At 39.2% G+C, this 68,422-nt stretch overlaps 2 protein-coding genes across 3 annotated transcripts; both read right to left on the bottom strand.

The window, feature by feature from the left end:
• On the bottom strand, positions 10,768–33,585 carry YEATS4 (YEATS domain containing 4). 2 transcript variants are annotated; one of them, XM_021091975.1, is made up of 7 exons: positions 33,309–33,585; positions 28,680–28,799; positions 24,736–24,802; positions 24,538–24,632; positions 18,547–18,639; positions 18,361–18,448; positions 10,768–11,426 (listed from the first exon to the last, which is right to left on the bottom strand). In XM_021091975.1, the coding sequence occupies exons 1-7, from the start codon at positions 33,357–33,359 to the stop codon at positions 11,257–11,259; spliced, it is 684 nt and encodes a 227-aa protein (XP_020947634.1). In that variant the 5' UTR covers positions 33,360–33,585; the 3' UTR covers positions 10,768–11,256. The 2 variants fall into 2 exon arrangements, with proteins under 2 accessions (XP_020947634.1, XP_020947632.1); XM_021091973.1 differs by having other exon boundaries at positions 24,517–24,632; positions 33,309–33,578.
• Positions 41,448–47,808, bottom strand: LYZ (lysozyme). Its single transcript, NM_214392.2, is given in 4 exon segments — positions 41,448–42,273; positions 43,257–43,335; positions 45,299–45,457; positions 47,609–47,808. Coding segments are annotated over 4 exon segments (441 nt in total). The 5' UTR covers positions 47,745–47,808; the 3' UTR covers positions 41,448–42,206.

Here is a 68,422-nt window from a genome sequence, read left to right as displayed (position 1 = left end):
ACAGTGGTTAACGAATCCGACTAGGAACCATGAGGTTGCGGGTTTGGTCCCTGTCCTTGCTCAGTGGGTTTACGATCCGGCGTTGCCGTGAGCTGTGGTGTAGGTTGCAGACGCGGCTCGGATCCCGTGTTGCTGTGGCTCTGGCGTAGGCCGGCAGCTACAGCTCCGATTGGACCCCTAGCCTGGGAACTTCCATATGCCGTGGGAGCGCCCAAGAGATAGCAAAAAGACAAAAAAAAAAAAAAAAAAAAAAAAAAACCACTAGAAAAAAAAAAATAACAGAACTAGAAAGTTAACCAAGGGTCAAATTGTCAGGCAGGAAGGGAAAAGGTTTGTTAACTTTTTACCCATCTTCCTCAACACTCAATCCAATCTCAGTGCTTTTCTCAAGAGTAACTCCAGTTAGCAACATGCAAAGCAATGAAACTAGAACACACCCTCACAACATGCACAAAGATAAACTCAAATGGCTGAAAGACTTAAATATACGACAGGACACCATCAAACTCCTAGAAGAAAACATAGGCAAAACACTCTCTGACATCAACATTATGAATATTTTCTCAGGTCAGTCTCCCAAAGCAATAGAAACTAGAGCAAAAATAAACCCATGGGACCTAATCAAACTGAAAAGCTTTTGCACAGCAAAGGAAACCAAAAAGAAAACAAAAAGACAACTTACAGAATGGGAGAAAATAGTTTCAAATGATGCAACTGACAAGGGCTTAATCTCTAGAATATATAAACAACATATACAACCCAACAGCAAAAAAACCAATCAATCAATGGAAAAATGGGCAAAAGACCTGAATAGACATTTCTCCAAAGAAGATATACAGATGGCCAACAAACACATGAAAAAAGGCTCAACATCGCTGATTATAAGAGAAATGCAAATCAAAACTAGCATGAGATATCACCTCACACCAGTCAGAATGGCCATCATTAATAAATCCACAAATAACAAGTGCTGGAGGGGCTGTGGAGAAAAGGGAACCCTCCTACACTGCTGGTGGGAATGTAAACTGGTACAGCCACTATGGAGAACAGTTTGGAGATACCTTAGAAATCTATACATAGAACTTCCATATGACCCCACAATCCCACTCTTGGGTATCTATCCGGACAAAACTCTACTTAAAAGAGACACATGTACGCGCATGTTCATTGCAGCACTATTCACAATAGCCAAGACATGGAAACAATCCAAATGTCCATCGACAGATGATTGGATTCGGAAGATGTGGTATATATACACAATAGAATACTACTCAGCCATAAAAAAGAACGACATAATGCCATTTGCAGCAACATGGATGGAACTAGAGAATCTCATCCTGAGTGAAATGAGCCAGAAAGACAAAGGCAAATACCATATGATATCACTTATAACTGGAATCTAATATCCAGCACAAATGAACATCTCCTCAGAAAAGAAAATCATGGACTTGGAGAAGAGACTTGTGGCTGCCTGATGGGAGGGGGAGGGAGTGGGAGGGATCGGGAGCTTGGGCTTATCATACACAATTTAGAATAGATTTACAAGGAGATCCTGCTGAATAGCATTGAGAACTTTGTCTAGATACTCATGTTGCAACAGAACAAAGGGTGGGGGAAAAATGTAATTGTAATGTATACATGTAAGGATAACCTGACCCCCTTGCTGTACAGTGGGAAAAAAAAAATAAATAAAAATAAATAAATAAAAGATAGCCATGGTTGCTTTAGAAAAAAAAAAAAGAGTAACTCCTGTTAATAACTTTCCTAAGAATTCATACAAACTGTGTACATATTGGTAGGCATTTAGTTTACATCCAATTTTTCACTATGAAAAAAAAAGCAATGAACATCCTTATGTACATATGAGAGTGTTTCCTAGCAGTGAAATTATTTGATAAATTTAAAATTCTTCGGCATTCTCTTGCGGTGCAGCGACTTAAGGATCTAGTGTTGGCATTCCAGAGGCTTGGGTCACTGCTGTGGTGCAGGTTCAATCCCTGGCTTAGGAACATGCCACGGATGCAGCCAAAAATCAACTGACCAACCAACCAACCAAAATACTTGATAGACCAAACTGCTGTTAATCAATATTTCTTTCTTTCCTTCTTTTTCTTCTTTCTTTCCTTCTTTCCTTTCTTTCCTTCTTTCAACATTTTACATTTCAGCCAAACCACGGCGTATGGAAGTTCCCAGGGTAGGGGTCGAATCAGAGCTGGAGCTGCAGCTGTCAGCCTACGCCAAGTCACAGCAACAGGGGGATCCAAGCCACATCTGTGACCTACACCACAGCTCATGGCAATGCCAGAACCTTAACCCACTGAGTGAAGCCAGGGATCGAACTGAATACTGGTCAGGTTTGTTACCACTGAGCCACAACAGGAACTCCATTAATGGACACCAACAATGTATCAGTGCAAATTTTCCTTCACTCTCTGCAACACTGTATACCAAAATCTTTAAATTTTGTCATTATAATGAATGAGAAAAATCTTGTATTAATTTGCATTTCTCTGATTACTACTATCACATTACTACTAACATGAAACGTTCCTAGGCCAATGTGCAACAGCAGTGACCTGAACCATAGCAGTAACAACATTGGTTCTTTAACCTGCTGAGTCATCAGGGAACTCCTATTTTTTTTCTTTAATTGCTTTGAGTTTAAGTATTTTATTTTATTTATTTTTTTGTCATTTTTTCTTTCCTAGGGCTGCACCCACGACATATGGAGGTTCCTAGGCTAGGGGTCTAATTGGAGCTATAGCTGCCGGCCTATGCCACAGCCACAGCAATGCCAGCTCCGAGCCGAGTCTGTGACCTACACCATAGCTCACGGTAATGCTGGATCCTTAACCCGCTAAGCAAGGCCAGGGATCGAACCCGCAACCTCATGGTTCCTAGTCGGATTTGTTAACCACTGAGCCACGATGGGAACTCCATATTTATTATTTTTGATGCTATTATAAATGGAATTGTTTTCTTAATTTTATTTTCAGTTCATCACTAGTATATAGAAATATAACTGATATTTCTATATATTGATCTTGTATCCTACAACCCTGCTAAATCCATTTATTAACTCTAATACTTTGTGTGTATGTGTATATTTCTTTGGATTTCCTTGATAGAAGATCATGTCATCTGCACATTAAGATAGTTTTACTTCTTCCTTTTTGATCAGGATGCCTTTCCTTTCTTTTTCTTGCCGAATTGCCTGGGCTAGAATCTCCAGTAGCACAATGCTGAACAGATGTGGTAAAGACAAAAACATCCTTGTTGTCTTTCTGATCTTAGGAGGAAAGCATCCAGTCTTTCACAATAATGTATGTTAACTGTGAGTTTTCGCAAATGTTCTTTATCAGGTTGATGAAGTTTCCTTTCATCCCTAATTTACTGAATGTTTTCATCATCATCATATTGTATTTTGTCAAATGCTTTCTCTACATCTGTTTCAATGATCATGTGGCTTTTGTTCTTTATTCTATTAATACGGTGTATGTATTAGTCTGCTAGGGCTGCCATAACAAAGGACCACAAACTGGGGGCTAAAACAACGGAAAATTTTCTCACAATTCTGGAGGCTAGAAGACCGATCAAGGTGTTGGCAGGGTTGGTTCTTCTGAGGCCTCTATCCTTGGATTGTAGATGGCCATCTTCTCCTTGTGTTTCACACAGTCTTATCTCTCTCTCTCTTTTTTTTTTTTTTTTTTTTTTTGCTTTTTAGGTTCACACCTGTAGCATATGGAAGTTCCTGGGTTAGGGGTCAATCAGAGCTACAGCTGCTGGCCTATGCCACAGCTCATGGCAACACCAGACCCACGCTGCATCTGTGAACTACACAGCTCAGGGCACATGCCACAACTCATGGCAACGCTGAATCCTTAACCCACTGAGTGAGGCCAGGGATCAAACCGGTGCCCTCACGGATACTAGTTGGGTTCCTTACCACTGACCCACAATGGGAGCTCCCTAATTTCTTTTTACAAGAACTCAGTCATATTGAATCAGGACCCATCCTAATAACCTCATTTTAATTTAATTACAGCCTTTAAAGGCCTTATTTCCAAATACAGTCACATTCTGAAGTATTGGAGGTTAGGACTTTGGCATACGAATTTTGAGGGAACATCATTCAGTCCATGCAGATTGATTTTTATATGTTGAGCCAATTGCATATTCTTGGAATAAATCCCACTTGATCATGAGATCATTAATCCTTTTTTAATATTGCTGCACTCAATTTGGTAGTATTTTTGTTGAGTATTTTTGTGAGCAGCTAGTATTACCTTCTTTATTCCTACTATTTGAAGTGCTTTTACATGTGCTATTTCACTTACACAGAACTGCATGAGGTGGGTAGTATACTCACATTCATTAAAGCAAACTGAGGCTCAGGAAAGTGAAGTGATTTTCCCTTAATTATAAATTTGCGGTAGTACACAGTGTAAATTGAAATCAAAACTACAGATGGGAGGAACATTAGGGAGATGAGAGAAAGCAGGATTTGGTGAGAACAAAGAGGAACTTTGTATGGCTAGAAGTTGACAGGGTCAATTTGAATGGCATTCGTGATCTCACTGACATAAGAACTGAGGTCATCTGCTGATGTGCACAATAAGGGTAAAAAGACTTGTGGTTTCAATTCATGCATGTAATTAAGCCAAGTAGTGGTGACAATTCTCATTAATTTTGCAATCATGATTTGACCAGATAAGCTGGAAGGAGAATAAACCAAAATTCTCATGATAGGGATTTGATGGTCGGTAATAGTACACACCGACTTATAGATTTCTTCTTTCTTGGAAAGCTTTCTTCCAAGTAAACTGCCAATTCACACTATTCTCTAAGCCTTGGTGGAGCTGTACAGTGATGTACTATGACTGCTCAGTCAGAGAATGCTGAGTTCAAATTCCACCTCTGGCCCCAATGGACTATGGTAACTTTGCAAGTCACTGAATTTCTGCAAGACTTTACTCCCTCCTCAAATGAGGGAACTGAATTAGATGTTCTCTAAGCTACCTTCCAGTTTTATGACTCTGCTAATTTAGTGAATAAGGAGAGTGGTGATTTAGTTGACCAGAAATTTTCAAACAGCAATGATGAGGATTCACTGTAGGTAGATAGGGAGTTACCAAAGGGCAATGAAACCTGTGGGGGGCAGAGATCAGTTAAGCTAGGGTGGGCAGCCATTGAAAGTGAGAAAGTAAACAGACTGGGGTTGGAGAGGCTACACAGAGTTGGGAATGTCCTGGACATACAACACAGGCTACTAGAATCCAGGTGGTTAATTAATTAAAAATAACTAAAAGAAATTAAAAAGCCAGATGAGAGAGTCTAGACTGGGACAGAAGTCAAACAAACCTCACACTTTTCATCACCTATTTTTAGGCCAGATGTTATTTATCCCAGTTCACTGGATGATGCACTGAAAACCAAGGATCTAAGCCAGAGCCCTCCAATAAAGTTCCTGGAGAAGTCTTTGGCCCATCAGCTTCTCACATCATTCATAAGTCACATTTCATTTTCCTGAACTGTCATGTGACACTTCATAATGACCGGATTCATAGGAGGAAATGTTCTGATAATCAAAAGACATAGATTTTTCCTTTTCATTAATTTTTAACTATTTTAAAATTCTCTTTACTGAAATGAAATGCACTGTTACTGTTAAAAATTCTAACATTCATGCACATAATATAGATATGGGGACAGTCCCGATAATTCCTCTTCCTATTGTTAAGACTGGACTGGGGAAGATTCTTCTAAGTCATGTTTCCTCTCGATACCCTGATATAATATTATTTACAAAAATGGAATTATGAACAGTTTTGCAAAGTGTCTTATTTCCCCTCACTAACCAGTATAATCCAGATTTTTTTTTCACATCATAGCATATAGACTTGCTTTATCCACCTTGACAACCACAGAGGAGTCCATCATACCACTATATCATAATTTACGCAGCTCCTATTGATGGGCATTTACCTTGATTCCAATTTTTTGATAGGTAAACAACACTGCAGTGAACATCCTTGTATATATCTTGCATATTTGGATAAATGTTTCTAAATAATACATTCTTAAACTCTAACTGCTTACTTCAATAAAAAGTTAACAAATGTAAATTGTAAAAATAAAGTTACTGACTCAAAGAGTATTTTGGTGGATACTGCCAAATAGCCATCCAAAATGTTGACCAACTTATAATCCTACCAGTAGATGAAAGTAGTTGTTTCTCACTCTCTAGCTAGCACTGGACAGTCTTTTTGTTTTTGAAAAATCTTTCCCATCTCTTGTAGCTTTTGAGTTGTCAGATTTAGCAAGTGAAAATGTAGACTGTTCAGTTAAACTTGAATTTCAGATAAACAACAAAAAGATCACCCATCACCATCTGTGAACCGGCTTCTGGTCTCTCCTTTGGTATAAGTATCATCAATGATTGTCTTTTCTGATTATCAACACTTACCTGAAACATCCTAAATGGATTTTTTTTTTCATCCTAAATGGATGAGAAACATTTGCTATTTAAATTTGCATATTCTTAAGATTTAGTGAGATCAAGCATAAGTTTTAGCCACTTTTATGTCCTCTTTAGTGAACTTCCTGTTTATATCAATTGTTCCTTTTGCCAGTGGTTTGTCCTCAGTGATTTATAAGAATATTTTTATATTAAGGACTCAGATCCTGTTATATATGACCCAGTTTTCCTTTAGACATTTCTCCCCCGTAAGTGTGGCATTTTTACCTAGTCCAATGTATCAAGCTATACCACTATGACAGTTTCTCAAATCACCTGGATGCCTTGTATAAATGCAAGTTCTAGACCTCGCTAACCAGGTTTCTGGGGGTGAAACTTGGGACTCTGTCCTTAAAATCTCTGTATAGATTTTCTTCCTTTTTCCTTTTCTATCTCCATATTTTCTTTTTTCCTCCTCCGCTTCCACTCACTTATCCTTCCAGACTTTTGCTATATTCAATGACCAATATTGAAGAATTTGCTTGAATTATTAATACAAAAAGATATAAGTAAACATGTAAACAATGCAACTGGAAGCTATTTATTATTATTATTATTATTTTTTTTTTTTTACTTTTTAGAGCTGTACCTAAGGCATATGGAAGTTCCCATGCTAGGGGTTGAATCTGAGCTACAGCTGCTGGCCTACACCACAGCCATAGCAACTCAGGATCCAAGCCACGTCTGTGACCTACTCCACAGCAACACCGGGTCCTTATTCCACTAAGGCCAGGGACTGAACCCACATCCTCATGGATACAAGTCGGGTTCGTTACGGCTGAGCCATAGTGGGAACTCTGGAAGCTATTATCTTTTGAGAGAGTGCACTAAGAATAAAATGACTTACTCTTTGTCCGTTCTTGATTTCAAGGAAAAGAAAAAAGGAACTTTCACATTTTTTTCTAACATTAAAAAACTCTTTTACTATGAAAATGTTCAAAAATATACAAAAGTAGAGAGAATAATATAAGTCCCATGTCCCATAGCCAAGCTTCAAAAATTATCAACATATAGTCAATCTTGTTTTATCCATATACCCTATTCCCCCGATTATTTTATTGGTATTTATTTTTCCCCAGATGATTCTAAAGCGAACCTCAGGAGATTCCTAAACTCAATGAATTTGAGATCTAGAACTTAATGATTTTTGGGTTTCCCATTGTGCTTTAAAAGTTCTTTCCAACTCCAGAAAAATATTTATTCATGTTTTTTCTAGTATCGGTATGGTCTCATTTTCTCTGGTCTCAATCTCAAGAGTCTGAGTCTTTTACTATTATTTTTTTAAAGAGACAAATCAAACTGGAGATATCTGGGGTAATACTAAGGACTAGGTACCTAACACGTCTTCTACAAAAGATTTCAATTATCTATTCTATAACATTCCACCCAGAAGGACTTAACACCAGAATTTTCTTACATGTTGCTAATGGCTAGCAATCTCAGGGTTCCACATTCACGCCACCTGATGTTCTTATTTGATATAGTCTTAAATTACTCCAATTAGTTAAAGAAAGGAGATTTCAGAAGTATTTATCTTTTGTCTTTTTTTGTTGTTGTTGTTGTTGCTATTTCTTGGGCCGCTCCCGCGGCATATGGAGGTTCCCAGGCTAGGGGTTGAATCGGAGCTGTAGCCACCGGCCTATGCCAGAGCCACAGCAACTCGGGATCCAAGCCTCGGCTGCAACCTACACCACAGCTCACGGCAACGCTGGAGCGTTAACCCACTGAGCAAGGGCAGGGACCGAACCCGCAACCTCATGGTTCCTAGTCGGATTCGTTAACCACTGCGCCACGACGGGAACTCCTCAGAAGTATTTAGGGATGAGCATCAGACAATTAAAAATGCTAACGCTTTGAACATGAGAAGAATTAAGTATTATTGAGGCAGAACGATTACTTGTCTACGTCACATTGCTGCTTAAATCAACATCTAGCTATAGCCCCTTAATCTCCTATCTGTAAAATATGGCTAGCACTACCTACCTCTACCTACCACATTGCTTAGAAAAATGACTTATACTTTGATCTTCTTTAAAGAAATGAGCTGTCTAATTAGATGAATTTCCTTTAATTAGTCTTTATCTTGATGAAGTAATTAATCCTTGGTAAATATTTTCCTCCACTTGGAGAATAATGAGAAAGGTCAAAATCAAGACCTTTTTCAAGTTTTTATGATTCTAAACAAAATTTGCCACCTAAATGTTTAAGAAGTATCTTTTGACATGAAATTCACACAGTATTCATTTAAACCATTTAAAAAAGGTACAACTGAAGGTTTTTAGTATATTCGCAAGATTGTGCAATTGCGACGACTAATTCCAGAACATTTCATCATCCCAAATGGAAATCCCCTTCTCCTTGTCCCCTGCAACAATGAACCAACTAACTGTTATTGTTGTTGTTGTTTTAATAGATTTGTCTATTCTGGACATTTTATGTAAACGGAATCATACAATAGATGGCTTTTGTGTCTGGCTTCTTTCAGTAGGTGCATGTTTTAATATTCATTCATTCTGTAGTGCAATCAGTACTTATTTCCCTCTTCTGGTTGAATTCTGTTCAATTGTTTTGATACACTACTTTTATTCATTTGTTCATCACTTCATGAGTATTTGGGCTCTTTCCTTTTTGACCATCAGGCATAATTCTGCCATGAACATAGATGTACGCTTTTGTATGAACATTTTCATTTCTCTTGGCTACACACCGAAGAGTGTAATTGCTGGGGCATTAGAGTAACTAAGCTTAACTTTTTAAGGAATTATCAAACTTTTTTTCAAACTGGCTGCAACATTTTACATTCTCACATCATTGTATGAGGGTCCCGATTTATCCACATCCTCACCAGCTTACTGTGGTTTTATTTTAAAATTTATACCCATCCTGGTGGGTATAGTGGCATCTCCTTGTGGGTCTGATTTGCGTTTTTTTTTTTCTTTTTTTTTTTTGTCTTTTGTCTTTTTGTTGTTGTTGTTGTTGCTATTTCTTGGGCCGCTCCCGCGGCATATGGAGGTTCCCAGGCTAGGGGTTGAATCGGAGCTGTAGCCACCGGCCTATGCCAGAGCCACAGCAACACGGGATCCGAGCCGCGTCTGCGACCTACACCACAGCTCACGGCAACGCCGAATCATTAACCCACTGAGCAAGGGCAGGGACCGAACCCGCAACCTCATGGTTCCTAGTCGGATTCGTTAACCACTGCGCCACAACGGGAACTCCTGATTTGCGTTTTCTTAATGACTAAAAATGTTGAGCAAGTCCTCATGTGCTTATTGGCCACTTGCATTTCTTGAATGTCTATTCAATCCTTTGCTCATTTAAAATTTTTGTTGAGTTACAAAAGTTCTACTTAAAGCCAACACATAAATAAGAGCTGACAGAGGGCAAGACTGACTCTTGACATACTTTGAACTCTTGTATTCAACTGTGCATCAAGTCAGAATTACCTCCATGAACCAATATATTCTTGGGGTCTAATCTGACTAGAATAATGGAGGGAAGATTTCCCATGTTGGGGTTCCTCAAGCAGAATGGGACTTTTCTCCCATTCTTTTTTCTGATCTCTATACTTTTTTTTTGATCTCTATACTGTGGGCATTGTGATAAGAGGTTAAGAGGAAAGCTGAATGATGCCTGGTAGAATTAGAAGTGCCACCTCCAACCCCCAGAAGACCCCTGGCAGAAATTTCAGACCAAAGAGAGCTTTGCATAAGCTCCATAATGCTTATAATACCACAACCTAAAAAACAAAGCAAGAAAGTAAAAATTAACCAATCCATCAGGGCGGATAGATCTTAAAGTACTACAGTGGCTAGTTACAACTTCAGAGAGTACAGAATCTATACTAGGCCATTTTTAGGAGCTTTATAACATATTAATGTGAAATGTTTACCAAAATGCTTTCCTACCTATCATTGTTCCTAGGTTGCCAAGATGATTCAGCTTAAATGGATCTGAATAGGAGAGCCTGAGGAGAAGATAGAGAAATTCAGGGTGGTTATGTGAAACTGGTGTGCAGCTGTGTTCTATGCATCTTTGATACATGGATGAGGGATTAAACATTGTTCTATGTGAAAACTAAGAACAGCGTGGTAGTGAGGCAGAATACTTAAGGCATGATCTTTGCTATCAGAGAGCTTCTGTATGACTGCTAAAAAGAAATGCATGGGCACAATACTACAGAGATACATTCATTGCAAAGAAGGAGTTTCAGGTGCTTCAAGACGGAGAAACATATCAAGAGACAAAAACAGCATCTGTAAACTACATTTATTGACTGCTTATTGGGCACTGGGCACATCAGATACAAAAGAGTTAGGATGGGGGCAGTAAGAAGTTAAGAAATTAAATATATACATTAATTTTACCACTAATTCTAACTACCAGGGGAATACAAAATTTGTACAAGCTATACTTTATAATGAAATTCCGATACCCGTCAAAAGGATAATCTATACACACAATGCAATAAAAATGTTTTAAAATTGTGCTTAACATCACAGAACTTCCCTGAAATGAGTTGATAAAATGCCTATACAGCCTTCATTCTTTTTGTACACATATATTTCACATTAAAGATTGCTTGAAAAGTACAAACACTTTGACTCCATTGTTGAGAAATCAATGGTCAACGACATAACTGTTCCTCTACGAAACATCACAGCACTTGTAGTCCATCTCCCCTTTAAAGTTCACCTTATCTTCAGTTTAGCTTACTATCAAGCTCTCTTTGGAACTGTTTATATTTCTTTTGTCTGATCATCTTCTTCGAGTTTTCTGATTTCATTTTTTAAACAATTTATAGTTTCACGACTTGCTTTTAATCTCTCCTTAAGTTCTGCAATTTCAAAGCTTGTTTTTTTTTTCGCAGCTTCTAATTTTTCTCTGGTTTTCACTTCAAGTTCTGCAACTAGAGAAGACATACACTTTTACTGATTTGTTTCATTTTTTTCACATGTCTAAGATATGTCATAGAGCAATAATGAGGCATTTTCTTAGGTCAGTGCTTCCATGATGAAATGAGGACAACTTAAAGTAGGTCACTTTAAACACAGTGGGGTAGGTAAGAATGTCTGAACTCTCAAGAGAGGATCTAAGATGTTTTCTACCATTAGGAATGAAATTCTGGGAGCTCCTGTCATGGCTCAATGGTAATGAACCTAACTAGTATCCATGAGGTTTCAGGTTCAATCCCTGGCCTCGCTCAGTGGGTTAAGGATCCAGCATTGCTGTGAGCTGTGGTGTAGGTCACAGTCTTGGCTCAGATCTGGTGTTGCTGTGGCTGTGGTGTAGGCCTGTAGCTGTAGCTCTGATTTGACCCCTAGCCTGGGAACTTTTGTATGCCAGGGATGTGGCCCTAAAAAAAACAAAAACGAAACAAAAACAAAACAAACAAACAAAAAAAACAGAGAGAGAGAGAGAACAAAATTCTATCCTCTAATATTTTATTTCACAGTTAAGATTTTTTTTTTTTTTTTTGTCTTTTGTCTTTTTGTTGTTGTTGTTTGTTGTTGTTGCTATTTCTTGGGCCGCTCCCGCGGCATATGGAGGTTCCCAGGCTAGGGGTTGAATCGGAGCTGTAGCCACCGGCCTACGCCAGAGCCACAGCAACTCGGGATCCGAGCCGCATCTGCAACCTACACCACAGCTCACGGCAACGCCGGATCGTTAACCCACTGAGCAAGGGCAGGGACCGAACCCGCAACCTCATGGTTCCTAGTCGGATTCGTTAACCACTGCGCCACGACGGGAACTCCACAGTTAAGATTTTAAGGCAATGTCCTTGTTTTTCTCTATATACTTATTAATTTGGAAGTAAAGAAGCATACCATCCAAGAGACATTCAGTTAATAGGAATTAAATACAATACTCCTCAATTTATATACAGGTAAAACTTACATAAACAAAATCACACTGGTAAAACAAACCTACATCTTTTTTCAAAAAAAGATAGCAATAAAACTGTCTAGATTTGAATTCCAGCTGCACCACTCTGAATAAACTATTTATTATCTCTATCCTCATTTCTAAAATGAAGATTATAATAGCAAACACCTCAAAAATATTATTTGTTGAAAAGGTTTCAAATGAATACAGGAGTTCCCCTTGTGGCTCAGTGGTTAACGAATCTGACCAGGAACGATGAGGTTGTGGGTTCGATCCCTGGCCTTGCTCAGTGGGTTAAGGATCTGGTGTTGCCATGAACTGTGGTGTAGGTCACAGACGTGGCTCAGATCCCACGTTGCTGTGGCTCTGGCGTAGGCTGGCAGCTATAGCTTCTATTCGACTCCTAGTCTGAGAACTTCCATATGCCGTGAGTGTGACCTAAAAAGACCAAAACAAACAAACAAACAAAAAAGTGGATACAAACTGACACATAAAAAGCCATACTGACTACTATTATGACAGAGGAACACTGAATATTTAACATCTTCTAGTTGGCTACGTAACAGATCACTAAAGAAAAATACCATTACTGCAAAAGAGAATATATTCCACTTGGACAGAACAGCATTACGCTTTATAGAGAAAAACGCCTACCATCATCCAACATTTCCATCTTGTGGACATTTCAGGTAATTGCCGCTAATGACTATTAGGCACAGTTGTACTTTTTGTTAATATAACATGATGACTAACTGAAAGCAGCATGGTTTGGCAAAGAAATACCCCTAACCTTTCAAAATCAGAAAGACTTGAGTTCAAATATTACTCTTGGCCCCTTACTAGCTGAATGCTGATATATCTAAGGCTCCTTCAATCTCTTCTTTCTATATGATATAGTTTTGGGTTTTTTTTTTGTTTTTTTTTGTCTTTTGTCTTTTTAGGGCCATACCTGTGGCATATGGAGGTTCCCAGACTAGGAGTCCCATCGGAGCTGTTGCTGCCGGCCTATGCCACAGCCACAGCCACACCATATCCGAGCCGTGTCTGCGACCTATACCACGGTTCATGGCAATGCCGGATCCTTAACCCACTGAGCGAAGCCAGTAATCGAACCCGCAACCTCATGGTTCCCAGTTGGGTTCGTTTCCGCTGCGCCAAGACGGGAACACCCTATATGATATAGTTAAAACTTTGTATTTCTCTGAGGATTTATGAGAATTAAGTAGTATATGTAAATCATCTAAGCAATTAAAAACATGCAGTGTTTCCTTATTTTGCTTACTGCTGGTGACTTTCTTTTTGTGATACATTTTACAACACTTTTATATTGCCAAACAATATACTGTAAACTTTTATAGTGCCAAAACAATCCGTATTTCTTTGTACTTTCATTGCTTTTAGTTCTTAAATTATTTTTGAAAATAGGTGGTATAAACATGAACAAAAGGCTGAAAAGTGGAGAATGAAAAAATGTCTGCTTCTATTCCTGCCCGCCACCAACGAGTGCTCTCCCCAGAGAGATAATCACTGTTAAGTTTGTTATTTTTCCGGAAATAATCTGTTCATTCTCAGGGACACTATGTTGGGTTCTTAACCCTCTGAGCCACAATGAGAACCCCCGACTTACTTATTTTATAACTAGAAGTTTGTAACTTTTTTCCTTTTTTTTTTCTTCTTTTGCTTTTTAGAGCCACAGGTGCAGCATATGGAAGTTCCCAGGCTAGGGGTTCAATCAGAGCTATAGCTACAGGCCTGTGCCATAGCCACAGCAACGCCAGATCCTCAACCCACTGAATGAGGGCAGGGATTGACCCTACATCCTCATGGATACCAGTCGAGTTCTTAACCACTGAGCCACAGCAGAAACGCCAGAAGTTTGTAACTTTTTGCCCACCCCTCACCTTCTGCCACCCCTGGCAACCACCAATCCTTTATCTATGAGTTTTGTTTGTTTTAGATTCAACATATAAGATCATAGAGTATTCATCTTTCTCTGATGTATTTCATTTAGTGTAATGCCCTTGAAGTCATCCATGTGTCACAAATGGCAAGATTTTTCTTTTTTAAGGCTAAGCAACATTCTGCTATATATATGTGTACATAAAGATGTATAAAACACTTCTTTATCCATTCATCTGTTGATTGACAATTAGGTTGTTTTCCTATCTTGGCAATTTTAAATAATACTGCAAAGAACATGGGTATGCATGTATCTTTTCAAGTTAGTATTTCTGTTTTTCTTCTGACACATATCCAAAAGTGGAATTGCTGGCTCATATGGCAGTTTTGTTTTTCGGGATTTTTTTTTTGAAGAAGCTCCATACTATTTTCTATAGTGGCTACAACAATTTACATTCCCATCAACAGAGCACAAGTGTTTCCTTTTCTCCACATCCTTGCCAATACTTGTTATTTATTGTCTTTCTGATAACAGCCATTCTAATAGGTATGAGGTAATATCTCATTGTGATTTTGACTTTCATTTCCCTGATGATTACTGATGTTGAGCATCTTTTCATATGCCTGTTGGCCATCTGCATGTCTTCTTTGGAAAAATACCTATTCAGCTCTTCTGCCCATTTTTTTAATTGAATTGTATACTTTTCTTGAGTATTGAGTTGTATGAGTCTTTATGTATTTTGGATATTAACTCCTTATCAGATATATGATTTGCAAATACTTTCTCCCATTCAGTAGATTGCCTTTTCATTTTGTTGATGGTTTCCTTGCTCTGCAGAAGCTTTTAAATTATTGGTTACCGGCCTTTTAAAATGATGTGCATTAGCTCTTTATATATTAAAGAAACAAGTCTTGTGATATGAGTACAACATTTTTTCACAGCTTGTCTGTCTTTAGACTTTGCTGACAATGCTTTTTTACTGTGCAGAAATTCTTATTCCATTGCTCCCTCTCTTTCCATATCGATTAAAAAACATAAACAGAGTGAAAGGCACATTGTTAGATGCTGGGATACAGAGGTAGGAGATAAGAAAGAAAAATGCATTACAGTGTCATGAGGTAATCTAGGGAGCTATGAGAGCAGACTGGATTCATACCATGGGGAAAGGCTATGTGTATACATCAAGGAAGGCTTCTTGGCCATAGCAAAATCTGAGTTTTAAAGAATGAGAGGAGAATCTGGTAGATGAAGTGGACATAGCAGGCCTTAGAAATGGTATATAAAGATTCGCTGTACAGCAGAAATTGATACAACATTGTAAATCAACTATACTTTAATTTTTAAAAAGTTTAAAAAAGATTTGGGCAACCCAAGGAGTCCTATATGACAGTAACAAGTAATTTAAATCTAGTCAGGAAGACCTGATTTAACTCATCTGTCAGAAGGACAACATTCACTGTAGATAAAGGTTTCTGTTGTTTAATTTAGTCCTTATACTTTATTTTTAACAAATCTGGTTCTGCAAAGGGGACCATATATTGGAAGGAGAACTGGGTTCATTAGCAATGAGATCCTAAGTGAAAACATTTAAAAACTTCTTTTAGAATGTTCTAGTTTTCTGCTTCCTATGTATTATATACATAAGCATTAAATATATAGGAAGCATTTATATATATTTTAAATTTCCAAAACGAAGCCTCAATTGAGAGTAAATCAATCCAAGGAAGAATTATTTTTGCAAAGCCAATGTAACTTAACTGGTTAGAACCACAGAGTATACAAATTAAAAAAGCATATTAGTAGTGCTTTTTACCTTTTCAAAGTGATCACATACTTACCTGTTTTATGTTCATAACAAAGCAGGCCAAGCAAAATTTTTGCAGATGGAGAAAGTGAAGCATAATTGTTTTTTTCTTTGCTTTTTAGGGCCGCACCAGCAGCATATGGAGGTTCCCAGGCTAGGGGTTAAATTGGAGCTATAGCTGCCGGCCTACACCATAGCCACAGCAACACCAGATTTGAGCTAAGTCTGCGACCTATACTATAGGTCACAGCAACGCCAGATCATTAACCCACTGAGCGAGGCCAGGGATCGAACCCGCAACCTCATGGTTCCTAGTCAGATTTGTTTCCACTTCGCCATGACAGGAACTCCAAGCATAAGAATTTTAAGTGATTGTGATTTTAAATTTGAAATGACTATCCAGTGGAAATTATAATCAGTATTTATTTATTTTATTTTATTTTTTTTTTTTTGTCTTTTTGCTATTTCTTTGGGCCCCTCCCGCGGCATATGGAGGTTCCCAGGCTAGGGGTCGAATTGGAGCTGTAGCCACTGGCCTACACCAGAGCCACAGAAACTTGGGATCCGAGCCGCGTCTGCAACCTACACCACAGCTCACGGCAACGCCGGATCGTTAACCCACTGAGCAAGGGCAGGGACCGAACCTGCAACCTCATGGTTCCTAGTCAGACTCGTTAACCACTGCGCCACGACGGGAACTCCTATAATCAGTATTTAGATCTTTTAACTCCCAGTCATGGTTTTCATGAAAATACACACAAAACACTACTATACTCATCAATGGTTAAACAGCAACCTTTCTCTCCTGATTCTCATCTCCCACCCCTCTTCCTTTACTAAATTACGCCTTCCAGCCTACACCTATACTGGTCTATTTCCCTGTGAAAATAATGCCCTTCTGACCCCATATCCTGCTTTCACTACTGCTTCAAGGGCTACTTTCCCCTTACAGTCAGGCTCCTAGACAGAGTTGTCCATAGTGCCTGTCTCTAATTTCTTATTTCATTCTCTGTTGAGCTACTTCACCTGATCTTTGTCCTTACTCTTCTCCTTCAACTGCTCCTGTTAAGGTTGTCAATATCTGTCTTCCTTCCACCAGAATGCAAGCTCCATGAGAGCAGGGCTTTTGCCTGGTTTGGACAAGCTCTATCCTCAGAACCTAGAACAATGCCTGGAATGTTACTGACGCTCAATATATATTGTAAGCAAATAAATGAGAAATCAAAGGAACAACTGAATGAACAGTGACATAAACATCAACATAGGGTTGGTAAATAGGTTTTGTCAAATAATTGGCAATAGCTCCATGAAAAGATGTGCAGGAGATTCTGAGCCCACACCAGCTTCAAGGGAAAAGATACCATGGCTGACAATCAATGTGACATTCTTGTCTTCACGACCCCAGTGTTAATACAAAACTATGTAAAGCGACAGGTTAAAAAAAGAGAAACTGGTTAAAGTACACTAAAGTATAATTATGTTCTGCAAGATTCTTCACAACGATTTTGTTAGTAATGACTAGTAAACAGAAAATGGAGTTCTCCTGTGGCGCAGCCAGTTAAGGATCCACTATTGTCATTGCAGCAGCTTGGGTTGCCACTGTAGCATGGATCTGATCCCTGGTCCAGGAAGTTCCATACACCATGGGCATGGCCAGAAGGAAAAAAAAAAAGATAATGATCAAGTGACAGGAAAAGCAAGATTAATGAAAAGCTATGCTTCAATGTAACTAGTAATAAAAGACAAACAGGGAGTTCCTGTTATGGCTCAGAGGGTTAAGAACCTGACTAGTATCCATGAGGATATGGGTTTGATCCCTGGCCTTGCTCAGTGGGTTAAGAATCTAGTGTTGCTATGAGCTGTGGTGCAGGTTGCAGAGGCAGCTTGGATCCTGCGTTGCTGTGGCACTGGCCAGCAGCTGCAGCTCAGATTCAACCCCTAGCCTGGGAATTCCATATGCTGCACATTTGGCCCTAAAAAGCAAAAACAAAAACAAAAAAAAGGACAAAGAGTATTTCAAAATGTGTGAGAGAGGCTGTCTTTAACTTTTTGAAAGTAGACCTACTTTGAAAATAATTTAAAACATCCTTCCTACCTGTTCTTTAGTAATACATATTTCATTTTTTTAACTCCTAAAATATCTACTTATATGTAATAAGAAAAAAAAAATTTAACAGTCACTAATCATACAATCCTTTCACCATTACAGAATACCTTATTTCTCAGGATTAATTAGGAACTCATGGCACTTACATTCTGTTTCATGTTTATAGGCTCCTAGGGTAAGCTGACGAGATGTTGTTAATAATTGTTGCATCATTGCCGTTGGGTCTTGAAATATCTAATGGGATAGAATAAAAAAAAAAAAAAATCCAGCCAAATAACTTCAGAGTCTACAATTTAAAAGCTTTAAAAATTCTCATTATAAATGCTTCTTACCATTTCGTCATAGAACTCTGAAACCACTGTCTTTTTTCCCAGCATTGCATTGGTATCTGATTGAAACAGCTTTAACAAATGATACAGCGTTACCTGTGAAATAAAAAGACATAAGTGCAATGTTTTTTATCACCATCATGAGATATCATCATTTCTGTAACTGATTTAGAGACTAAGTTAGTAAACATATCAAATTCAGGATCTTGTCTCAACTACAACTTACTGTGGCAAATCACCCATTGTCACTGTTGTGGCTCTGGTTACAGCTGTGTCCTACATTTTCTTTTTCTTTTTTGCTTTTTTTTAGGGCCGCACCCACAGCATATGGAAGTTCCCAGGCTAGAGGTTGAACTGGAGCTACAGCTGCTGGCTTACACCACAGTCACAGCAATGCTGGATCCAAGCTGCGTCTGCAACCTACACCACAGCTCATGACAACGCTGGATCTTTAATCCACTGAGTGAGGCCAGGGATCAAACTTGCATGCTCATGGATCCTAGTCAGGTTCATTAACCACTGAGCCACGAAGGGTACTCCCTGGTTACAGCTGTGGCATGGGTTCAATCCCTGGCCTGAGAACTTCCACACGCCACAGACAGCCAAAAACTAAAAAAAAAAAAATCTGATACTTTCAAAAGGAATGAACAACACTAAAATGCTCAGTGAGGGCAAGATAATTCCTTCATTGTAATAATAAGATTATTACATAAGTAATAATAAACAAAAAGTTAATAATTCATGTAGGCAAGAACAACATGTCTTCAAAATACTTAAAAACTGACACATTAAGACATCAAAGAAAAAGCATTGCAGCACAATGTGTGATTACTTGAGCAAAATAAAAACTAGCTGGTAAAAAACATCAGAGTCCATGCTGAAGTTACAGAGACCAATTCAGAGGCCTCAAAGAATTTTCCAAAAAGTTAACTAAAATTACAACAAGAAATATGCATCACATGCCATATTTGAAGCAGATAGATAGGAAGTAGATGAGACTACATAGATGGATAAGCTGTAACAGGGAAATCTGTAACCTAGAAACTTAAGGAAGGAAAAAATGGCATCAGAGGGAGCCAGTACCCCCAGTGCAGCCCAGGGAGAGACTGCAAAAACTCAAACTTGGCAGATATAAAAATTAAGAAATTAAGCTGCAAGGTAACTGGGCTTGTTAACCTCCCCTTCTTCTCCTTTACTCACAGATAAAATAGCATATCCTCCTGTGGAATGTAGGATTTTTCACCCAAAGAATCAAGTATGAAGTAAAAATAAAGATATTTTCAGATAGCACTGGCTCTGAGATTTTCTCAGGCATCTTTTCTGGAGAAATTCCTCCAGCAAAATGAAAAAAGAAATCTGGAAAGATAAAGGATCATCTGTCATCATTAGAAGTGATTAGCAGCACTATAGACAATTGAAAAATCCAAACTTAGGGATTTCAATAATGAGATGAATGAGCGTAATTTCTAGAGGAAGTAAAAATAGTAATTGCAGTTTTCCTGGGAAAGGGGTCAGAGCTGGGGGGAAGAGGATGTTATAAAATGAATTGTGTCCCACAAAAGATATGTCGAAGTCCTAACCCTCAGTCCCTGTGAATGTGACCTTTCATGGAAAGAGTCTTTGCAGAGGTGATCAAGTTAAGATGAAGTCATTAGGGAGGACCCTAATCCAGCATGACTGGTGTCCTCATAAAAAGAGAAGAAGAGACACGGAGACAGGGAGAGAAGACTACGTGACAGTGGAGACACAGACTGGCATTATGCTGCCACAAACCAAGGAACATCTGGAGCTACCAGGAACTAGAGAAGATAAGAAAAGATCCCTCCCTAGAAGCGTCAGAGAGAACATGACCAACACCTTGATTGTGAATTTCTACTAGTCTCCTGAACCAGGAAAATAAATTTCCATTGTTTTTAGTCACTTAAGTTTGTGGTACATTGTTATGGCCGCCCTAGGAAAATAATACTTGTACTTTTTATTTTTTAAATTTTTTTTTTAAACCATGTGCATGTGTTTTACAATTTAAGAAGTATTAAAAAATCATAAAACTGTCCTTTCCCAAATTTATTGTTCAGACTTTGAGAGGCATTTATGCAGATATATGCAACGAAAAATTTCAAGGCAGGTGTCTCTTATTTTCAATAGTGTTTGAAGATTCTTAGAGAAATGAAAATGCTATACTTGCCAGAGGTACTTCTAGGAATAAAAACCCAATATTAGCATTTTGCTTTTAGAAACAACCAATTCTTTTACCATAGCTTGACCTGTAATAAGTTACTGGATAACAGAAGTAAATCACAAGTTTCCTGTGCTCCTTATATTTCACATTCTAAATAAAACTTCATATGACATTTTCTATAAGAGCCAACTATCAAAAAACTACAATGGATTTCATTATACTAAAAGGAACACTAAAACAGTTCTGAGTGGCTAAAATTCAGGCTTATGATATGGAAACCTATTGAATAAATTAATCCACTGCAGAAGTGCAAAAGACCATAATACTACCTTCTTTCCCAAGAGGAGACTTTGAGAGCTGTCTCATAATGAGGTTACATGATACAATGATTTCTTTCAGAGATGTATTTTCCAATTGGGGCAGGGCAAGAAGAGAAGGGGAGACAGAGGAGGAGGCACACAGGTAAGGCAGCACGTTCTCAAAATAAAATGAATTCAAAGCAATCTTACGAAGTTAATAAGAACTGCTGCTCTAGTAACATTATCAGCTTCTCCTTCTCTCCCAACATCGGCCGAATTCTGTGCTCTATTCTCCCTAATAGACTGTTCTGATTAAGGATAGGAGTAGTGTCTCATTTTTGTATCCTACCCTTTGAGCAATATCTTGAAAATATGGATTATCTGATCATTTCTTGCCAAACAGAATACAATGTCTATTTGGCAAGGATATCACAAGGATTTTTCAATGTGATAAGGTCTTCAGATTCCTAGCATTTTTTTTGTTTACAAATTTTTTTTTTTTTTTTTGTCTTTTTGCTATTTCTTTGGGCCGTTCCCGCGGCATATGGACGTTCCCAGGCTAGGGGTCGAATCGGAGCTGTGGCCACTGGCCTACGCCAGAGCCACAGCAACGCGGGATCTGAGCCGCGTCTGCAACCTACACCACAGCTCACGGCAACGCCGGATCATTAACCCACTGAGCAAGGGCAGGGACCGAACCTGCAACCTCATGGTTCCTAGTCGGATTCGTTAACCACTGCGCCACGACGGGAACTCCCAGATTCCTAGCATTTTATCATAAGGACAAAAATGGTTGGAAATCTGGAGACCTGATCACATGGAAAATATTTCCATACGTTATAGATGGTTATTCAGGAGAAAAGAAAACTAAAGTATGAGTGGTTATCAGTAAATAGTTCAAGGAAGCTCAACATAAAGTAGAGCTTATTAAAACTAGAATTACCCAAACCTGAATAGGGTGTTTCACTTAAAGACAGAAGTCAATATTCTCTTCTTGCTACTGGAGATAGCAAGCCTAAACAAGATTCTCATTTGAGAGACAGCCTAAAGAACTGGGTCCTAATTCTTACTGTGTATCAAAATTCCCTGGGGTGTTGGCCTCTTGCCAAAGCTATGAATCACTCTCCAGGGTATGGAGCTTAGAAGTTTGAATGTTTAAAAAACACCTCAGGTATTTCTGATGCAGCCAGTTAGGAACTAATATGCTCTATCACTGGCCCAGGTGATATTCAATTCCTTTAAAAGCACATGAATTTTAAAAATGTAATCTGATAAAGTGAACATGATTGGTGCTAAAGGAATCAGCTGAATCTATCAAGATGAAAATTAATGGTGATCAGGAGTTCCCTTTGTGGCTCCCTTTAAGACCCCGACTAGTATCCAAGTAGATGTAGGTTCAATCCCTGGTCTTGCTCAGTGGGTTAAGGATGAGGCGTTGCTGCAAGCTGTGGTGTAGGTCACAGAGGCAGCTTGGATCTGGCATGGTTATGGCTGTGGCTGGCAGCTACAGCTCTGATTTGATCCTTAGCCTGGGAACTTCCATATGCCGCAGGTATAGCCCTAAAAAATAAAAAAAAAAAAATGTTTTTAAGTAAAAAAGGGGTTCCCATTGTGGTGCAGTGCAAACAAATCCAACTAGGAACCATGAGGTTGCAGGTTTGACCCCTGGCCTCACTCAGTGGGTTAAGGATCTGGCATTGCTATGAGCTGTAGTGTAGGTCGCAGACTCAGCTTGGATCTGGCACTGCTGTGGCTGTGGGTATAGGCTGGCAGCTACATCTCTGATTTGACCCCTAGTCTGGGAACCTCCATATGCTTCAGGTAATAAGGCCCTAAAAAGACAAAAAAATAAAAAATAAAGTAAAAAAAGAAAAGAAAATTAATGCTAATAAATGTTAAAGCCCTAAAACTAGAGTTAAACACCAGCCACATAAATGTGGAATGAGAGAGCCTGAGTTGTGACCTTCCAGGTTTAAAAATAAAACAGGCTTAGTGGTTTTAGTCAAAAGCAAGAGTAAAGGAAAGAGTGTGAAGCCTGAATGCAAACACTTTGGTTCAAAAACTTGGAGTTCCTGTTGTGGCTCAGTGGTTAACAATTCAACTAAGAACCATGAGGTTGCAGGTTCGATCCCTGACCTTGCTCAGTGGGTTAAGGATCTGGCATTGTGGTGTAGGTTGCAGACTTGGCTTGGATGCTGTGTTGCTGTGGCTCTGGTGTAGGCTGGTGGCTACAGCTCCAATTCGACCCCTAGTCTGAGAACCTCCATATGCCACGGGAGCAGCCTAAGAAAATGGCGAAAAGACAAAAACAAATAAACAAAAAAACTACCTGTGCCACAGTTAACTATGTTTGAGCTCGTGACTTGATCTCTTAGTATTCTCATGCCTAAAACGAGGATCTCACCAACCTCACAAAATTGCTGAGGGGTCAAAGTCAAAGCTTTAAGGGACTTTTTACATTATCAAGTAACAATCTGAAAAAGACATCAAAAGATGAAAAAGCCGGTGGTTATAAATAAGGATTCATGAATAAGATAAAGCTGCAAGTGGAGTTCCCGTCGTGGCTCAGTGGTTAAGGAATCTGACCAGGAATCATGGGGTTGCGGGTTCAATCCCTGGCCTTGCTCAGTGGGTTAAGGATCCGGCATTGCCATGAGCTGTGGTATAGGTTGCAGACGTGGCCTGGATCCTGCATTGCTGTGGCTGTGGTGTAGGCTGTTGGCTACAGCTCTGATTCGACCCCTAGCCTGGGAACCTCCATATGCCGCGGGAGCGGCCCTTGGAAAGGCAAAAAGACCAAAAAAAAAAAAAAAAAAAAAAACCATAAAGCTTCAAGTAGCGATGGTAGTTTGAAAAAGCAAAGTTTTCTTTTCTTTTTTTTTTTTTAAGTATAAAAAGCTGGATACTGGAGACTCCCATTTCAGAGAACATATGAACTCAACTTGTTTATTACTAATAACCAAATGACACTAAAGATTTTAAACTTTTTTGCTGTAGTAATCACATGATTTCCATGACTTCTTTCAAATAATTGTTCGCACTATATCCCTTTTTCCTTCTCTACCTGAAAAAAATAAGAGTTTTGAAAGGCACTTTGCTTAAAAATGAAAAAGCTTAACTCATGGCAAAATGCACCAACACCATAATCTTATGTAAAGTACACCTGAATTAAAAATGTCAACTTTTTTTTTGCTTTTTAGGGCCACACCCACTGCATATGGAAGTTCTGGGGATAGGGGATGAATCCGAGCTACAGCTGTCAGTCTATGCCACAGTCACAGCAACAACAGATCTGAGCTGCACCTGAAATCCAGGCTGCAGCTTGTGGCAATGCCAGATCCTTAACCCACTGATTGAGACCAGGGATTGAACCCACACCCTCATGGTTACTAGTCGGCTTCGTTACCACTGAGCCACAGTGGGAACTCCCAAAATGTCAACTTATAACAAGCTATTAAGTACATTTTCACAATTACTAAAAAATCCAGTTTATACCTGCAAAGATACATTACTCACAGGTCTTTCATTAGGATCAATGAAAAATATTTTGATGATTATTTCGAATTCACCCCATCCTGTTTCAGTAATCTCATATGGAGGCTTAGTAACAACTAAGAGAAAGAAAAGAATAAAACAATTATAAATGGTAAATTACTATTACAATTTCCTAGCTCTTTTAAATTTTATATATTATGAATCAAAAGACTACTGTACCTCTTAAAGGATTGCCATAGCTTTCATGTAATTTAAATTGAATTTTCTTCACATATGCTGACATATCCTAAAATACAGAAGAATTAATTAGCTCTGCCATCTACATATAAAAATTAGAAGGGAAAGACACTGAGCATACGTTTCAATTTTATAAAATACACTTCTCCCTCAAATTTTATGGAAAGCAATTTTTAAGAAATATGAATCATACCCTGGAGTTTTTTATTTTAAACAAAGCAAGCCTATGCTGAATTCTTTCATAATTCATAATATATAGAAAAACAAAACTCCCTAATTCACTTGTTTTGTAAATCTTATTTTTATATATCTCTGTAGACAGGACTCAAAATCAATTTTTATTTTTCCATAAAAACAACAGTACACTTCCAATATTTTATAGAAATAATCATATTACCAAAGCAAATCTAAGAACTAAGCAATTTCAAAGTACAAAATTATATTATACAAAGATCAACTACACTAAGCAACCTAAAACTACTGGATATAAAACTCTTCCTTTCCTTAATTTTATTTTGAGGCACAGAAACATATTCATTAGTTGCAGCACATAAATGGGATTCTCCTAGTGAAGACGGCTTTTTAAAAAATAACTCATTACAAAAAAACAGGAAAAAGCAAAACAAGGTCACAGTGAATAGTAAGTGTTTTTATTTGCTTTCAGGAATTTTACGTACTTATTACTCATACATATTTTTAACTGGGATTCTATTATAATGATATATTACTATCTGCCTCCATCACTTAATTATATTGTATTTCTTCTTCTTTTTTTTTTTTTTTTTCCTTTTATGGCCACACCTGTAGTGTTTGGAAGTTCTCAGGCTAGGGGTCAAATCTGGGCTATAGCTGCCAGTTTACGTCACAGCCAGGGCAATGATGGATCCGAGCTGCATTTGGGACGTACTCCTCAGCTTTTGGCAACAGCACGTCCTTCCTTAACCCACTGAGCGAGACCAGGGATCAAACCTGCATCCTCATGGATACTATGTCGAGTTCTTAATCTGCTGAGCCACAAAAGGAACTCCATGAACATTTTTCTGAGGCAGATTTTCATAAGCATCTTTGAAAACTATTTTGGGAATACTTTCATTCATTTCTTTCTACAAATGTGAGTGACCACCAATATTAGTAGATGTTATAATGATAAATAATGGAATCCTGTCCTCAGGAACTCACTGTAGAGTAGGAGGCAGACAAGAATACCAGCATTTCAATGTAATCTGTTATGTGCATATTAGGTCACATGTTATAAGGGTATTAGGTAGGAGGGACAGCTAATTTAGTCCCTGGAGATCAAGAAAGTAGGTCTAGAGAGTTTCCGATGTGGCCAGAGTAAAGGAATCTGACTAGTATCCATAAGGATGCAGGTTCGATCCCTGGCCTTGCTCAGTGAGTTAAGGATCCCGAGTTGCCATGAGCTATGGCGTAGGTTGCCGATGTGGCTTGGATCTGGCATTACTAGGCTGTGGTGTAGGCCAGTAGCTACAGCTTCAATGGAACCCCTAGCCTGGGTACCTGCATACGCCATGGGTGTGGCCCTAAAAAGACAAAAAATAAAAATAAAAAGAAAGTAGGTCTAAAGAAAATACACTTGAACTAAGACCTAAGGAAACAGTAAGAATGGAGTGGATAGGAAGGAAGAAAAAACAGAATTGGTAGAATGCAGGCTATAAAGAAATGAGGCAAAAAAAGACAAGGGTAAGGCTGCAGAAATAGGACAGGGTAAGGTTCATGGCAGGCCTTCTAAAACATGATAGTTTTAACTTTATCAAGAGGGCAATAGGAAGACACTTTTTTTGTTTTTAAAAAACAGCTCTATTTGGAATACTCACATACTACACAATTCACCCATTTGAAGTTTTCTATTGAATGGTTTTTTAGTATATTCACAGAGTTGTACAACTATCACCACAATCAATTTCAGAACATCACACAAAAGGAAACCTCATACCCATTCTTCCTCCCACCCATGGGCAACCACTCATCTATGTTCTGTGTCTGTGGATTTGCCTATTCTGGACATTTCATAAAAGGGGAATCATACAATATGTGGCCTTTTGTGTCTGAATTCTTTCACCTGCCATGTTCCTAAATTTCTTTCATGTGGTAGTAGTATGTATCAATACTTTACTTTATTACTTAATAATATTCCACTGTATGGATACACTACATTTCATTTACCCATTCATCAGTTCAGAGACATTTGGGTTGTTACTTTTTTGGCTATTATAAATAATGTCAGTATTATTCACATACAAGGTTTTTTTTATTTGTTTGTTTTTCATATTTTGGCCACACCTGAGAAATATGGAAGTTCCTGGGCCAGGGACTGAATCCAAGCTGCAGCTGCAACTAATGCCACAGCTGCACCAACACTGGATCCTTAACCTACCACACCAGGCCAGGAATTGAACTCTAGTCATGGCAGAGACAATGCCAGACCTTTAACCCACTGCACTACAGCAGGAACTCCCATATACAAATTTTGTGTGAACTCTGAATGGTTTTTTTCCTTTTCATCTTTTAATTTTATTTACTAGGGGACTGCATAAATGCTGAAGAAGAAACTATGTTATCAAGTTTAAATGGTTTCAGTTTGTATTAATTCAGTCTTTTGGTAGAAGAATAGATAAACTCAAAGATCAAGTCAAGTCTCTGTCCTTGAAATTAAGATAACTTTGGGTTGCATTACTACTTGTCCTGGACATATTCAGTTTCAGCTCAAGAGGTTTACATTCAAGTGGTCACCTTTAAATTGTGGCTACAGCTGCCCTGAGTTTGGTCACTGTCCTACATGGCAGTTTAATTATGTGGCATATTGTTTTTCTTTTGACCTCTACATTTATTAGCTCTTGATTTATTAAACACAACTGACTATACTGTGGGATTACATGGGAAGAAAAAGTATTTCAGCACTGGAAAAAATTTTTGAGTAAGTCGGTATCTCTCCCCTTAAAACCAACACTTTAAACTTATTTTGAAAAATTATTAAATTCATTCACAAAAAGCATCCCCTTGATAAGTTAAGTGTACGTCCAAAATTCTAGTTTCTCACATGTGGTAAAATATAATTCAGAGTTTGAAGCAGACTACCTTTATCATTATCAAGCTGTGAATCTACCCTTCAGTTCTGTGGTACCACTTGCATCTTCTCAGAAGTAGTATCTCTTCGTGGCATCTCTAAATGCTTTTTCAGAATGTTTCCAAAAGGTGACGAATGATTACAATGATAATCATTTAATGATTATCACTTGTCTCTTGCTTCCACTATATTAGATCAATGCTAGTTGAAATACAGAATGAAGGGTTTTTAACAGAGAAACAGATTATTCATTCGGTAAATAACACATTTTTGTTTTTGTTTTTTTGGTTGCACCCATGGCATGTGGAAGTTCCTGGGCCAGGGGTCAAACCCATGCCACAGCAGCAACTGGAGCACTGGCAGTGACAGTTCAGGATCCTTAGTCTGCTGCAGCACCAGAGGAGTCCAATAAGTAACTCTTGAATACCTACTGTGTACTGTGGCATTTGCAATTCAGCAGCAAAACAAAATTACCAGCAGCTAGATTATATGGCAGTTTTGTCTTTCATCTTCTCTGATGGTCTTATTACCAAATTATCACTTAAATTTACTATTCCTGAAAGACCTGATTATATACTAGGCTACTTGAAGGTGTGGTGATTGAAAGACATACTGTGTTTATAGCATAGTTCTTGTTACTGTAATTTTAATCAGAACCCATTGGAAAGTTGACTTTTACTAATTATATGACAATGACAGCTCTTTACTCTTTCAACTTTTTTGGTAACATTTCTATGAAGGGATGATTTATTATCAATTACTATAAAATGATATTACAGTTTATCTTTGAGCAAAACAAGCTGTAGCTTCAAAAAAAGTTTTAGGAAAAATAAGTACCTACCTCATTTCTATAGGGTTTTACATATACTGTCCACTGATGGGTGTGCCCATCCTCTTCTCTTTTCTTTCCAAAATATCGAGCAACATTGCCATAAACTATTGGCTTAACAATTGTAACCCCCTAAAAGAAAAATAATTTAAACACCAATTAATATTATATCATTACCCAAATAAACAGAATGAGAGCTCTAAAAAATAGTTTTAAGAAATGGCAGGCAGGCTAAGAACCCATTCACTTATAACATGGATTTCCCTCAACAAATCAATTCCAATTAGACTCATTCCATATCACCAAAAATAACTAAACAGATTCATTACAATGATCCCACTTTGAAAATGTCTATTTAAATCATATAAAGTACTTCAAGAGTTGGGTTTCTTTTCTAGTTGAGCCCGAGACATGCAGAAGTTCCTGGGCCAAGGTTCAAACCTATGTCACAGCAGTGAGCAAGTGACAGCAGTGACAACACCATACCCTTAACTGCTAGGTCACCATGGAACTCCAAGAGAGGTGAGATTATTTTGTCTTGCTTTGTTTAAAGAAACAGAAAAGGCTCTTTATTTATAAACTTTAAAGTGAGGTCTAGAGTAACAGTTGCTACCTTTGAATGCTATCACCTAATGGTAATGCCTTTTATCAGCTTATAGCAGGGTTTTCCAAAGCACAGTACAAAAATTAAAGGCAGTTTGGGGACTTCCCTTGTGGCTCAGTGGGTTAAGAATCCAACACTGTGTCCACGAGGATGCAGGTTTGATCCTGGCCTCACTCAGTGGTTAAAGATCTGGTGTTGCTGCAAGCTGAGGTACTGACTACAGACACAGCTCAAATCTGGTGTTGCTGTGGTGTAGGCTGGCAGCTGCAGCTCTGATTTGGACCCCTAGCCTGGGAACTTCCATATGCCACAGGTGTGGCCCCAAAAAGATAAAAAAAAAAAAAAAAAAAAAAAAAACTAAAGCAGTTTGGAAGAGGCTTCTAGGTAGAATATGGACAAACACTTTCATTTTATTACTTGTGTTTACTTGAATCTGTATTACCAAAACTGTAACTAAAATTAGCAATTCAAACCCACAATTTCAAAAATAGCCACACTTAGAAAGGGCTTTAAAAAATCGATTTAAATAAACACGTTAAATATTACATTTGGCGTTGCTGTGGCTGTGGTGTAGCCTGGCAGCTGTAGCTCTGATTAGACCCCTAGCCGCCTGGGAACCTCCATATGCCATGGGTACAGCCCTAAAAAGCAAAAAAAAAAAAAAAATTACATTTGGATTCAGATAATGATAAAGAGTCACTTATATGACTTGAGCCTGGTAAACACTGGCTGATGGTATTTTTGCTCCATTTGTGCTCTTCTGAGATATACATGTTTCTCATCACATCTGCTAAGTGCAAAAGCAGTGAATGTTGACAAATTATGATAGGAAGAAAACAGAAAATGCTGAATGTTGCACATGAATTTGAGACCAGTTGTTCAACATTAAGAATGCTGAGGAGTTCCCATTGTGGCGCAGTGGTTAACGAATCCGACTAGGAACCATGAGGTTGCAGGCTCAATCCTTGGCCTTGCTCAGTGGGTTAAGGATCCTGCGTTGCTGTGGCTGTGGCATAGGCCGGCGGCTACAGCTCCAATGAGGCCACAGCCTGGAACTCCATATGCTGTGGGAGCGGCCCTAGAAAAGGCAAAATGAAAAAAAAAAAAAAAAAAAAAAAGAATGTTGTAAGTCATACATCATATGTGAAAAGGGCAGTGCTGATGTAATCAACAATTAATAAGAAATGAGGAAAGGGAGTAAACAAATAGAAAAAGTTTTCACTGTGACCAGATAATTCACAATAAATAAATTCAATACTTAATAGCCTAAAGTTAGTTCGGAAGAGGGCAAGCAGCTTTTGTATGCAAACTAAAAAAAAAAAATCACAGTGGGGAATGCCCACTGTGGCGTGGTAGAAATGAATCTGACTAGCACCTGTGAGGATGCAGGTTAGGTCCGTGCCCTTGCCCAGTGGGTCTGGGATTTCACATTGTGGTGAGTTGTGGTGTAGGTTGCAGACACGGCTCGGATCTCATGTTGCTGTGGCTCTGGTGTAAGCCAGCAGCTGTAGCTCCAATTAGACCCCTACCCTGGGACTTCTATAAGTCCTGGGTGCAGCCCTTAAAAAAAAAAAAATCACAGTGGGAGTTCCCACTGTGGTGCAGCAGGTTAAGGATCTGGCATTGTTACAGGTCGGATGCGATCCCTGGCCAGGAACTCCCCACCACCACAAAAAAAATCACGGCAAGTGCACTTGTGGCATCCAAAGATGGGGCCTCAGTTTCAAGGCCTGAATGAGTAAGTACAAAGAGCACTGACATGGTGAAAAGATAAGAGATCCCACAGCTGCTACAGTGTTGCTGGGAACTTGCAGAATTCCTCAGTGATGAAAAGAGGGTTTATCCACTGACAAATTTTCTACTTGGATGAAATTGGTCTAAATTGGAGAAAAAAATGCTTATAAGACCACATAACAATCAGCAAGGAGAAATAAGTCCCTAACTGCAGAGTTTTCTGTGACTAACTCACATCCATTTTTGGTGGAAAAGCATTTAAGGACTACAGACTTAATCTGCTCAAATCACTTTGGACTTACTAGAACCCTACATGATTACAGAAAAACTTCTTGAAGTTCTCCTCCAAAATCTAGTGATACAATCCTCTGTTCATTCACACTTTCTTATGAGTCCAAAACCTTACCCAAAAGCATGGGCAAAATGAATACACTTATGAAGCTTCTGAGACTATGAATTTTACCTGGCATCTCTTTCCTCTTCCATTAAATTTCAGTAGCTTTTGCAACTTCCAAAGTACTCCCACTTTACAAGAAGTATTAAAACACTGTGTATGATAATTGCATACACAGCATAACACTATGTGAAAACAATATGATACAGAGAAAGGCTTAAAACAAAACAAAACAAAAACCTAGGCTCAGTGAGTTAAGAATGTAGCTCAGCAGGTTAAGAATCCCACTAATATCCATGAGGATGTGGGTTCAATCCCTGGCCTTTCTCAGTAGCTTAAGCATCCTGCCTTGCTGCAAAGTGCAGTATAGGTGAAAGATGCACCTCGGATCTGTCTGTGGCTGTGTGGCTGTGGCGTAGGCCAGCACCCACAGCTCTGATTCAACCCCTAGCCTGGGAACTTCCATATGCCCTAGGTGCATAGGTGTGCCCCTAAAAAGAAAGAAAGAAAGAAAAACAACAACAACAACAACAAAACCCTAGATCAACTAAATTGGTGCAAAAGTAAGTGATTTCTTTTTAAAGAAAAATTTACTTTCTACAGTAAATAAAAATCAGAACCGGGGAGTTCCTGCTGTGGCCACAGTGGGTTAAGAATTCAACTGCGGAGTTCCCATCTTGGCTCAGTGGTTAACGAATCCGACTAGGAACCATGAGGTTGAGAGTTCGATCCCTGGCCTTGCTCAGTGGGTTAACGATCCGGCGTTGCCCTGAGCTGTGGTGTAGGTCGCAGATGCGGCTCGGATCCCGCGTTGCTGTGGCTCTGGCGTAGGCCGGTGGCTACAGCTCCGATTCGACCCCTAGCCTGGGAACCTCCATATGCCGTGGGAGCGGCCCAAGAAAATGGCAAAAAGACAAAAAAAAAAAAAAAAAAAGAATTCAACTGCTTGGGTAGATTCGGAGGCAAGCGTTCAATCCTCAGCTCCAGGCAGTGGGTTAAAGTCGTTGCCACAGCTTCTGCTGGGATTCCACCCCTGGCCCAGGAACTTCCATAAGTAGGAGTAACACCATTAAAACAAACAAACAAAAACAGAAGGGGTAAAAATATATATATCAGGAACCAGTTCGTCTGTCATAAAAAATTAACGTGCCAAAAGATGTAGGAGAGTGGAAAGGAAATGTGTCCAGTATCAAACATCACCGTAGGCTTTATGATAACTTGAATTAAAAACTAAGACGCTAGCCCGTACTGAATGGTCCCTATGTGCCAGGCAGTGTTATGTTCTCTGCATACCTTGATTAGTATCTCGGCCACACCTCTGGAGCTTTAAGAACACCATGAACTTAGATAAGTGTTCTTAATTTTTCTATTCCCCAATTCTTCGCTTACCGCACTTGTAAATACTGGGGGTAATACTGCCTCTGTAAGGTTGGTGTAGGGGCTGAATCAGAGAATCGGGTAAAGCGTTTCTCCACCGTGCTTACTTAGCAAAGCAAGTGCGTATGAAATATTTGTTATAGTTATTATCCTCAAAATAGGTGGTACCCACCCCCACACCCCTCCCACCCCGCCCTATACAGCTGACCCAGGCTGTCAGTGAAGGAGCAGCAATCCAGGGCCTCCTACCCCGGGCTTGTTTCCCGGCAACAGTGTCCAGCTCTCCCGCCTGACCACTGACTAAGTTTGTTTCTTGGCGGGGACGGGAGGGTGGCGGTGACGCGTTCAGCTGGGGCCCAATGAAACCACGGTTATCCCTCGGGGGCCTGGACTCGCCGTCCGCCCGGAAACCGTGGTTCCCGCCCGAGGCGAGAAGGCGCGAGAGGGAACAAGCGGGCCCTCCCCCGGTCGCGCTGGGAGGAGCCGGGGCGAGAGAGCCATCCCGGAGGGTAGGCGCGGGCCGCGCACTGACCTTCACTCTCCCGCCGGAGTCAGGCCCAAATTCGGCCATTCTCTTGAACATATTGTCCTACGGAAGAAGCCGCCTCCGCCAGGGAAAGAGACCGGGGCCGGCGGGCTCGCCGCTCCCCTCAGAGGTCCCGCTCCTCCCGCGCGGGCCCGGGAGGAGGGTTTCTGACCGAAGGAGGGCGAGTCACAGGGGCTCGGGGCGCTGAGGATCCGCCAACTCCTCACGGCGGGCGGCGTCCCGGAAGCCCATTCAGCCCGGTGCGGGTGGAGAGCGGAACCGCGTGCGCAGGCGCGAGGAGGTCGTGCACACTGCGCACGCGCCGGGCCGCTGCCCTTTCCCGCGGCGCGCGGGGGTTCTGGTTGTCCGGGTTAGAGGATCCGGGAAATCTCCATGCACTCTGTCGCCGTCCCAGACCACCTAGCTTCGTAAGGACAGAGGAACATTCTTATCGAGGCAGTGCTTTGCCATCGCCAGAACATTAGAGTTCTGAAATTAAATTCATGAAATCTCGCCCACCCACAGTTTTTAGTTGTGTTCGTCCAGTCCTCTCTGCCTTCCGTGCATGAACCATTAATTTCTTTTATTTACTCCATCCTTCCTCTCTTTCCTTTTCTACTCTGTTTAGATTCTCGGATGGCACAAGCCTCTCCACCCTGTACCTTTATGTGGTACTAACTACTTTGCAGGTTAGTGAAGTGCTAAATTATCTCTAATTCAAAGTAGTAGGTGCTGGTCAGATGTTCTTTTTCTTTTATTTTAAACTAGAAGCTATCCTAAACTTTTCCTTAGGCTCCTCAAGCTTCCTACCTTAACACCAACCCTCTCATTCTGATCAGATAACTTTGCATCTTATTTCACAGAGAAAGCGGAACGCGATGACACCAGACCTAAACACAAGCTTTGATTTGTCCAATATCCACCCTCCCTTCCTTTCTTTTCTGTTCAAGGGGCAGTTTTCTTCCAGTTTGAAATCACTCCTTCGTCTCTAATCTCCATCTCATTCTCTTTCCCTTTCTCAAGGATTTTGCCTTATTAACTATCTCCACTCCACCCTGTATCTTAAGTCTTTTTTCTTTGGCTTTTTTTCTTAAGAAGTGTTAAACAAACTTAAATCTTTCCTACCAAAACCCAACCAAACACATCTTTAATCCTGCATGGCTCTATCTCTGAATTATCTTTTAAAGTCGATTTTGAACAGGCTGTCAACATTTCCATTGTTTCCACATGCTTTTTTTTTTTTTCCCCCAAAGGTGGTTGAAATCAGTGAGGTCTTATTAAAGCACGCTGTCAAACAACATCCTTCACAACATAATACAGGATTTTTTGTCTTCTATTCCCTCTCCTGAACTTCACCTTTCTCAAATCATGGCTTTCAGAATGTGATCTCTGAAACCCAAATTTGCTCTTTAAAATGATCTCTCCATCTTTCCTATTTCTGTTTTCCTCCTGTTTCTCAAGGAAATTTTAATTCTTTGCTTAAAAATTTTAAAAAGGAAATAAAAAAATTTTTACCCTAAGTATTTTTTAAGGCAGAATAACATTTAATAAAATAAAATTAATCAAATATGTAAAACACATTGATAACTTTTGGGGAAAGTTAATGGATTGAATACATATCTTTTACCTTTTCCCAAAACTCCTTTAAAATAAGTCAAGAGATTTTCCAAAAGGCATAATCCTCTAAGGATGGGGAGAATGGGAGAAACAATATCTTGAAATCTGGAATACAAAAGGCAAGTGGTATCTGGAGGGCAGCTTGGAGAGCTGAGCAGTCAGAGGTAATAAGCTACCCGTTCACACTGCAGAAACCCCCTAAAAGCCTCAAGAATTTGTGGTTGTAGGGATCTCTGAAAGTAAGGGGAGGGAAGAGGAGAAGAGGAACTAGCAAGAAAGCAAAAAACAAATCAACAACAGCAACGAAAAACTGGGACTCTGTTTAAGAAATATTTAGGTCCTTAGACCTGAGCAATTATCCCTTATTTACTCCCAAGGGATAGGACAGGGTTAAAGCAGGGTCTCTGCATTGAGGATCACCAGAGTTGAGAGAGGAACACCATACAGAAAATAGGTAGATTAACCAAACACGTACCAGGTACTAAGACCTTTGTCTCTCACTTAACTCTTAAAATGTTGACAACCAGGCCTTTGTTTCCTAGTAGAGAAGTAGAAAGAGGCTTCTCTGGAAAATCTGACCAGCCTGAGAGGAGAGATCTAAGGATCCTCAACAAAACTGACTCAGCCAACTTGATCGTCCTTCTGCAAAGTGCATGTGGTCAAATCCACAGAGACCCTTGGAATGTCAAATTATTTTTTTAGTTTTCCAGTCCTAAATTTAACCAATGATTACCAAATAACTGAGAAACGCCTCTAATATGAAAGATATAATCCAAAATAAACAAGCAAAGTGGCAGATCAGAGGAAATATAGAGAAGTCAACTAAAACCAAAAGAAACCCAAATGATTATTAATACTATATACAGATAAAATAATAATAAACATGACACAAAACAAGGGAAAAAAAGGATATTCAGAGAATGAGAGCTGCTGCAAATTAAAACTATTGTAGTGGAAATGAAAAAAAAACTCAGAAAGATGAGACTGGTGAATTTTCTAGCTGTGTCTGAAGATCTGAGAGGAGATTTAAATAGGACAACCTGGATAGCAGTGGGGAATAAGAGGTCTAAGCTACTAAGTATAAAATACATAAGCCACAAGGATGTATTGTACAACACAGGGGATATATACAATATTTTATAATAACTATAAATGAAATATAACCTTTAAAAATTGTGAATCATTATGTTGTACACTTGAAACATATAACATTGTACATCAATCATACCTCAAAGAAAAAAAAGGACCTTGAGTTTGAGAGCTGAACTAACGATAAATACCCAGAAAAGCCAATTTAAGACTCATGCAATTATTAGCTCTAGGGAAAATAAAATCTTGTATAAGAGGAAAAGGTAATTGTATTTATGGCTAGTGAATACTCAGTGTTGATCTAAAAAAGTATATATAATTACATTGGAAGGATGGATTTGGGGGAAAGGTGCCATGTGTGATGGAGATGGGGGGAGGAAGAAACAGAACTTAATCCCAGCTTACTCAGAGGGAATCAATATCTTAAAGTCAAGATAGAGAAATATAAGCCAAATACTTAAAAGCTTGGGAGTAAATATAAAATTCTTAACACCAAGCTAAAAAGAGTAGAAAATTGTTGCATGTGAAGGAGGAGAAATGGAGAGTTACATCTTTCATACAAAACTTGTAGAACTATCTGACTCTATAAACAGAATTTATAACCTTGTAAAAATCAAAAATTATTTCGAATATAATTTGCATAATAGACATGTGCTTAACAAAAACATTATCTATGATGATATTAGTCACTCCTGATTATAACTTCTAGTAATTCCTTTTAGCCAACTTCTAAGAAAAAATTGGTTTTTGTCTTTTTAGGGCTACACCCCCCGCATATGGAGGTTCCCAGGCTAGGGGGTGGAATTGGAGCTGTAGCCGCTGTCCTACAGCACAGCCACAGCAACGCTGGATCCTTAACCCACTGAGCAAGGCCAGACATCAGACCTGAGTCCTCATGGACACCAGTCAGATTTCTTTCCACTGAGCCGCAATGGGAACTCCCTAAGAAACATTTTTATTTTTATTTATTTATTTATTTATTTTTGCTATTTCTTGGGCCGCTCCTGCGGCATATGGAGGTTCCCAGGCTAGGGGTCGAATCGGAGCTGCGGCCGCCAGCCTACGCCAGAGCCACAGCAACGCAGCATCCGAGCCGCGTCTGCAACCTACACCACAGCTCACGGCAACGCCAGATCCTTAACCCACTGAGCAAGGGCAGGGACCGAACCCGCAACCTCATGGTTCCTAGTCGGATTCGTTAACCACTGCGCCACGACGGGAACTCCAGGAAACATTTTTAAAATGAGTTTACTGAATGGAAGTGCAAGAAGAGTGCTTGGGGCTTAGTTAAAATTAGTGTCACATGAAGAGCTCAGTTATCATCTGGAACATCACTCTGCATTTCAAATAATATCCTGGGTAAAACTAAGCAACATAGGAATTGAGTTTCTTTTCAAAAATGATCAAATATTGATTTTTTTTTCCTCACAAAATAAGGGTCAAAATTTGGTTTGGGAACTTGATTGCATCAAAATAACAGGCATAAGTAAGATATATTTATTAAAAACACTAAGCAAAATCTCCGACAAACATTGCTTTTCCTCTTTAGCCAACTTTTGCTAATGTCTGGTGTTTCTTCTGTCAGCCCTCGTTGTGGGGCTATCCTGGTGCTTCTTGGATATATCGCATCTCTATATCTGAGCTGTCACCTTCAATCCCCCTTCCCCTACCTTGACTCATTTTTAATAACCTCAAGATATCCTGATATGATTAAACCCATATTCTTTCCTGTTTATTCATATCAAAATTGCCCCAGAATGTTGAAGCCTGAGGCAGCACTTGTGTTGGGGCCCTCTGCTGCCCTCCCATGGTTGGCCTATGCATTACATGCACATAGATTTGAGACCGACTGTGGAATCTCAGAGGCAGCTGTGCTTCTTCAGTGGACTCGGAGAGTAAAAAAAATCTCAGAATGCTCAACACGGGGGATATATTAAATAATCAGAGAGAGATTAATTCAATCAACTGGTATTTATTAAGCATGTATCAGGTTACAGATGCTGTTCTAGGTATTTGGAGTACGGTGTAAACAAGAATAAAAAATTTCTGCCTTCCTTCCTATAAGGAGACTGGTCCAGCATGGTGTGTCAGAGATGTCATATAGTAGAGATGGTGTCCAGATGTGGAAGAAGGGGTGGCCCAATGAGGGGAAAGCATCTACTCAATGGTGTGGCAGTGTTGGGAAATTAGTCACATACAGGCAAATGATCAAATACATGTGTGTACTAAGGCTACAATTTAAGGATATTAAGGATAATGAATGCCAGGTTTCTCACTGTCATAGAAAGGGGTTACCAACATGAAAAAGGAGCAAACTAGAATGAACCTTGTGGTGTGGGATTAGAATTGGAGATATTAAAAAAAAAAAAAAGAATTGGAGATATTATGTGAGTTCAATTTAAATAGATGGGCATAGAGACAAATATTATGTAACTATGTATATCTTCTATGGGGCCTGGAAACAGTGACACTAGTGCCCAGAGTTTGTTTTTTATTTTTTTTTTTATTTTTTATTTTTTTGTCTTTTTGCTATTTCTTGGGCCGCTCCCGAGGCATATGGAGGTTCCCGGGCTAGGGGTCTAAATCAGAGCTGTAGCCACCAGCCTACGCCAGAGCACAGCAACGTGGGATCCGAGCCGCGTCTGCAACCTACACCACAGCTCACGGCAACGCCAGATCCTTAACCCACTGAGCAAGGGCAGGGACTGAACCCGCAACCTCATGGTTCCTAGTCGGATTCGTTAACCACTGCGCCATGACGGGAACTCCCAGAGTTTGTTTTTTAAATGCCATTATCCATTATGAAGAGTAAGGGCTCTTTGGAGCAATAGCTGGTTCCAGGCTTAAAAAGGAAAAGAACAAAGTGAGCCTGAAGACATCTCGTGGCAGAAAACAAAAAAGTGTTCAAAGAGTGATTGGGACATGTCAAAATGACACAAAAGCTAGCTTGCAAGGGCTCTAGTGGCCAAATAAGGGACAGTGTGAGCATCGAAATAAATGACAGTAATGGAGAACTCATTATAATTTGAATAAAGTAGGAAGCCAGGGGTACATACTGATATGATAAGGAAACGCATAAATTGAAAATTTAATGAGGAATAGTCTCCAAGTACCTTACCCTCTCCCAAATACTTCACAGAGGAGGTGACTTGCAGATATCACTTTAATCAAAAGATCGACGTGAACATCATCAGTAACAGAACATTTCCAAACCACATGCCACCTGAGAGGATGTAAGAGAAGAGCACAGCATCACTGCTCAGCATCACTTCCTTGGTATTTCTGCCAGAAATGCATAGCATAATCCAATCAAGAAAATATGGAGATTCCTCAGATCATTTTACACAACATAGCTGGTTTGCGGTCTTCAAAAGGGTTAAAGTCATAAAAGTCAAAGAAAAAAATTGAAGAAGTGATCTAGATTGAAGGGAAATAAAAATACGACAACCCAACAGAGCACATGAATCTGAATTAGATCTTTTTATTAAGAAGGACTTATGAGAACAATTGATGAAGTTGAATGGGATCTGGCGATTAGATTAGAGGGTTATAATGTGTCCATGTTAATATCCTGATTTGGATGATATTTTGAGGTTCTGTACGATTTACACACTGAAGGATTCAGAGTCACTGGGCACCGTGGTGGCAATGTACTCTCAAACTGTTCAGAAAAAAAGAAAATTCTGCACTATTGTTGCAAATTTGGGGAAAGATTATTTATGCATTTTTAAAAATGGGGAAAACTTTATTCTTTTGGAAGTTATAGTCCAGCAAGAAGAGAGAAATAAATAAAACATGTAGTCTATCATCTGGTTATACGCTTGAGCCCTGGGGCACTCCCACAGTTAAAAATCAAATAGCAGGAGTTCCCGTCGTGGCGCAGTGGTTAGCAAATCCGACTAGGAACCATGAGGTTGCAGGTTCAATCCCTGCCCTTGCTCAGTGGGTTAAGGATTCAGCATTGCCGTGAGCTGTGGTGTAGGTCGCAGACTTGGCTCAGATACCGTCTTGCTGTGGCTCTGGCGTAGGCCGGCAGCTGCAGCTCTGATTAGACCCCTAGCCTGGGAACCTCCATATGCCGCAGAAGCGGCCCTAGAAATGGAGAAAGAAAAAAAAATCAAATAGCAGAGAAAGAGTCAGCTAGGAAGGACTAAGGAGGAGTCATCAGTGAGACAGGTTGTAAACAAGGAAAAGCTGAGGAGGAAGATCTCTAGAACTATGAAGTGGTTCATGGTCAAATGCAGCTGAGTGATCAAGAAAGATGATCAGAAAACAGGTGATCACTGGAATTTGTCTAGAAATTGGACTAGAAAGAAGTCATGAGAGAAGTCATGTTGGAGCAGTTTTCAGCTGAATGAGGGTAGCAGTCAAAGGGTTGAAGGAGTTCCGGTTGCGGCTCAGTCGATTAAGACTCCGACTAGCATTGGTATGAAGATGCGGATTTGATCCCTGGCCTTGCTCGGTGGGTTAAAGGATCTGGGGCTGCTGCAAGCTGTGGCGTAGGTCAAGCATGCAGCTTGTATCTCGCATTGCTGTGGCTGTGGCATAGGCTGGCAGCTACGGCTCTGTTTGGACCCCTAGCCTGGGAACCTTCATATGCCCCAGGTGTGGCCCTCAGAAGCCAAAAAAAAAAAAAAAAAAGTTTAAAAAGAGAAATGAAGGAAGGTGAGGTGAGGACATGGACTTGGTGAATACAGATATCTCATCTCAGAACTGTTGTTTAAAAAAAGGAGTGGAGAATGACGTAGTTAGAGGGTTATGCAGCATCCATGGAGAGCTCTTTGTAAGGTGGAAGTTTCCCATGGCAGTTTGTACAATGATGGGGGAACCCAGCAAATAGGGAGAAACTCAAGATGCAGGAAACACTCAGCCTAAACTGGAGTAGTGAGAAGGCTACAATGGAGCCTGGGTGTTGAGACGCTGCCATTGGCAGGAGCAGAGGCCCTTCATCCTGGTCATAGCAGGGAAGGGAGACAGGATGGTGGCCAGGACCTCTGTTAGGATGGCCAGGAGGGGAGAATTTAGCATGAGGTTGCTTCTATTCTCTCAGTGTAGCATGAGGCCAGGTCATCTACTGAGAGTAGAGATGGTAGAAGACCAGTGGTCGGGTGTGTGTGCTGGGACTCTGGAATGAGAGGAAGAGAAATAAAAGAGTGACAGTCATTTTGGAGGGTGGGGACACCAACGCAGAAAGCTTACAGAGAAGTGACGAGAATGGCCTGGGAGACGTGAGGGCCTAGTTAAGATTTGTGGATATGAACTTAGAGTGAGATCTGTCAGCATGTTTATAGATTTTTCTCCAGCAACATCCAGCTGTTTGGGTACAGGTGAGGATGTAGGAAATATTAAGTGCAAAATCATTTTTCCCCCAAACATATATATATATTTATGTATTTCTTCAAAGACACTAAATAGGTATAAACAAAGAAAGACAAGGAATGAATTGCAAAGCTTTTAATGATAATGTTTGTACTTTTTACAGCATGCATAAATTCACACCTGTGGTTAATTAGCAATTATTTCAATGCCTGCGAATTCATCTGCCTCTGAATTTAGTCATAATGCATGAATTCAAGCTGATAAAGTTCAGGAAAAGCACAGCTCATCTAATCCCTCTTTATATTCCTTCATGGTCAGCAAAATGCATAAATGAGTTTTTAAAAGGCTAAAAGAGATGGATACCTAAATTGTGAGACTATTTTAAAATTCGTTTTAATGAACGAATCATCTCTGAGAAAACATTTAAGCCAAAGGTCACACTTTATGAAAGCAAAATTCTTAATTCAGGTTGTCTTCATTTTTAGCCATCTGGCATTCTGCTCCTTTTAAAATTTTATATTACCCAACAAAGACTGGTTATCTTTTACTGTTTTTAGAGATAACTGAACAGATGAAGACTGTTTCTGGTTTATTTCTTTGATTAAGAACTGAATGTACTGGAGGTATATTTGATAATTAAGATTTCAGACCAACAATAATTCTCTTAGCAAATTGAAAAATATTGTAGGCCTATAAAACAATAAACACAAACAATAAACACATTAGGTAAACATTAAGCCTCTTAAAGAAAGACCTTATGCTCTTGCTTCGGTAAAACCATGATTTGTTCGCAAGAATGGTAGTATGACCTTTCATTCAACTATTATTTCCTAAATATGAAAAAGAGACAAGGTGAGCTGAAGAAGGAAAACTGCACAGTTACAGTTTGCAACCCCGAATGTACTGCGAGACATCTTTGTTCTGACAATGAGCTCTCCATGCCACCCTGTAGAGAAAGATGAAACAAATGGTAATAAGGTTAAAACACATCTTCCTTATAATATACATACTTCAAAACCCTTTGGGAGAATAAAATGCTTTATTAATATATGAAATACAGACCATAGGTAGATCCAAATATTGCTATTTATTAAGTGTACAAAGTACTTCACGTCGCTCCTAAGCCTTCCCTAGAGTACAGGATGCTGCACACAAATGTTGAGTCCTGTGTATTCCACAACACAACTGCAAAGTGCCTTCCACATTTACTTAATTCCAAAAGTAATTTCAAGATATGACAAGGAAGTGGGAGAATGTGGAGGATGTGAAAAACTCTAGCAATCCTCTAAAATAAATTGAGAAGTGAACGAATAAGATTCCGAATCCGTTCAAGTAGATTTTTTTCCAGGGAAAACATTGTTTAGCATAAATCTAAAGCCACAATTTTCAGTTCTCAGTAGCATACGTTGGTCTTTGGAAATATTCCCTCACTTCTCTCCTAACAGGAGAGTAAGCTTTCCCCTTTAGTGTTTAACACAGATGCTCTGTAACAGGAACTAACAGAGGGTTCTAGGTCTATTATACTTCCCAAACAAACATACAAACTCAGAGAAAAAGAGATCAGAGGTGGGGGTGGGGTGGGATGACGGTTGGGGAATTGGATGAAGGCAATCAAAAGGTACAACCACCTCCTAGTTTTAAGATAAATAAATACTAGGGCTGTACCATACAACATGATAATTAATACTGCTGTATGTTGTATATGAAAGTTCCTAAGAGAGCAAATCCTCAGACTTTTCTTCACATTCAAAATTTTTTTCTTCTCTTTTTTAATTTTTATCCATGTGAGATAATGGATGTTTGCTAAACTTATTATGATAATCATTTCATGATATCTGTAAGTCAAATCATTATGCTATATCCCTAAACATATACAGTGAGGTATGTTAATTATATCACAAGAAAATTGGAAGGAAAAAAAAAACATACCATGCTTTAACGCCTTGTGGATCTCTGACAACCCTCTTTGCACATTCTATATCTTGACTGAGGTCATCGTCCAGCAAAACTGAAAAAGAAGTGGTGAGAAATGAAAACAATATTCATAGAGATTTCACTTTAAGTTTAGGTTCAGCCAACCTCCTCTTGGCTGAGGAAAAATCCTACAATTGTTTCTTAAGAGTCCATGTATCTCTGAATGTTGGGAGAAAAAATTTTCATTATTCCATTCTTTGGCATCAAATAAAAGTGTTCTGTTTCTTATTTACCAAAGTCATTGGAAGCTCTGGAATTATTAACCAATGTGACAGAAGATTCTCTTTTTACTAGGCACTATTAAAAAAAAAAAAAACCAAACAAGCAGAAAATGGCCTAGCAGTTTTTTGCTCCACAATTCTACTACTGCAAATGTATTTTAAGGAAATAATAAGAAATACACCCAAAAATGTAGGTACAAGGTGTTTCATAGCAATTAATACAAGGGGAATGGAAAGGAATGGAAAAGCCCAAGTGTATAACAGTAAGAGCTGGTTTGTTAAATTATGGAATAGTTATATAAAGCAATTCTATTCATCTTTAAAAAGAAATAAAGGTTGGAATTTGTTGACTTAAAATAATTTTGTGTGATAAAGAGCAAAGTGTGAAGCAGTATATATAGTCCAATTACATTTTTGTTGAAATGACACATTGCGTACTTGTTTGTATGTGGGCACATATGTGCATGGTAGAGCTTCACATTCATATACGTGATTGATACATATCCTGAAAGAATATGTGTTTACCAGGTTTCATAAATCTCTGGGTAGCCAGAATTTTTATCCATGACCACAGAGTATTATATAATACAAAATAATTTTAAAAAATAAATTAGCCAGATATAAAAGAATATTCTAAGACTAAGTTTCTCTATTAGGACTTTTAATATTTAAAATTTTAACAATATCAATTTTGCAGTACTTCTTCAATATTTTATGCACTAAAGATTCCACATGTTATCTTTATTTTTAAATGAATTCAATAGAATATTTGTTTCACTCCAATAAAGCAAGTCCATTACTTAACTTGTTAGAATGACAATGATTACATAGGAACCATATTTTTTGGAAATGCAAACTAAAGAATTGAAATGAAATGTCATAATGTTTCTAATTCACTTTAAAATCACTCAGCAAAAAATCCACACACACACATACATATGAAGTAAATATGACAAAATGTTAACGACTGTTAAAGTACATGAAGGGCATATTGCTTTTTATTCTACTAATGTTTCTAATTTTCTGTGTATTTAAAACATTTCATAATAAAAAGCAAAAAAAAAAAAATTTAAAAAGGACCACACATATTCCTCCTCTTTGATTGGTTAACTGCTAATCTTTTCATTTTTCAATAAAGGGAAGTAAATTAAAAAAGAAAAAAAAAAGACCAAGTAACAAAATTATCCCTAAACCTCCCCAAGCAGAATTGGTAGGAAGAATAGCATTGTTCTTTACAAAGCATCAGTAAGTTCAGTTACAGTAAATTGATAGGTCATTCCAGAAACTTTTGTATATCAGAAAACATCAACCCTTATGATACCAGCGCTTTAATTTCTTACTTAAGGAATTATGAGGAGGATAATAAAGAGTTCTTATGGAGTTCCCATTGTGGCTCCGTGGTTAACGAATCTGCTTAGGAACCATGAGGTTTCAGGTTCGATCCCTGGCCTCACTCAGTGGGTTAGGGATCCAGCGTTGCCGTGAGCTGAGGTGTAGGTTGAAGACGGATCCCAGATCCAGCGTTGCTGTGGCTGTGGCATAGGCCATCAGCTACAGCTCTGATTAGACCCCTGGACTGGGAACCTCCATAAGCTGTGGGTACAGTCCTAGAAAAGACAAATAAACAAACCGAAAAAACATAGAGTTTCTGGAAGTTAAGATGGAGTTTTTCTAAGTCCCTGGTGAACCAAGACCTTTTCATTTCTGTTGAATCTCTGTTCTTATAAGGATAACCAGATGGGTCCTATTTCATCGCTCAACATTATCTTGTCTTACCTTTGCAGGATATGTGACAGGCATTAACTGCTTTGGGTGTCTTGCCATCATTACACCAGTAGCGGCTATTAATTTGAAATATTCCATAATCAGTGCTTCCAACATTGTGGTTTATAGCTTTTGTGTTAAAATCACTTTCCCACTTGGCCAAACACACCCCTGAAAAAAAACTTATTTTTAGTAAAAAGCAGCAACACCACATGACTTTATAGTTCACAGCATAATCAGTTCTATTGAGCTAATTCAATTCTACTAATGACTTACTTTGTAAGTGTAAACATGTATGTTACTTGTAAAATATTTTAACACTTTGGTGTTAAAGGGTCCTTAAGAGAATTCTTTTGTTAGTAAATCATTTGGTAATACTAATGAAACAAGATAAAATATTTTTAAAAAATATTAAAATAGCTGTTTCTTCCATTGCTATTACTCTTCTCCTGGTAACATTCAGCCTAGAAAGGAAAATCAGCAGAGTTGTTGAGTGGATTTTGTAATTAGCAGCAGATACAGATGCTAATTGAAAAATGCTTTTTATGAGGAAAAATAAGGATTTTCTGGGAGAAAGAATTTTTTATATTAAATTTTTTTTTTTTTAATGATTGCACACACAGCATATGTAAGTTCCCCAGGCTAGGGGTTGAATTTGAGCCACAGCTGTGACCTACACTGGATCTTTTAACTGGCTGTGCTAGGCTGAGGATCGAACCTGCACATCTGCAGTGACCCAAGCCACTGGAGTCAGATTCTTAAACCACTGTGCCATAGGAACAGAGCAACTCCAAGAAAATTTCTCATAATCCCTAAAGGTGAATTTGGATATCAAACTAGAATCCAGACCATAAGAGTCATATTTAGGAAAGACTATATCATCCATCCATTTAGCCATCCATCCATCCATCCAGCCAGCCAGCCAGCCACTTGCTCATTCATTCAGAAAAAGTCGTGGAGGGGGAATGTCTGATTTCAATCTGAAAAATACAGTGATTATAATGACAAATATGGAGTAAAATACAAAGTAAACTTTACTTAGGGCACATCTTGAATTCTGTGGAAGAAAATGAAAAGCAGGTAATCAACTAGAATAATATTAATTTGATAATAAACATCATTTCATGGATCTTTATATAAATATTGATTGACAGGAAATAGGTTCCTACTGCCTGTATATTAAGAGTTCAACACATTTTTTTTTTTTTTTTGTCTTTTTGCCATTTCTTGGGCCACTGGGGCAGCATATGGAGGTTCCCAGGCTAGGGGTCTAATCGGAGCTGTAGCCAACAGCCTACTCCACAGCCACAGCAATGCGGGATCTGAGCCACGTCTGTGACCTACACCACAGCTCACGGCAATGCTGGATCCTTAACCCACTGAGCAAGGCCAGGGATCAAACCTGCAACCTCATGGTTCCTAGTTGGATTCGTTAACCACTGCGCCACAACGGGAACTCCCCATAATTTTTTTTTGAATTCAACATAATTTTTTAAAAACTTTGCTTTTGGAGTTCCATGGTGGCCTAGTGGGTTGAGGATCCAGTGTTGTCACTGCAGTGGCTCATGTGGCTGCTGTGGCGAGGGTTTGATCCTTGACTCAGGAACTTCTGCAAGCTGTGGGTGCAGCCAAAACAAAACAAACAAAGAAAACTTTGCTATAAAAACCCAATATCATCCATAGGGGAATTAAAAACAAGAAAAATTCAGAGTTCCTGTTGTGGCTGAGCTGTAATGAACCCAACTAGTATCCACGAGGATGTGGGTTCATTTCCTGGCCTCGATCAGTGAGTTAAGGATACGGCGTTGCCGTGAGCTGTGGTGTAGGTAGAAGATGAGGCTTGGATCTGGCGTTGCCATGGCTGTGGTATAGGCCGGCAGCTGCAGCTCTCATTTGACACCTTGCCTAGGAACATCCACATGCTGCGGGAGCAGCCCTAAAATGGAAAAAAAAGAGAGAGGAGAAAGAAAAATTATACATTACTCAGGCTTGAGTCAGATACTAAGAGCACGACAGAGGTATCTCAGGGGTTCAAAATGTATCTTTTAGTCAGTGAGCCTACATGTGCTACTGGCACAGTTGGCAAATTGAGCGGCCCTAGAAGAATACAACAGGTCCTGGCATGCTTAGAATTGTATAGGATTTGTCCCTCCCATCTGGTACATCTGCCTCTAAAGGAACAGGTTAATGTTTTTAACCATTCTAAGTGTACAAACCCTCAAAGAAAATTTTTAAATAATCCATTTCTTATTATTCATCCTCTAGGAGTATCTATTCCACAGCTGGCTAACGACTGGGAAGGATGAAGAAGCGTTAACTTACAGTTCGCCAGGCTGACTCCCCTATAGCCGTCCATGCCAGACTTTTTCAGAATTCTGGCGAACTCGCACCGATCATAGACCTTGGCCTGTACAGAGACAGAAAGGAGGAGAAGCGCAAGAACGAGGAGAGTCTTCATGTTGTCTGAGAAGCCGGGGCTCCAGGCTGAACAGGGTGACCTGGTTCCCAGTATTTAAGGTCTTCTCACTTCCTTCTTCTCCCGGGCGTTTAACAGCTCCACCCTTTGAAAACAGGAACTCATTATTGGTCCACTGACTTCAAACTTTTTTTTTTAATGTTTGAAGAGGGATCTTCTGATGTCCTAAAAACTAACCTGCAGGAAAATAATGAAGTAACATTTTTTAAAAATTGCACGGGGAGAATTGGGATTGGCACTATTGCCTAATGAGGAACTTCCTCCTATTTTATTATGAATTTGAAAAACTATACAGCAAAAAAAAAGAACATTTTATTTGTTTAATTTTTATTTCTTTTGCTGCACCCACGGCATATGGAATTTCCCATGGGGCTTCACCCATGGCATATGGAGGTTCCCAGGCTACGGGTCAAATTGGAGCTACAGCTGCCAGCCTATGCCACAGCCACAGAAATGCCAGATTTGAGCCACGACTGTGACATCCCCACAGCTCACGGCAATGCTGGATCCCCAACCCACTGATCGAGGTCAGGGATCGAACCCTTATCCTCATGGATACTAGCTGAATTCGTTTCCACTACACCACGATGGGAACTCCAAAACTGAACATTTTAAGCAACTGAAAATGAGCTCCAGTCTTTGATTAACTGTTATTTTCATTAAATTGTTTTATGTGCCTTCACTATGTTGTCTTCCTCTTTTTCACTTAAAACTATTTTCTATACACTTTCCACAAAAGAATGACACACTGCCTGTTGTTTCAACGGGTATAAAGCACTACATGCTGTTGCTCAGCCAGACTCCTATTCTAACTTTTTGGCTACTATTGTCAATTTTTAATTTATAAATCAAAGTTCTAGTATTATATATAAGCCTCATGTGAACAGCATTCCTAACTCCTTTCTGGCAATGCCTTACTTCAAATTTCCATGTTAGAACATAAGGAGTTAATATAAAACAAGGGAACTTTGTAGCAAAACCTGCAGAAGAGTAACAGAATATGCCACCAAAAAACCTGTTCCTTTGGCATAAGGATTATTTTGAGCTGAAGGCAATTGAGAAGTTGATAAAAGAAAAATTCTCTGCTCTTCCTCTATTTTCCTGAAGCAGAACATCAAGTTGTACAGAAGTTAGTCACCAACAGTCCTAGACACTTGTCAGCCCCAAGACGGCACTAGAGGACTCTACAAAAACACCGTGTGCTGACTCGCTCTTATCTTCCATTCGTTTCTTATGTATCTATCATCTCATAATGTGCTACCCTTGGAAGCCTAGTACTCTTTTCCTCTTGTCACTTCTCTAAAACTATATTTTTCTATGGTTAAGACGCTATGTAGGTCCAAGTTCTAGCCACCTCTTTGAGTTATTCATCCCTGCATTTCTCGTAAGTATATATGAGATATATATGTTAACAAATGCATTTTTTTTTTTTGTCTTTTTTGCTATTTCTAGGGCCACTCCCTCGGCATATGGAGGTTCCCAGGCTAGGGGTCTAATCGGAGCTGTAGCCACCAGCCTACGCCAGAGCCACAGCAACGTGGGATCCGAGCCGCGTCTACAATCTACACGATAGCTCACGGCAACGCTGGATCGTTAACCCACTGAGCAAGGGCAGGGACCGAACCCGCAACCTCATGGTTCCTAGTCGGATTCGTTAACCACTGCGCCACGACGGGAACTCCAATAAATGTATTTGTTTTTCTCTTGCTAATTCTGTCTTTTGTTACAGAGCCCCAGGCAAAAACCTAAAAGGGTAGAAGGAAACACTTTTTTTTTCTCCTGGAAAGTTTCTAGTGATAAGGCTGGGATGGTAAAAGGCTGGAAAACTCCACTCTCCACGCAACTGCAGTTGAGACATGCGATATCTGGCAACAGACAAGCAGAAGAATTCTTACCATGTCAGTCTCCCAGATCTCTGTCTGTAGTGCACAGTCATGAAAAGAGGGTAAACATTTCTCCTTGTCCCTCCCTTTCCAAATTCACAGTGGCAGGAGAAAAAATATTTGTGGAAACAGAACTTGAATCGTGACTCTCATGAATTTGGTTTTGGTGATCTACACCTATGGGTATTGATTCTTAGCCTCCTAGAAAGAGTCATGTTTGCCTTTGTCTTTTGGGTCATTTGTCATAAGGATGAAAAAAATCATAGGATGAGAATCTCCATTTGCCTCGTTTTATGTACTGAGGACTTGGCTTTGTAGCCAGTGAGAATATTTTCTCCGGTTTCTGCCATTCGCAGGATGTCCGTCAGGCTTGTATCAGAAGCAAGCAAGCCAGCCAGCTAGGAGCCTGAGACACGAAGTGATGGACAGCATTCTCTTTGTCCAACCATGTCGGCTCTCCGAGAAGTCTGTCTTAATAAAGGCTCTTGGTCTAAAAGGGGCCTTTACAGTCTCTATCATTGCTGCCTTGTTTGTGAGTGGAACACTCTCAACCTGGGATCACCTTTCTGGGAACACCAATTAGGGTCTGTGGTTTTCGGGGCCTGTCTCACCCTGTGGAAGACAGAAGTTTCTTTACCCCCCGTGACAATGAAGGTCTTTGCTTTCTTAGACTATCTCTGGAGTGGCTCTGCATCTTGAGACATTTCTTTGGGGAAATGTCTCAAGACATTTCTTTGGGGACACCTCTTGTGTCCATGGTTAAGCCATAAAAGGCTAATTGGTTTTAAGTCCTAAAAAGACTTACTGGTTTGGAGTCAAAATTGAACCAGGTATATTGAAGAGGTGGACTTTTACGTCTAAGAGGATTTTCAAGAAAGTGCTTGTCTTAAACAAATGTGCTACTGGTACCTATGGGAAGATCAGACTGAAAAAGAAAGAAAGAAAGACTGACAAAGAGAGAAATAGATACAGAAGAATATCTTGGCTAGTGTGAGAAAAAACAAAACACGTCCTTAACAAGATTAGGAGGGAAGATCAGACTTAGAACAAATGTCGAGAACTGAAGATGGTACTCAAGCGGATGTGAAAACTTATTAAATATTGATAGACAGGAAACAGCTTTGACAAAAGCCCAGAAAATGCATAGGAAGACTTGATTTCTCTTCCCTTACTCCGTAAGCAGACCCACCAGGTCCAGGCCTTCCCATATTTTGGGCCTTCATTACAGAAAAAAAAAAAAAAAAAAAAATTCATGGGACTATCTCACTGTTAAATAAAAGAAAAACTTTATGGTAATTACCGTACATATCCGATAATAGGCAAATATGCCCCTGAGTTCCTTCTTAGATAAACCCTACAATCCTTTCTCAGTCCCTGGGAAATACTGATCTTGAAATGTAAGCATCCAAAGAGATAACAGTTGGCTAAAGCAACCACTGAGACTGGGAAAAAAAGAGAGAGAGAGTTTTTTTTTTTTGTCTTTTTGCCATTTTGGGGCCGCTCCCGAGGCATATGGAGGTTCCCAGGCTAGGGTCAAATCGGAGCATAACTGCCGGCCTACGCCAGAGCCACAGCAACGCCAGATCTGAACCACGTCTGTGACCTACATCACAGCTCATGGCAACGCCGGATCCTTAACCCACTGAGCAAGGCCAGGGATCAAACCCACAACCCCATGGTTCCTAGTCGGATTCGTTAACCACTGTGCCACGATGGGGACTCTGAGAGATTTTTTTAAAAAACAAACCTATTTGATATTTCCTTAAGCTCCCTTTTCCCAAATTTTGTCAACACCCTCCATAAGATTACCTATTAAAGACAAAAATCTTGAAAGTCTTCTTCACAAATACTGGTAAGAGGCTTCAGCCATCTGAGTGGGTAAGCTTAACTTGTTCCATCTGCCCGAAACACCATTTAGATCCAACTATTCTTTTATGAGCCAGTGAGTTTTCTACTATTGTACCTGATATGTGGCCAAAATTTTAATTTTTATTTTATTTTTACGGCTGCACCCTCAACATATGGAAATTTTCAGGTTGAATTGGAACTGCAGCTCCCAGCTTACACCACAGCCACAACAACACCAGATCCAAGCTGCATCTGCAACCTACACTGCAGCTCTCCACGACACCATGTACTTAACCCAGTGAGTAAGGCCAGGGATTGAACCCACATCCTCATGGAGACTAGTCGGATTCTTTACCACTGATCCATGACGGGAACTCCTGGCCAAAATTTTTAAATGAAATTTATAAGATTTCAGTGTGCATCTGTCTGTATGTCTATGTGTGTATTATGTATATGTGATATTTTTCTTCCTGTGGATGTAGGGAGAAAAAAAATCTCCTAAAAATTTGTGAAAGAGCTCTGTTTAATTGGCTTAAAAAAATATAAGCACCTATATAAATTAAGGCTAGTCAAGTGAGTTTATGTTATCTTTGCCAGATGTTTGAAATTATAAAACTATGAATTCAACCTAAGAAGAAAAGGTACTGTAAAAGTGATTGTCCAATAAAAATGATGACCTGGGCAGGTTCATAACCCACTGAGTCACAACAGGAAGTCCCTGTAAATGAATTTTGCAACAATCATTATGTTTTATAAAATATGTCTGCTTAAAAATGGTTTCCAAAACCTTTTAATAACTTTAACCTTAAATAGTGGATAGTCAGTAAATATCTAGATCATTTCCAAATAATACTGAAACATTGATTGCTATATGTAGGTTAAAGATTTTTTTTTTTTTTTTTTTTTTGGCTGTGCCTGTGGAATGTGGCCCACTCTGCCACAAGGGAACTCCTGTTTATCTACTTTTGATTTCTTATTACAGAGAAACTAAAGATATTTGAGTCTGTTAACACTTTCTTTGTGCTTGTTTAAAATATTGTACTGTAAAAGGTATATGTTTCTAAACATTTTTTAAAAATGATGTATTCTTAAATGTGCTAATTTACTCCACAATATTAATATGTGGCAGACAGTTCATGACCACTTACTTCTTAGCTTTCATTGGAAATTAATGTTACTAAAGGTTAAGAATCCTAATGAGGAGTTCCGGTCGTGGCGCAGTGGTTCACGTTAGTTAATTACTTATTAATAATTAGTAGCTTCTCTGGAGTTCCCGTCGTGGCTCAGTGGTTAACGAATCCGTCTAGGAACCATGAGGTTGTGGGTTCGATCCCTGCCTTGCTCAGTGGGTTAAGGATCTGGCATTCCGTGAGCTGTGATGTAGGTCGCAGACGTGGTTCAGATCTGGCGTTGCTGTGGCTCTGGCGTAGGCCGGCAGTTACAGCTCCTATTGGACACCCAGCCTGGAATCTCCATATGCCACAGGTTGGGCCCTAAAAAAAGGCAAAAAAAGAATCCTAATAATATGTGTAAGTGAAACTACCAGAAATAATAAAGGTAAAGGCAAAAACTGTATGCAAAGCATACAAAGAAAGTGAGATGTGTTTTGGTAGGGAAGGGCATGAGGTCTGAGGATACATCTCTGTTAATGGAAAAGGAGAATAATTCTGTCCTAATTTAGAGGTTATTTTAGACCAGGTAAAAAAAGAATAAAAGACAAAACCTAAATGAATATAGAAAGTTAGAAAAAGAGGGAGACAGAGAGAGAATAAGGGAAAGAGAGAGAGAGAAAAAACACAGGGATTCTTGTGTGGTCAAGCTGGTGAAAACTGAATGAATTATAAGGGTTTTTTAAATGAGCTTTAATAGCAATAGCGTGGTGATGCAAAACTAGATTTAGTTTTCTCTCTCTGTTAAAAGGACAAACATTTCTTGGACTTCTGTAAAAGATTTTTCTTTACTTGTTATGTAACTCACCCTGGGAAACAAGGATTCTGAGTCTTAATAAGAAAACTGCCCAGGGTTCACGTTGTCGCTCAGTGGGCTAAGAACCAGGCATAGTGTCCATGAGGATGTGGGTTCAATCCCTGACCCCACTCAGTGGGTTAAGCATCCCACGTTGCTGTGGCTGTGGTGTAGGCTGGCAGCTGCAGTTCCAATTGAACCCCTACCCTGGAAACTTCCATAAGCCACAGGTGTATACTAAAGAGGAAAAAAAAAAAAAGATAACAGCTGGCCCTTTGGGTTATCAGGTCTTTGATCACTTGAGAAAATCCAAGTCTTCTCAGAATCAAAAGAGAGAAGGTTTTTTCCAGGAGGATTACTTCCTGTATTTGCCTTTGAAATCTTTAACTGTTAATTTGGTTAAATAAATCAATAAATATAGTTTCTCAGTAACTTATTTAATCAGCGTTCAAAGCCTTTAACATTTTTCCCCTGAGCTTTTTGGAGCTTATCTCTTAAATGTATACAGTCAGCAAAGGTTGCCAGATACTTGATGAAAGCCGCTAATGTAAAAGACAGATCAAAATAAACACTTTTTGGGGAGGAACTCAAAGGAAACCGAGGAAAAGAAAGGAACGAAGGAGGAAAGGAAAAAAAAAAGGAAAAAAAGAGAGAAGGAAAAACTATCATACCCATGAGACAAGCAAGAATGCTACACTATAGAAATAATCAGAAAGGAGTTCCCTTGTGGCTCAGCAAGTTAAGGATCTGGCATTATTGCTGCTGTGGCTCTGGTTACAGCTGTGATGTGGTTTTGATCCCTGGTTCAGGAACTTTGGCATGCTACAGGTGTGGCCAAAAAAAAGAAAAAAAATAATCAGAGAATAAAAAAGGAGCCCTTTAGATTTTAAAATATGACCAAATTAATTACACATTTAATAGAAGAGTTAAGAAATAAATTAGAGAAATAGTCCCAGAAATAGAATGAAAAATCAGAGATAAAAAATAGAAAAGACAAGATAATTAGAGAATAAAGAGATCAAATATCCAATTAATGGAATTCTCAAAAGGAATTATATAAAAAAAGGAAACATAGTAGTTCCTGCTGTGGTGCAGTGAGTTAAAGATCTGTTATTGTCTCTGCAGGTTCAATCCCTGGCCTGGTGCAGTGAGTTAAGGGTCTGGCATTGCCACATCTATGGCATAGGTCACAGCTGTAGCTTGAATTCACTCCCTGGCCTGGGGAACTTCCATATGCTGCAAGAGCAGTTGGAAAGAAAAAAAAGAAAGAAAGAAAAGGAAATATAAAATAAATTCATAAAACAGAAGGACACAGTTTTCCAGATAGAACCACCACGTACCTAGCACAATGGTGTGGAATAAAACCCATACCAATCAATGCACGTCATCATGAAATTTAGAACACCAGGGATAAAGAGAATTTTAAAATTTAAGGACAATGATATTTAACTTAGAATCCTATTTCCAATCAGTCAAATGTAAAAGGGGGGAAAAAAGACATTTTCGGGCAAGGAAAAAAACAAACAAACAAACAAACAAAAAACACCTTTTCTCTCTGCACTCTTTCTTAGGAATCCTCTGAAGGACATGTTCCATGTTAAAAAGAGCAAATAAGATAAAAGATATGGGTTCTAGGTTAGAAGATGTGAGTTCTAACACAGGAATGAGGAGAAAGAAATCATTGAGATGAAGGGAGAGATCCTGACAACATTAATAGCTGTGCTACAGGCTAAAGAGAAGCCAATCCAGATTGCAGCAAGAGGGTGAAGGGCTCCCTGTGGACTCCATGGCAAAACCAAACTTAAAGATGGCCTCCAAGGTCTGAACCTATTGAAGGGAGTTTGACAACTCTGGCTGAGATTTTGGGTAATGCATGAATACACAAATAAGGAAAGGGAAAACTAAGCAAACAGAAAAATATGCAATTGCTAATTCCAAGAAAATAAAAAAACTTTAGAATTACAACCAAATTGTACCATACTCATCCGTGAGTGTTTGTGCATGCTTGTGAAGGGGAACAACGAAGCAGAGGGAGTTGAGAGAGAGCTAAATCTTCATCTTCCTTGGTGGAACGAAGCAGAGGGAGTTGAGAGAGAGCTAAATCTTCATCTTCCTTGGTGGAACTTAGTTGAAAATGTATGTGATTGAAAATCAAGCATTAGTAGAACAACCATGCTCTTGAGATATATGGCTGTAATAGTAGACTATAGCTAAAAAAGCTAAAAATAGCTAAAGAAGTTAAAAAGGAATTACCTCTAGGAGTGGGAATTGCATGAGAAAAGTTAGGGATATTTATCATCATTAAATTTGTAACATTTTACTTGACTTTTAAAAATGTACACATATATTTTGTGATAAAAATATTTTTAAATATAGTATGTAAGAAAAAGAACTAAAAGACATACCCCAAAATGTTTACATTGGTTAATTACGGATACTTTTCAGAATTTTTATTTACTTCATTTTTTTTTTTGGCATTTTCCAAGTTTTCTTCTTTCAGCATACATTACTTTTGCAATTTGCAAAATAATACATAATTACACACAAAGAAGAATGTCAGAATCACTAAAAAGAAGGATGATGATTTTGAAGTCTTCAACATGACTCCAAATGTATGAATTCAGCCTTATTTGAAGAAATATTGTCATTTAACTTTAAAATTATACTTCTCCTATCTAGCTCTTCTATACCCAGATCAGTGGTCCCTTAGGTTTCAGTGGAAGTGAGTTAAATGATGATTTTCACTGAGCATCATAAGCTGCATCAAAATATGTACAAGCTATATAAAAAGAAACATGAGAGAATATCTCAGAATAATGCTATTTTGGTAGGATCATTTTTACTGTATAGTTAATTTTTTTAAGACGAAAAATTACTCTTGCAAGAATAGAATTTATACTTCTTGGAATAAAGCATAAGTTACCAAGCTCCTGGAATAGTATGTCCCAACAAGGCTTTTGTTTGGGAGACAATATCCTTGATTTATTTTTTAATTGAAGTACAGTTGATTTACAATGTTGTGTTAAAGAGAGACTATATCATTGAAGGAGGAGAAACTGAGAAGGAGACTCTCTAAGGCCACGGGTATTGAGGAGGCAAATTTGGCCAGGTCTAAAATGATATAGTGGTAGCAGGCTTGAAAAGTGGCAGAGCCCTCCATCCCACTCTCATGGGTGGCTCAGAGCAACAGCAAGAAGTCTCTTGGATGGCATGTAGCTGCTGGGGACATTGAACATGAACTGCCCTGCCCTGGGAAATAATGAAGCTTGGAAAAGGAGCTTCTGCCTTTGTTTTTGTTTTGCTTTGCTTTGCTTTTTAGGGCCGCACCTGTGGCATATGGAAGTTACCAGGCTAGGGGTGGAATCAGAGCTGCAGCTGCCAGACTACCCCACAGCCACAGCAATGCTGGATTCTTAACCCAATGAGCGAGGCCAGGGATTGAACCCATATGCTCATGGATACTAGTCAGGTTCTTAACCCACTGAGCCACAAGGGGAACTCTGGGAGTTTCTGCCTTTGAACGGACCACTTTCGCTTGGGTGATAATGTCTGAATGTCTCAGTGATGGACTGAAACTCTAAGGTCTTCCTCAAGTTTTCTGGATTTTGTAGTTTCTTGAGATGCTTAGAAGCTCCTGGTTAGGGGATTAGCTAAAGAAGTTTAAAAAGATTTGTATTAACTCACCATTTGAGGAAGCGGAGCTGAGCAACAAATTTTCTTTGCACCCATTCATGGTATAGCAAATTTGTAACTCCTGCACTATTTGATCCAGACCGTCTCTGATTAGAATGTAATCGGAGAGCGGGAAATGAGATGGTTCTTGGGAGCCCTAGCAAACAAACCGATTTCCAGAAAATGGCTCTTTGGTTTATGATTCAGATTACCATTAACTCTGAAAGTAAGCCTAGGTGTTTCAGTTTTCAGTGACTCAGGCTACAGGAAGAGACCTATCTTTACAGTCCTGTTTCACTATAATCTCTACCACTACGTTTTTGTTGCTCCTTGCAGACCTGTTTTCTTTATTAGCACAAAATTAAAATGTATTTTTGTTAGTATACGAGGGACATAAAAAACTGTATGAAAATAGGATAACCTCAGAAAGTAACTGACACTGGTTAATCAACATAGTTCGTATCAATGAAAAGAGGTGCTGGCATGAGTTTTGCCAAAGGTGTGAATAATCACTTGCTAGTGAAGCAGTGACATTTTCTCGAAGCCCTTAAGGATGTTGGGAGACCATAGTCAGAGCAGCTGCACTCAGCTGATGACCCAGCTGATGCTGTCCTTGTGTAGTTTCGGCTCAGGGGTGCAGAGGACCTAGTCTTATTTCTGCTGTGGCAGCATTGCTGCTAGGAGAGTATGCAGGGGTGGAGGAAGTGGGGGGAGTCCTCTGTGCTCTCCAGGGAAGCCCAAATGCCGAAAGGGTAAGGTGGGGTAATTCTTATTCAATTTACGGCGGTGTCCTTCATCTAACTGTGTAACAGCCTTGTGAAATAGGACCAGCACCCAGCTGTTCCCAGCAAGTGTAGCAACCTGGCCACAGGTCAGAGTGGCTCCCTATGGGGACACTCCCTGAGTCAGGAGCAGTGCTTGATCCCAGCTCAAAAGTATGTTGCTGGCCCCTGAGGTGTGTGGGTCATTGAAAAATGGTAAATGATTTGGGTTTGCCTAATCCAAACGAGCGTATTCTTTTCCCCTCAAGGATTAGGGATCACCATCTGTTCTTTTAGCTCTTGATATCCCTGTAATTTAAGCGCCTGCTCTTTGCAAAATAGATCAAAAAAGCAAGATAATTTTCTAGGTTTCCTGACACCATCCAAACTCCACAAAGCATCTAACTTTCGCACTTTATGTTCTTGCTGTTCCTGTGTTTGGAGTTAGGAAATTAGTTCATTCTGAGAAAAAATAATCCTAGTTAACATACACAAGATAAACTGTTTCTGCTGTGGTGCCAGTACTGTGCTCTGAGACTCTCTCGATCCTATGTTGCAGCACACAGCCACAAGGTACTGACCCATCACTCATCACTGAGCCTAAAAAAAGAGTACTAGCCTAGTAAAATGTGCCATGTACTTTTTTCCCAGTCACGGAGGAAATTTTACTATTCCTGGTATTTACCATGTCTTTGTTCTCTCCTCTCTCTTCACTCCTGCTGTTTCCCCAATGTGCTATGCAGGCAATGAAAGAAATGTTAGGATGTCTGGTGGCAAAGAGAAATTTGGAGGGGTGAGCAGGACCAGACCTGGGAGCTTAATCCCCCAAAGAGTGAGATTTAGCACTTGGTCCCAAAGACAATGGGAAACTATTCATGAGTATTAATGGAGGGTAAAACCTTTTCAAAGAAATCACTCTAGATTGAATTTGGGGACCCTGCTGGAAAACTGACAACTAATCCAAATGGAAGAAGACGGGGTTGGGGGGGGGCAGGTAATGGGAAGAACTAGGAGGGTACAAGAGCTATTTAAGAGGTTTGCATAATCAAGATTGGAGATTACCCAGGCCATCTGGAGATAGAGGGGGGAAAAGAAAGGTAAATAATATTAGCTTTTGTTTATCAAATGCTGAAGTGTTAGCCACTTAATAAACATTATCTATAATTCTTACGGGGGTCTTCAAGGTGGGTATAATGTCTGTCTTACAGATGAAAAAATATGTGTCCCAGAGGTGAAAAGTCACTTCCCCAAAGAAATATAGCTTGTGAGTAGAAGAGCTGGGATTTGGATTCAGGGCAGTTCTATGGTCTTTTCAGTCTTGCAAAAGTTGAAGCAAAAGGGAAGACATTCTATCGTGACCCAATTCTCACCTCTTGACACGCTATAACTTCTTTGTTTACCTCTTGTTTGATTTCTGTTCTCAACAGAGTAGTGCAAACTCATTTTATGTATTTATTTTAAAAGTGTGATTTTTCTCTAAGTGGTTGATCCAACACCAGGCAATGGCATGGAACAACTAGAGAATTTTAAAGCAATATTTTTGGAGTTCCCGTCGTGACTCAGAGGAAACAAATCTGACTAACATCTATGAGGATGTAGGTTCAATTCCTGTCCTTGCTCGGTGGGTTAAGGATCAGGTGTTGCCATGAGCTGTGGTGTAGGTGGCAGAGGAGGCTTGGATCTGGCGTGTCTGGCTGTGGTGTAGGCTGACAGCTACAGCTCCGATTCTATTCCTAGCCTGGGAACCTCCATATGCCGCGGGTATGGCCCTAAAAAGATTAAAAAAAAAATCAATATTCTTAATGTGTGAACAACTGATAATTGTGGAAAGCCTTTGATTTCTTTGTGAACGCTTTCAGAGCACTATTGATTCTGTTATCTTTAAACTTCAGGGTCAAAGCAATTAGAACTTTGACTGGATCTCATTTCCCCCTTTCACATCATGAGCAGATATTTCCCTTCCCACTTTGGTCAAGTTACAAAAAACCTCTCTCAGTTTACACAACAGTTGGTCACTAAACATTGAGAAATTATAACGAAATAGGTAACTGATTTTTCAAACTTGGGATAAAACACAGCCTTGTTTACAAAGAGATGGAAAGGTTCCCATTTTAATTTCTTCATTCTAGAAGAGTATTCTAATTTTGTTTCTCTATTAAGTATGACTTTTGGGTTTTAGGTTCAGTACAATCTTTTTATTGGCAACAATGCAATTGCATATGCATTCAATTCATCGAATTTCTTTCACTGAACTAGAAAACAGTGATCTCAATCTGTAAGACAGCTTTGGTAACAGCACAAAGTGTTGGGGGAAGAGAGAAAAAATGGTTCAAATAAGGGAATGAGATCATATACTTGGATTGTGTTTCCCCCCTTCTCGACAAACATTTTACTGTTACCCTTAGCAAGCAAATAAGAGAATGTGCTTAACTTCTTGTGAATTCATATGCACACATTGAATTAAAGATGCTCAGCTTCTTCCTTTGGCATCACTCTCAGTTGTTTAAGATGCAGTCACACATCTTCTCACCATCCCCTGTCCCTCAGGTCAACATCATATCTCTGTGAGGTAGCTGGTGCTGACATAGGAATAGTCTATTTCCGACTCAATCATATAGGAACCAAACTCACAAACACAGCACCACTTACACATGCGTCTCACAATGACCTGACCCAAAGATGATGCGGGTTATTGTTAGAGTCTTACACATTTATTTTGCAAAGTAGTTTCCTTGACTGCTGTTTCAAAATGATTTTCAGTTAAAGAGTAACTTAGTAAATTAGAACTACTATACAAATATAGAATGGCAAATTTTAACCAGCTAAAAAAATGAATGAATGTTTAACATCCAGGAAGTTAAGATACTTTAAAGTTTCCTCATAAGTATAGTATCTTCTAGAACGGAAAAGTTTACACACACACACACACACACACACACACACACACACACGAGTACTAATTTTTGTGAAAAATAATGGCAATAAAAAAAACCCTAGATACAGAAAAGCTACACTTAAAATATCTGTCTCATGTAAGAAATTCAATCCACTGCAAGCTGAATATCCTGGATGTACTCTGGTGTGTGAAGTATGGGTTAGACCTGAATTTCATGATGGGACTATTGACACAGCTTTTGTCTTCTTCTTCTTCTTTGTTTTTGCCACATGCATGGCATATGGAATTTCCAGGCCAGGGATTGAACCCTCACCTCGCAGTGACCCAAACCACTGCAGTGACAACATCCGATCCTTAACCCACTGAGCCAAATGGGAACTTCCTGACATGGCTTTCTAAGGAGTGTCCCTATCTCCAGTTTCTCTCCCCTATAACCCACTCTGCATCCAGAGCATGCCAATCTTGAACTCCAGAGCTACAACACACATATGACAATCACATGTCACCTATGACTTTATTGTCTGTTCTGTGGTTTGCTGTCATATTGGCTTCGTATGTGTCATGAGGAGGCCTTCTTTAAGGCTTCTCCTCTGCTGTCTCAGAAAGAAGCATACTCATGTGTACCATGTGGACATTCAACAAAACTGGTAAACTCCCCGTATAAAAAATGCATTCCACCTACAATTAAGGTGTCAGTCTCCTCTCCTGACCACCTGTGTTAAAATAGGCTTCTGATAGTGCAAATGATACAAGGAAGTAAGTAATACAAACTTACAAACAAAAACCAACCACAGGAGTTCCCGTCGTGGCTCAGTGGTTAACGAGTCCAACCAGGAAAAATGAGGTTGCGGGTTCCATCCCTGACCTCGCTCAGTGGGTTAAGGATCCAGCGTTGCCATGAGCTGTGGTGTTGGTTGCAGACATGCCTCGGATCCCGCGTTGCTGTGGCTCTGGGGTAGGCTGGTGGCTACAGCTCCGATTAGAACCCTAGCCTGGGAACCTCCATGTGCTGCGGGTGAGACTCTAGGGAAAAAAAAAAAAAAAAAAAGACAAAAACAACAACAACAACAAAAAACAACCACAAACTACAGAAGCATGTGCTTCTTCAAAATGGGAAAGCAATTACAAAAGATAACCTGGAATTTTAAAGTGAGAATTTTTCTTAAAATAAAAAGTGGGAGTTCCCGTCGTGGCGCAGTGGTTAACGAATCTGACTAGGAACCATGAGGTTGCGGGTTTGATCCCTGGCCTTGCTCAGTGGGTTAACGATCCGGCGTTGCCGTGAGCTGTGGTGTAGGTTGCAGACACAGCTCGGATCCCGTGTTGCTGTGGCTCTGGCGTAGGCCAGGAGCTACAGCTCCGATTCGACCCCTAGCCTGGGAACCTCCATATGCCACGGGAGCGGCCCAAGAAATAGCAAAAAGACAAAAAAAAAAAAAAAAAGTGAACTCAGAAATGAGACCATATGTTTGAGGCACATAATTCCTCATGCCAATACATGTAAAAATTTTTTGAAGGTATGATTCAACATTTCACTAAAGTTAGTAAGGGAAAAAATTTTCTACTTCAATTGTCAAGAAATTGTACATGAACAGTTATATGATGGAAGAAGATCTGTGTAACATTTGGTTATAAAGTGTAGGAATTTGTCCATTTTCTATGTAAGAGGCATTGTGTTAATGCTAGCTACGGAAATTTTGGGAGTGTTGTGCTATGTCATCATTTCGGATGGAGGTAAAACAGGTTTAAAAGTAAAGGGAGGGGAGAATTGACAAATCTCCCATGCAAAGTATTCTAAGAAATTTAAATACTCTGCCCTCAAGGAAGTGGAGTGTAACTCCCCATTCCTTAAGTGTAAGCTGTGCATAGCCACTTCCTTCCCAAGAATATAGTGTGGAAAGAAGGGGAAAAAAAAAAGAGTAATTATACAGTGGGGAAACCTGACAAATGCCACTTCAGTGGATCAAGGTTAACATCAACAGTAAGAAGTTATATTGAGCATATGTATCCTAAATACCATGTAATGAAGATGCTTAGTTACCTCTATGGTCTTGCTCCCTCCTGGCCTAATCCTGAGAAAAACATCAGACAAATCCCAGTTAAGCATCATTCTACAAAACATCTGATGAGTGCCCCTTAAAACTGTCAAGGTCAGGAAAGAAAGGGAGAAAGAAAGAGAGAGAGAGAAAGAGAGAGAGAAAGAAAGTGAGAAAGTGAGAGAGAAAGAGAGAAAGAAAAGAAAGGAAGGAAGGAAGGAAGAGAGAGAGAGAGAGAAAGAAAGAAAGAAAGAAAGAAAGAAAGAAAGAAAGAAAGAAAGAAAGAAAGAAAGAAGGAAGGAAGGAAGGAAGGAAAGAAGGAAGGAAGGAAGAAGGAAGGAAGGAAGGAAGGAAGGAAGAAAGAAAAGGAATTCCCATCGTGGTGCAGCGGAAACGAATCCGACGAGGAACCATGGGGTTGTGGGTTTGATCCCTGGCCTCGCTCAGTGGGTTGAGGATCTGGCATTGCCACGAGCTGTGCCATTAGACGTGGCTCGGATCTGGTGTTGCTGTGGCTCTGCCGTAGGCCGGCAGCTACAGCTCCGATGAGACTCCCTAGCCTGGGAACCTCCATATGCCCTGTGTGTGGCCCTAAAAAGACAAAAAGACAAAAAAAAAAAAAAAAGAGAGAGAGAGAGAGAGAAAGAAAGAAAGTCTGAATCTCTTAGAGCCAAGAGGAACCAAAAGAACTTAGCAACTAAATGTAATGTGATTCCCTGGCTAGGATCCTAGAACAAAAAAAGGACATTCGGCAAAAACTAAGGAAATCTGAATAAAGTATGAATTTTATTTACTAATAATATTTTGATATTTGTTCATTAATTGTAACAAATGTAAGACGTTAACAAGGGGGGAAAGTGGGTTCGGGACATACAGAAACTATACGTACTACCTTAGCAATTTTCATGTAAATCTCAAACTATTCTAAAATTAAAAGTTTTTTTTTTTTTCTTTTAAAGGAGGTATATGAGAGAACATGGTATGTTCTGAAAATTCTTTTTAAAGTGGGGAGTGAAAGTGAGGAGTTTGGCTAGGTAGCAAAAGATCTTTCATGCTATTCAAAGGAGATTCAATTTTTAAATTGTATAGACTGACGGAGGAATCCTTAGAAGATATGCAGATGGGCTTCAAGGGGGTTGTGAAACCTTAAAATTGTATCATATATATGTGCATATGTATATGTCTTTCTAAGAAGAAAGTCACAAGCTTTAGTTATTTTAATTTATTCTTAAAGCGAAACACACTGAAAATGTGTTGGTCATTGCTAAAGGTAATATTGAAACTCTGAAATATTCTGAGCAAGAGAAATGAAACAACTAAATTTTTCGTGCAAAAAAAAGATCACTTTGAGGTGTACAGACTAAAGTGACAATGTGTATGTATTTGGATAAGGAAGGTAGGAATTAAAGCCAAGACAGTAAAAAAGACAGTGATCTTCAAGGTCTTTTGATTGTGGTCTACTTTGTAGGGGGAGAAATGATGCCATAACTTGCCTTACCCTACTGTTGCCACCTTCCTGAGAAAAAAGTACTGAGTCATTAGGCTGTAATGTCCTTTTTTAAAACTAAAATTTGATTGGAGTTCCTGTCATGGCTCAGCGGAAACAAATCTGACTAGTATCCATGAGGACGCATGTTCAATCCCTGGCCTCGCTCAGTGGGTTAAGGGTCTGGCGTTGCCGTGAGCTGTGGTGTAGGTCGCAGACGCGGCTGGGATCTGACATTGCTGTGGCTGTGATTGTAGGCTGGCAGCAACAGGTCTGATTAGACCCCTAGCCTAGGAACCTCCACATGCCAAGGGTGTGGCCCTAAAAAAGACAAACAAACAAACCAAAAACCCCAAAAAACAAAAAACTAAAAATTGAAGGGATTATATACACATCTACTGTATCATTAGGGATGTGAAAGATTTTTTTTTTTTTTTTCCATTTCTAGGGCCGCTTCTGTGGCATATGGAGGTTCCCAGACTAGGGGTCTAATCGGAGCTATAGCCACCGGCCTACACTAGAACCACAGCAACACAGGATCCAAGCCATGTCTGCAACCTCCACCATAGCTCACGGCAACACTGGATCCTTAACCCACTGAGCAAGGCCAGGGATTGAGCCTGCAACCTCATGGTTCCTAGTCGGATTCATTAACAACTGAGCCACGACGGAAATTCCGTGAAAGATTAATATTTGAATCGAAATGCATATGTCTTTAAGTATAACTATCAACCTAAAGCACTGTAATATAAATTTACATTTGTGGGAAATTATAATTAAAAAACAAAAAAGCAAGTACTGAAAACCATGACACTGATAACAAAGCATCTTTTCTGAAAATTAGGGTAATTCTAACAATTTATGTAGAGTAACAGTGTATTCAGCCAGACTTCCTTGTAGAATATAGTTTGATCAGTAAATCCTATTAATGTGCTAATTTTAGTCTACTAATGCAAAATTTCAGTAATCTTAGTAACTCACTTAGATGGTTATCAATAATTAATCCATTAAGCCAAATGAAAATATATGGAATTGTGAATCATTTGTCCATAAAAATGAAAAAAACTCATTTTTTTTCAAATCATTGTCTCTTAGGAGGACCGTAGACTGCAAACCATTCTTTGAGAAATCGCTGTTATAATCTACAAGAGAAATAGTGAGAGACCAAGATAGAAGAAGGCAGGAGGTACAGAGAACAGGAAACAGGACAGATATCAAGGGATCAGAACTGGGAGAATTTTTTGATTGCTTGGAAGGCAAAGGGGAAAGCTAACTTGATTTTGGGGTTTCTGGCAGGCCAATAATGGGAAATTCAGGACAGTGAATAAACTTAGAGGAGGACAGGATGGGTAGGAGATGATGAGTCCAATTTTTAACATGTTGTGTTTGAAAAACCAAGTGGATGTGGTTGGTAGGCAGCTGGATTCTGGGATCCTTTAGCTTAGAAAAGAGAAATATTCATATCATAGTGTGGCTTCTCTAACATTTATGACAAGAAATAGGAATTCCAATTTTTAAAAAAGAATTCCATTATATTTCTAGAAATGAATACAGGAAACCAGGATTAGGGAGGGGGAAGTCAGAGCAATTAAGAATCCCTGAGATACAGCAAGAGTAGCTACCTCTTTATGATTAGAAATTCTTGGTGAATGAATTTTCCATTGCCTAATTTCTTGAAATTATGTCCAACACATTCATTTCTGTTTTCCTTGCCAATCTCTCCCCTCTTTAAATCATGGAATTTGGGTGTCCATTTATTTGTTGCTATTGTTGTTGCTGCTACTGTACTTATTTATTTATAATTCACATTTAGTAAAGTTTACAAATTTTTGGTGTCCAGCTGAAGGAATTTTTACATATTTCTGTGTAATCAACACAAAGGTCAACATATAGAACCTATCCAGCAACCAAGAAGATCAGCACTTCTCCAAAGGTAGCCACTATTTTTATCTGTATGACTATCAGTTTTCCCTGTTTTGAGCTTTATAAAAATGGAATCAGAGAGCATGTTTTCTTCATGAATGCTTACCTCATTCTATATTATGTCTTTGAGATTCATTCATATGTTGCCACATTGCGGCAGTACTTCATTTTTGTCTGTGTGGTATTACTTTGTATAAATATACCGCAATGTATCCATTCAGTTTTATTGAATATAGTTGATTTTCAGTATTATTTATTTAGTTTACTATAAAACATTGATAAATACACATAGTGGTTCAATATTTTATAGATTATACTCCATTTAAAGTTATTATACAATAATAGCTATGTTTCCTTGTGCTGTACAATATATCCTTAATGCTTATTTATTTTATACACAGTAGTTTGCATCTCTTAATCCCAAATTTGAAGGAAAGAAGTAAAACTGTCATTATTTGTCGAGGACATGATACCATATAGAAAACCCTAAAGTCTATACCAAAAACTATTAGAACTAATAAATTAATTAGTAAAGTTGCAGGATACAAGATTAATACACAAAATTTGTGGCTTTTCTATACACTAATATTGAAAAAGGAAAAGCAAGAAAATAATCCCTTTTAAAATTACATCAAAAAGAATAAAATACCTAGGGATAAACTTAACCTAAGAGGTGAAAGACATATACTCTGAAAACTATAAAACATTGATAAAGGAAATTGAAAATGATATAAAGGTATTCCATTTCTTGAAATGGAAGAATTAATATTGTTAAAATGTCCTTTCTTCCCAAAGCAATCTATAGATTTAATGCAATCCCTATCAAAATATTCACAACATTTCTCACAGAACTGGAACAAATAATCCTAAAATTTATATGGAACCACAAAAGATCTTTAACCGCCAAAGCAATATTGAGAAAAAAGAATATCCATTTCCCTGGCCAGGGATTAAACCCACATTATAGCAACAACCCGAGCCACTGCAGTGACAACACAGATCCTTAACCCACTGCACCACAGGGGAATTTCCCTATTGATGGATTTTATTTTTCAATTTTTAATAAATATGAACAAGTTGCTATGAACTTTCTTACACATATTTTTGGTAGATATATGCACTGAATTCTCAGCTGTAAAAACAATGGACCATTGATATATAGATATAACAATATGGATGAGTCTCAAAACAATTATGCTGGGTTCAAGAACCTAGACAACAAAGAGTAGATCCTATGTGATTTCATTGATATAAAGCTCCAGTAAATGCCTATATATATATATATATATATATACACATTATATTTAATATATATATATATATTAAAAGACTTGGGCACAAATGTTCATAACAGCTTTATTTGTAATAGCCAAAAATTAGAAACAATACAAATGTCCATCAACAGATGGATGAATGACAAATTGTGCATATGGATACACACATATACATACATGCACACACACAATCTGAGCTTACTAAATAACCAGAGAGAAAACTGAAATCTCAAAGAAAATAGCAGATTTCTTTCTGGGCGATGATTGTCGCTAAGGACCATTTCCAGGTTGCATTTCCTCTGTTAGGCTGTTGGAAGTCAATTGGAGTTGTAATTGATCTACATTCGGCTGTGTTGTGGTTTTAGTTTGATTCAGTTCACCATTTATTGTGAGTATGATTGGGATTTTCCCTTCTGCAGAGTCTGGGATCTGAGAACCAAAAAGATCCTAGAGACGTACCTCGCTTCACAGCCATGTCACCCGTTTTCAGAATCCCCCTGATTTACAGCCAGGTTATTGGGTTGCTGGGCAGTTATCTTTGTCCTTCAGTCTATCCTCCTTCATCTGCGCTTGGAGTCCCCTTCAACCTTGCTTCCCATCTTCGGGCCTCTGGAGGATGCTCCGCTTCTCTCCATGAAGGTCCAAAAAAGCCTCAGAAGGGTTTCTCTCAGCAATCCTGCTGAGTCTCCAGGCTTTGGTAGTTGGAAGTTTAGATTGCTTTGGAGTCCTGACCCATCTCCTACCTTCGATTGCTGGACACTGGAAAACCACTGGTGAATTCCTCTCCACTTTCCTGCCTTAGCTCTCTCGCATACACAAAGTGGCTGCTTTGAACTTGCAGGAGGCTGTATACCCCTCAGGAAGGGATCTCTTTCAGCTTTCCTTCTTTCCTCCCAAATTTCTGGCTGCTACCCCC

The sequence above is a fragment of the Sus scrofa genome, chromosome 5, assembly GCF_000003025.6.
Source record: "Sus scrofa isolate TJ Tabasco breed Duroc chromosome 5, Sscrofa11.1, whole genome shotgun sequence".
NCBI classification, from domain to species: Eukaryota; Metazoa; Chordata; class Mammalia; order Artiodactyla; family Suidae; genus Sus; species Sus scrofa.
This window is presented reverse-complemented; position numbering and strand designations above follow the sequence as displayed.

Bases quoted from the DNA above. Each gene is read 5' to 3' on its own strand.
- YEATS4 (XM_021091973.1), bottom strand. From the start codon at position 33,359: ATGTTCAAGAGAATGGCCGAATTTGGGCCTGACTCCGGCGGGAGAGTG. The intron at 24,633-24,735 runs GTACAGTAGTCT...TCTTTCTCTTAG, and splicing joins CTATGGCAATCCTTTAAGAG to TTGTTACTAAGCCTCCATAT. The intron at 11,427-18,360 runs GTAAGTGCCATG...TGTCTTCTCTAG, and splicing joins CTATAAACATGAAACAGAAT to TTGCAGAACTTGAAGTGAAA.